Here is a 60,948-nt window from a genome sequence, read left to right as displayed (position 1 = left end):
TCTGCCTCCTGTAAAAATGCTGACGTTTCATCATTGTCTCCTTTAAATGTAGCGACATTTCATTATTGCCTCCTTTGAGTGTAGCGACGTTTCATAATTACCTCCTATTAGTGTAGCGACGTTTCATCATTGCCTACTTTAACTGTAGCGACGTTTCTTCGTTGCCTACTATACGAAAAGCGACGCTTCATCCTTTTCTCCTATAAGAATAGCGACGTTTCATCCATACTGCCTTTAAATGTAGGGACGTTTCATCATTGCCTCCTCTACTCCTCTATGTTTAGCGACGTACCAACACTGCCACCTCTAAGTGTAGAGAGGTTTCATCCTTGTCTTCTAAAAGTGTAACGACGTTTCATCCTTGTCTCCTATAAGTGAAGCGACATTTTATCCTTGCCCCCTTTGAGTGTAGAGACGTTTCATTCCTGGCACCGTTAAGAATAGCGACGTTTCATCATTGCCTCCTTTGAGTGTAGCGACGTTTCATTATTGCCTCCTTTAAATGTAGCGACGTTTCATCATTGCCTCCTTTGAGTGTAGCGACGTTTCATCATTGTCTCCTTTAAGTGTATCGACGTTTCATCATTGTCTCCTCTAAATGTATCGACGTGTCATCCTAGCCCTCTTTGAGTGTAGAGACGTTTCATTCTTGCCACCTTTAAAAAAGCGCGTTTCATCATTGCCTCCTTTAAGTGTAGCGACGATTTATCATTTTTCCCTTTAAGTTTAGCGACGTTTCATTATTGCCTCCGCTTAGTGTAGTGACGTTTCATCCTTGTCTCCTCTAAGTGCAACGACGTAACATCCGTGTCTCCTCTGAATGTAGCGACGTTTCATCCTTGCATCCCATCCTCTGAGTGTAGAGACGTTTCATCCTTGCATCTTTTAAAAATAGCGACGTTTCATCATTGTCTCCTTTAAATGTAGCGACGTTTCAAGATTGCATCCGTTAAATGTAGCGACGTTTCATCATTGCCTCCTTTGAGAGTAGCGACGTTTCATCATTGCCACATTTTAGTGTAGCGACGTTTCATCATTGCCTACTTTAAGTGTAGCGACGTTTCTTCGTTGCCTACTCTAAGAATAGCGACGTTTCATCATTGTCTTCTATAAGAATGGCGCGACGTTTCATCCTGTCCTCCTTTTAGAATAGCGACGTTTACTCCTCGCCTCCTTTTAATGTAGCGACGTTTCATCCTTGCCTCCTCTTATAATAGCGACGTTTCATCCTTGCGTCCTCTAAGTATAGAGACGTTTCATCCCTGCCTCCTCTTGCTGAAGCGACGTTTCATCCTTTTCTCCTCTAATCATTGTTTCACCCTTGCCTCCTCTAAGTGTAGAGATGTTTCATCCTTGCCTCCTTTAAATGAAGAGACGTTCCATCCTTGCCTCCTTTCAGAATAGCGACGTTTCATCCTTGCCTCCACTAAGTGTAGAGATGTTTCATCTTTGCCTCCTCTAATAATAGGGACGTTTCATACTTGCCTGCTTTAAATGTAGCGAAGTTTCATCCTAGCCTCTTCTAAGAATAGCGAATTTTCATCCTTGCCTCCTCTAAGTATAGCGACGTTTCATCCTTGTTTCCTTTGGTTGTAGAGACGTTTCATTCTTGTGTTCTCTAAGTGAAGCGACGTTTCATTCTTGCGTTCTTTAAATGTAGCAACGTTTCATCCTTGCCTCCTCTAAGAATAGCGACGCTTCATCCTTGCCTTCTTTAAATGTAGCGACGTTTAATCCTTGCCTCCTCTAAGAATACCGACGTTTCATCCTTGCCCCTTTAAGAATAGCGACGTTTCATCCTTGCCCCCTCTAAGAATACCGACGTTTTATCATTGCCCCTCTAAAAATAGCGACGTTTAATCCTTGCCTCCTATGAGTGAAGCTGCGTTTAATCCTTGTCTCCTCTAATTTTCATTTTTGCCTCCTCTAAGAAAAGCGACGTTTCAACCTTGCCTCTCCTAAGATTAGCGACGTTTTATCCTTGCCTCCTTTAAACGTATCGACGTTTCATCATTGCCTTCACTTAGTATAGCGATGTTTGCTTTCATCATTGCCTCCTCTTAGTGTAGAGACGTTTCATCCTTGTCTCCTCTAAGTGTAAAGGCGTTTCATTTTGGTCTCATCTAAGTGTAGCGATGTTTCATCCTTGCTTTCTTTGAGTGTAGAGACGTTTCACCATTGCCTCCTCTAAATGTAGCGACGTTTCATAATTGCACCCTTTAAGTGTGGCGACGTTCATCCATGCCTCCTCTAAGAATAGCGGCGTTTCACCCTTTCCTCTTTTGAGTGTAGAGACGTTTCATCATGGCCTCCTTTAAGAATAGCGACGTTTCATACTTGCCTCTTTTAAATAAAGTGACGTTTCATCCTTGCGTCCTCTAAGTGAAGAGACGTTTCATCCCTGCCTCCTATAAGTGAAGCGACGTTTCATCCTTTCCTCCTCTAAGAATTGTTTCACCCTTGCCTCCTCTAAGTGTAGAGATGTTTCATCCTTGCCTCCTTTAAATGAAGAGACGTTTCATCCTTGCCTCCTTTCAGAATAGCGACGTTTCATCCTTGCCTCTTCTATGTGTAGAGATGTTTCATCTTTGCCTCCTCTAATAATAGGGACGTTTCATACTTGCCTGCTTTAAATGTAGCGAAGTTTCATCCTAGCCTCTTCTAAGAATAGCGAAGTTTCACCCTTGCCTCATCTAAGTATAGCGACGTTTCATCCTTGTTTCCTTTAAACGTATCGACGTTTTATCCTTGCCTTCTCTTAGTATAGCGATGTTTCATCCTTGCCTCCTCTAATTGTAGAGACGTTTTATCCTTGTCTCCTGTAAGTGTAAAGGCGTTTCATTTTTGTCTCATCTAAGTGTAGCGACGTTTCATCCTTGCCTCCTTTGAGTGTAGAGACGTTTCACAATTGCCTCCTTTAAATGTAGCGACGTTTCATAATTGCATCCTTTGAGTGTGGCGACGTTCATCCATGCCTCCTATAAGAAAAGCGACGTTTCACCCTTTCCTCCTTTGAGTGTAGAGACGTTTCATCATGGCCTCCTCTAAGAATACAGACGTTTCATACTTGCCTCCTTTAAATAAAGCGACGTTTCATCCTTGCCTCCTTTAAGTGTAGCGACGTTTCATCCTTGCCACCTCTAAGAATAGAGACTTTTCATCATTGCCTCCTTTAAATGTAGCTACGTTTCGTCCTTGCCTCCTCTAAGAATGGTGACGTTTCATCCTCGACTCCTTTAAATGTATCGACGTTTCATCATTGCCTCCTGTAAGAATAAAGACGTTTCATCCGTGTCTCCTATAAGATAAGCGACATTTCATCCTTTCCTCCGTTAAGAATAGCGACGTTTATCCATGCCTCATTTAAATATAGCGACGTTTCATCACTGCCTCCCCTAAGAATAGCGAAGTTTCATCCTTGCCTCCTCTAAGTGAAGCGACGTTTCACTCTTGCCTCCTCTAAAACTAGCGACGTTTCATCCTTGCCTCCTCTAAGTGTAGAGATGTTTCAACCTTGCCTCCTTTAAATGTAGCGACGTTTCAAAATTGCCTCAAATGAGTGTAGCGACGTACCAAAATTGCCTTCTCTAAGTGTAGAGACGTTTTATCCTTGACTTCTCTAAGTGTAGAGACGTTTTATCCTTGCCTCCTCTAAGTTAAGAGACGTTTTACCCTTGTCTTCTCTGAGTGTATAGACGTTTTATCCTTGTCTTCTCTAAGTGTAGAGACGTTTTATCATTGTCTTCTTTAAGTGTAGAGACGTTTTATCCTTGTCTTTTCTCAGTGTACAGTCGTTTTATCCTTGTCTTCTATAAGTGTAGAGACGTTTTATCCTTGTCTTCTCTAAGTGTAGATACGTTTTATCCTTGTCTTCTCTAAGTGTAGAGACGTTTTATCCTTGTCTTCACTAACTGTAGAGACGTTTTATCCTTGTCTTCTCTAAGTGTAGAGACGTTTCATCCTTGTCTCCTCTAAGTGAAGCGACATTTCATCCTTGCCAACTTTGACTGAAACGATGCACGATAGAAGACAATATCTGTTCAGTAGCATTACTTTCCATAATTCTGCACAACGCCACTACTAACACACGTTTATAGTACTGTTACTCATAGTTAATAATCCGGGCTAAGCTTAGACGTTTCAATGAATACCTTTCAGGCATCCAGTGCGGTTGCCAAGGCTACAGCTACACAGGCGAGAGGAGCATCCGCAGCTCCGTGATTAACTCATTCGCTTACGATAGGATGGCCCGCCCCAACACCTCCACCACGGCCAGCGTGGGATATAACATCATGTTCATCAATGACGTCGTAAGACAAAACCGTGCCTTTTCTTACACTTATTCAAGTATACGGTTAGGTTTAACTGGTTTATATTAGGTCGGCTCATTGACATTAAAATCCCGAGACGTAACGAGACCATTTCGGGTGTGTTGGGTAAAACAAGTGCTTGCCGTCTTCTGTAGAACGCTCGTTCAACGAGCTCGAAACTCCTTCGATGATCTTTAAGAACTCCAACCTTCATGTTTATGTAGTACTAATGAATCAAACAATTGTGTTAAGTTTCGTTGGATAATGGTATTATTATATATATGTTCACTGAAAGATGTCGTGTTTTGTTGATATGATCTACAAAAAGGTAGATATGCCTTCAACATACACGAACTCCTCAATCAATTTCTTTGATTTGCCGTTGCTCATGTTTACTCCTTCACTTAATACACACACTTTACTCATAGGCATGAGTTAATTTATAATTCTCTATTCTCTAGCCTCAAAATACGATACAATCTCCATCAACATTTTTTGCAACATGAACATCATCTTCATCAACACCATCGTCATCATTTAATTCTTTCCTTAAAATAAGAACACAAAGACTAGCAAGGAGTTTGTGTTTGCATTTGACACGACTTTCTACACATACCAGTGGCGCAGCCAGACTCAAATTTTAGCCGAGGCAGTATATTAGGTCATTCTAGGGGTCCGGGCATTTCCCATCCCCCCCCCCGGATTTTTTTTTAACCTAGAACGTCTCTAGTGCCTTTTAAAGGCCATTTAAACCACATTTTTTACATAATGTATCGGAATCGTGAACGCTACATACTTCATTAAATAAAAAGCGTTTTCAATCATAAGCACATATAAAAAGGGTCATTGATGGAAGTTATTTGGAAAAAAAACAGGACCTAATTGGTATCGAACCAACGCAGTAACAATATAATCGTGGTTAATGGATCCAGGGTCGGACGCGTTACCGATTGCGTCACAAGGACATATTTATTATCATGAGTAGTACAAATATTTAACTTAAATCAGTCAAGTTTCTGGCCATTTTTTTTCTCAATTTTCTTGTGTAAAATTGTGTTTGAGCACTGCGTCATCATTTTCTGTCAGTTATATCATCAACTAGATTGTTTATTAAAAAGAAAAGACTTGAACTTCTTTATATCAAAAAAGTTTAATACGCGGGATATCATAATTTGAAAATTCTAATGTAAACAAAGATTCTTACAACCTGAAACGGTCCCGGATTTAAATCGACGCCGGCCATAAAGAGGAGAATACCAATAAAGCCGAAAACGCCAACCACCCGAAGTGTGTCTAGGTCCAAAATAGACCCAGACCTTGCCGGAAATCACCCGATTCTAGCTCGGTACGTTCCGATGTCCACCATGATTATAGCATCGAAAGGGGCAATTGCACTTTACCGGTACGTTAAAAAAAACGGAAAGCGTACCCTAACCCGCAACACCTAACACATAACACCAAACGCAACACCTAATAATCCGTTTTATCCTATATATTTCCTAAGTATCGGGGGCTAAGGCCTCCAAACCCCCGCTTTGTCGATAGTGGTAAACAACTGCGTACCGGTAAAATGCAATCTAGCCCATCGAAGTGTACAGTGCGACGCTTTGTTTAATATACGGATTTTCCAAATCATTTTGCTGAGCCATTTTGGAATCAATTGAAGTTATTAAATTGAAATAATTATCTGTCTCAACATGCATCAATTGTTCTTAATGAATTAATATTTGTTTGTGAATTTCATAGTGTCTAAATCATCTAATTGCCTCACTTTCTTATATAGATAATATTCTTTGACATAAATTTTCCTTTTTCCTTGTAATCTCAACATTGCTCTGCAAATTTTAGCCGAGGCAACTGCCTCGGTGTGCCTCAGCATGGCTACGACGCTGCATACATGCAAATAATAATGCCTCTGATGACCGTATATCTGCAATTGTGTAACCGGAATCGACCTCAATGGCACCGCTAAATTGAAGAGTCTCGTAACGTCAGTAAAGTTTGCGACATCCATCCCAAATATCTAAGAACTGAAACGATACATAATCAATTCTGTAGGACGCGTCTATCTATGTATAATAAAACATGCACATGTGTGGCATGCGAATAGTGCTGAATTTTTAATACACATCAGACGGTAAGCCTAAACGCCACACCACACAGGTGCAGAATTTAACCCATTTATGCCTAGCGTCTAAAAAAGGCCTTGGCAAACAGCGTAGACCCAGATGAGACGCCGCATGATGCGGCGTCTCATCAAGGCTGTGCTGTTTGCTTAAAGGAATTTCTGTAAGAAATATTCTAAAAGTAGAAATAAATATACCAGACATCCATAAATTTGGAAATAAATTGATCCAATTTAGAAGGATGGGAGAGTCCACTAGGCATAAATGTGTTAACTACATCATTCAAAAGCACAAGCCTATGAACGCCACGTCCCGAACAACCCGCCCACCCACGCCGATGCCCAAAGCGCACACAGGACGTCCACAATGCCCATCCACCATGCCAATTTGCGAAATGTGCACACATTGAAGAATTCGTTTTGTTAAAAGTAGCTGCGATATTTGTAAGATTTATCCACCACCACCAATCAAGTGAAGTGCACATGACTTCGCGTACACGCCAAACAATAATCGGTAGTAATGATGGATTAAGGTTTAACCCCGAGCAGTATACGGAACCCTACTGCCATTTTTCTTTGTCTTTCTTTTTTTTTCTTTTAATAGCAGGGGGATGTATGAGGATCTGTGGCTCACGGTGCGTTGAAGGTGTCTAGGGGACTTCATCACCTCCTGAAACCTCTAATTTAAAAGAAATCAACAAAAATTCAGCTATTACTGTATAGTAAACATTAAAGTATTCTTTTAGACAATCATTTACTTAACACGTGTGAGAAATCTACAAATATTCAGCTATAACTGTATAGTAAACATTAAAGTTATCTTTTAGACAACCATGTTTTTAACACATGGTCACATGTATTTCACAAATTAACACAATAAACAAACACCAACAGCACCCCGCACGCACCCCGGACACCAACAGAGAACAAACAAACCACCCAAACCACAACATTCACAAACACATACCCCCAAATAGTGTAGTTAAATCAGACGTATTTGAATACTTTGCATTTGCATCAGGCGAACAATTTTGCGTAACTGCATTAAACCGATGTAAACATTTATTGAGTCACACCAACACCAAAAATATGAGAATATCCGTCTGTAAATAAAGACAATAAGAATAACCTGTCATCTAAATCTTTCAGTACGTAACAAAACTAAAATGTTAACTCTTTGAACAATATTAATGTGGCGGACATTTAGACATCCTGAAATTTCAATAAAAAATACACGAAGAAATATCTCCGTGACGCGAAAGTCTGAGGAATGATACACATAACCCAGAATTAGAATAAAATCGCGTTAAAGCACAAATTTAAGTAAAGAATAAAACAAAATAATAAATAACACGTCTACGGAATACCATTAGGGCCATCGTGGTTTCAAATTAAAATCCAGAGGGCGAAAATGCGATAGTGCGATAGTACGATGGCGACAATGCGATAGTACGATGGCAAAATTGCGATAGTGCAATGGCGACAATGCGACAACGCGATAGTACGATGGCGACAATGCGATAGTACGATAGCGACAAAGCGACAACGCGATAGTACGATGGCGACAATGCGATAGTCATATCGTACTGTCGCCATCGTATCATCGCATTGTCGCCATCTTACTATCGCATTGTCGCCATCGAACTGTCGCGTTGTCGTACTGTCGTCATCGTATTATCGTATTGTCGCCATCGTTCTGTCACAATGTCGCCATCGTATTGTCGCACTGTCGTCATCGTATTATCGCACAATCGCATTTTCGAATTGTTGCCATCGTACTATCGCACTGTCGCCATCGTATTGTCGCACTGTCGTCATCGTATTATCGCTTTATCGCATTGTCGCATTGCCGCCATCGTACTATCGCACTGTCGCCATCGTATTGTCGCACTGTAACCATCGTACTATCGCATTGTCGCCATCGAACTTTCGCGTGGTCGAACTGTCGCCATCGTACTATCGCATTGTCGCCATCGTACTATCGCGTTGTCGCCATCGTACTATCGCATTGTCGCCATCGTACTATCGCATTGTCGGCATATGGATTTAATGTGTAACCACGATGGCACTAACGGTTTTCCGTACTTGGCTGCTTCTGACTTAAGTAAAAATTCATCCGTTGACTTCCACAGTAAAAGACTCGGTTCGTGTAAGGATCCCATCTCACATGAACTAAAAACTGGACTTAAAATAAACTAATTTTCGACTTGATTTGTATCATTGCAATATTGTAAGTAAAAGTAATGTAACCGATTATCAAACGGGGAAGAATTTCATTTTTGTTTATGGACTTAACACATGTAATAAATAACGCGTTCTTTATGTTTAAGGATAGTGAACATCAAGTGTTCGAGTGCACCGGGTGGTTTACCGTCGTGAGTACGCTCCGTTAATTAAACCATGACACTTCGTGTTTGGCTGTTAATAATTATACTATCATGAACTTCCAATTAAAATAGTATACATATCGATCATTTCGCCTTTATATATTAATTTGATACTTACATCACTGTAAACTTAAGTACTTCACAAGCGCGTATTCTGTGTAAGTCATATCTTTAATATCAAACCTAAAATTTAGTTAATCGAAGTGTTGTCCGTGAATAAAACCCTTTACTGAAGCTTACTATGGCATTGAAGTCATAATATTTAAAAAAAAAGTTGGGGGCTAGTCTAAATAAATATTATAGAATAATGAAAGCTGATATTAAATTCAAAATACATAAATTATTTTACTATATTCTACCGGCTGTGAATTTGTTTACCGATGGAAACTCGAAAGTTATTCATACACTTAACTATGAAGTTAAGACCGTGTCTGACTGCAGATCTGGTATGACGGTCGGCTCCAGTGGAAGCCCTCGGTGTACGACGATACCAACTTTGTACACGCCCTCGAGACTGAGATCTGGAAACCGGAACTCATAGTCACCAACGCGTGCGTACCGGCGGTGGTTCAATTATTTACTTATTTGAATACGTTGTTATTAATAATGGTGTGATAAAACACCTCTTTTTATGACATTAAATGATGTACCGCTCGATGTGGGCGATTGTTCAAGCAAGAGGATATTAGTCAATGTTTTTTTTGTGTAATAAATTGTCTTTTTTTAGCTTTTTGTTTGTGTTAACGTATACGTAAAAAAACGTGTATATATATATATATATATATATATATATATATATATATATATATATATATATATATATATATATATATATATATATATATACCCAATAAAACACGGTCAACTTAACATTAGCAATTATTAATGATTTGATATCGTGCATACTAATGGAATATATTGTTCGGTTACGTGTTCAGTTACGTGTTAAACTTTGATTAAAGGCAAAATAACATGGGTTTAATAAGCGACAACCACCTGATATACAGGATTAACAGCACGGGAACTGTAAGCTGGGAACCACTTCTCTCCACAGCGGTATGTGCCATCCACTGACTATGTTACGTTTTCTATATACACGGTTAATATGTTAATGTATAAACCAAAATTAAAGATAAGATGAAATTAAAATTCAGTTAAATATGGGTTTGTGTGTGCGTGTAGGTGTCAACGTGATCTCTCACAATATTCTGTGTCGAGAGCAAGAAAACACCGTTATGTGGCTATCTGAAAACTGTTATACAATCAATAATATCACCAACAGGTGTATACACCGAAAAATCAAGTGATTAGTCCCCATTTTGGTAGCGTTAACAGGCTGTTTTTTTCCCCAATATACCAAGTTGTATCAAATGAAACGAGCTTTATTCATTAAGCACCGAACCTTCAATGTCATAGATACATCATGTTCTGTGTAAGTAAATGTGCATAGTTTCCCACCAACAGACTGATTGCTCAATAGACGTCACGTACTTCCCGTTTGACAACCAAACATGCATCATTGAGCTCACGAGCTGGTCTTTGCCATGGACCGAACTGAAGCTAGAGCCTCTCTGGAACAGTGTGCATGTCCAGGCGTTACGGTCAGTTAATATAGTTTTCAATCGCGAAACTAGTTGATATTAGAAATAAACCGGAAGTATGTAATGATTCGTGGGTGTTGACTGAACAAGAATGGATTTTGAGAATCTCGTAAATTACCCAACACGTTATTCTATTTATTTGCAAATGAGTTTGTTCAGGGAATCCAATATCCATTTCTGTTATCATCTGAATAACTTGTAACAATGGTAAATATTCGTATATATCAAATTTCAGCGCCAGTGCATCATGGGAACTTATCGAAACATACGTTGAAAAGTCGTCTGTGGCCGAAGACAGCCCAGACAATGTGACGGAATATTTCTCGAAACTGAACTTTGTGATCAGACTTCGTCGCAAGCCTGGCAATTACATGATCAACACGATTACCCCAATGATCGTGTCCTCCTTTCTAATGACTTTTACTCACGTTATTCCTACACAGGTAGGTGATCAGTTTCTAAAAATCATCTCGTGATAGGAAAACCGGGATGAATGCATGCAAGGAAAATGTCGTCTCAGCAGTTCTCACATGCTTATCAGGGCCGATTCATTCCTTTTTTATCCCCTACCGGTGAAACCGGAGGGGACTTATGATTTGCGCTGTATGTCAGTGAGTCTGTGAGTCTGTCACACTTCTCTGGATCCTGCGATAACTTTAAAAGTTCTTCATAACGTTTCATGAAACTTGAAACATGAACAGATGGCAATATGGAGATTACGTCAAGAATTCTGGTTGCTATAGCAACAAATAAACTAGAAATATTGCTAAAAATGGTGGATCCTGCGATAACTGTAAACGTTCTTCATATTTTTTCATAATATATTTCATGAAACTTGAATATGGTGGAGTTTCACCGGAAGGGGACCATATTGATTGACTTGTTTATCTATATGTTTTTTTTTAAAGATATTCGATTTTAAACGAAATTCCTGTCGATGCAGAAAGTGTCGGACTGCACAGTATTGTGTGTGGCGACACTTCACGCGCAAGTGTAAATTATCTGTCACAAATCACCTTAGTATTTTCCGATTCTTGTCGCGTATGCTATGTCTTTTGATCGGCACGTTTTTGACGTGTTCTAAAATAGCAAGAGACTTACCGGCTTTATCCCGTTTAAACTGGGTTCCCACCGCCGATCAGATCAACTCGATCAAGCCCGACCAAGCGGTCGAATAATGGTCTGGTTCGGTCGGCATGAGTGATCGGGGGCAGTCGAGTAGGTCGGCATTGGTCGGGTTTCCTACCTGCTATTTTTTGACAAAAAATATCGAGTAGCGGTCGAGTAGGAAATGGATCGAGAAGCGCTGGCATGTGGTCGTGTATTAGTCGAGTAGAAGATCGAGTTGATCGCGAAGCAATCGTGTGGCGATCGGATTGACATCTTTTACACGATCTCTACCCTATCCGCTCGACCTCTCCCCGAGTTATTTTAGATCGAAACACGATCCACTCGACCTCTTTTCGATTTGATGGACAGATTTACTAGACTGTTACCCGACGTCTATTCGACCGTACACGATCACTTCCCGATTGTTATTCGACCATACACGAGTTCATGTCACTAAAACAAAACTCACGTGCAAAACGTCGTGCTTGTCTCTCATAACCTTCTTAGAATCGGACGAGTAAACATCCAAAGATGCCAAGAAATGGCAATTAGGCGACTGATACTGCTAAAACTAATAACAAAAATCCATGATGATTTAAGTGATTAGTGAACAACAATGTTTGAAGTTTTTATTATCAAAGTTTTAATACACGACCGTTCGCGTCTTTGTACGACTGTTGTTCGACCATCACGATCTGGTTGTGTGAAGATCTGTTGACGATCGAGCTGAGGTCCACTTGGGCGAGCTGAGATCGTATAGGGCTCGCGTATAGGTCGAGATGATCGAGCGGAAATCGGAAAGATGGTTGAGCGGACGTCGTGAATGAGTCGTGTGGACGTCGTGTGTTATCGACAAGAGGTCGAGAAGAAGTCGTGTATACCCTATTTAGTCGAGCTTGGTCGGGTTTGGTCGGGAAATTTTGGTGATCGAGATGATCGAGTTGATCGGATCGGCAGTGGGAACCCACCTTTACATTTAGAAATATTTAAAATGTAATCGGTTAGTTTACTGTTTTACTTGTGTTCTAGAGTGGCGAAAGATTGATTACCGGCTTCATTGCCCTAGCGATTAACACTTTACTGTGGACCATCTTCACTGACCAGATACCAAACATCGCGACAACCACTTCCACCTTAGGTTTTTATCATCTTTACATATTTGTGTTTACTATGGAAAGCCAAAGGGGACCCCCGCTAAAATACATATACTTATATAGTAAATATCGGGATTTTCATTTTTCGCGGAACTTTCACTTTCCGCGAAAAACCAAGCATAGCCATAAAATACTACATACAAATCGAAATCTAAAAAGCGCGGAACTTTCATATATTTTCCGTCGGAACAATTATCTTTCAACCCCGTAGAGAAAGCGGGCTCAAATAATCGCGCGGAACCTTATTATTATCTACTCTGTACAAATAGTAGAGCTAGTGTATAAAATCGCGCGGACCTAATCCACAAAGCGCGGAACACAAATATCTTCCGCGAAAATTAAGCGTTGAATTACTGTACAAATCTCGGGTTGCTATGTAAATTGCGGGTTGCTAATGAAAAATCGTCACGTTGTTCACGTTTCCCATTTAAATGGGATGTATTTGCTAACACCCTAGAGTTATTTTTACGCAATCACTCCTTTTGTCATAACAATTAAATTTTGTAGCGTCTACTTTAATTTATGTCAGTATGTCACTGGCTTTATGGCCAGCTCACTGGTAAACACTTCGCACTCTAGCAAATAATTATAATCCAAAACGGGAGACAACCACAGCCGAATCTAGAATGATTTAAAATTAAACTCATGGATTAACCTTCCCTGGTGTGATATCCAAATGTGTCCAAATTGCTTTCGTCCAAATGACTTAGTAATTATGGAACCAATTTAAATTTTAAACGAAAATACCGCGTTCTGAAAGGTCATTTATTTGCACTTTTCTTTTGCTGATGTAATTCTAATCGAACTATTTATCTTGCAGCTAGTCGACTTGTCAAATTCATGACTCGTTGTGACTTACCTTGTTATGAAACTCTTCAGCTTAAAAGCACCATATTATTACTAAATGTCCAATGTATTGAACATACATATTGAGCACTACTATGCTGCAACCATCCGCTTTTTAATTTATCTCGTATGATGTTGTGTTGTTTATCAAAGCTCATTTTATTTTTCAACATCTCATTTTGCTTTCCAATTACCATTTTTCTAGTTTGTTATGCTTTTTTCTCAGTCCTGTCCAATTCATTTATTAAGGCTATGTCGCTGCCAACTTATCTTGTTCTACAGCCTGGTTGGTTTAAACCCCCTGTATTGTTAACATTACTACCCAATGGGTAATGACGTTACTCAATACAGAATGGCTGTTGGAATTTTTAATTCAAGTGTAAGGACTTGTCGTCATAAGTATACTATCAATTATGATTTTAATTATGTATTGATTACATTTTTGTTGAGTCTTCAAAGATTATCGCAGTTAACAACGTACAAATACCTAAATTCGTTGTTAGCATGTGCGATTATTGTTGTATGCGCTGATATTATTTGTTTTATTTTACTTCTGTCCGGTGATGTCGAACCTAATCCAGGCCCTTATAACGGTACCTTGGATCTACTTCACCTTAACATAAGATCGTTGCGCAACAAACTTGAATTTATCAAAGATAATTTACTTAATTTTGACATAATGTGTTTTACGGAAACCCATTTAACCGAGGTTATCACCGACGAGCAGATCTTAATTGATGATTTTTATCACGAATTATTTCGAAAGGATTTCACGAGTCATTCAAGCGGACTAATTGTTTATGTAAAACAATCATTATTATCGAGGCGTATTCTCGACCTCGAAAATCCCCGTTTACACACAGTTTGGCTAGAAGTTAAATTACATAATTTCAATACTCTGATTTGTTGCTTTTACCGGCCGCCTAATTCTGATGTTACTTTTTGGAATGATTTTGAAATCATGATTGATAAAGCGCTTGATTTAAACAAGAACGTCATCATGCTTGGGGACATAAACGAAGACCAATTTAAACCCAATGCTCGCCTCTCTCAATCAGTTTCCCTGTATAATATGCACAACGTTATCGCTCAAGCGACAAGGGTCACCGCAAATACTGCTACACTAATTGATCCGATATTGATCTCGGATACCGTTTCATGCTTGAACAGTGAAGTAATAGTTATCCCTCAAACTGTTAGTGACCATCATGCTACTGCCATTCATGTTTCAATTCCTTTAATAAACAGCAAACCGATTCAACGAAACATTTGGTTGTATAAATATGCCGATTTCGATCGACTAAACAATCTTATTACAGGTACAAACTGGGAATTTATCCATGATTCTAATGTTAATGAAGCAACTGTTATGTTTACGAACAAACTTATCGAACTGATGAAACTTTGCATTCCAAACAAACTTGTCACAGTGCGCCCTAATGACAAACCATGGTATGATTCTTCTATTAGAACAATGGCTCGTAAACGAGATAGACAAAAACACATATCCATAGACAATCCTACTTCTGCTAATTGGAACAAATATAAACAATTTCGAAATAAGGTTAATAACATGATAAAACATGCGAAAGAACAGTTTTATTCGAACCTAGAAACATCTCTTGATGAACTAAATACTTCAAATCCAAAAAAATATTGGAAAACACTAAAGCAACTAATAAAAACAAATTCTCATCCGAATTCGATACCACCTTTACAGTCAACGGACTCTGACGGCAATCTTATTGTACATTTGTCAGATACCGACAAGTCAAACTGTTTAAACAGATACTTTGCCTCTATTGCGTCGTTGAATGACTCAACCGGTGTTCTTCCACAATTCTCAGATATCTCTAACGCAAAATTATATAACCTGTCCATATCAGAATCGGAAATTATAGATGTTATTAAATGCTTAATGACCAATAAAGCCGTCGGTGGTGACCTTATAAGTCACATTGTCCTTAAAAAAACGTGCAATTCTATTGCTAAGCCTTTGTGTATCCTCTTTAACAAATCACTTTACGAAAGTACATATCCTGCCCAATGGAAAGAAGCGATTGTAATGCCTCTATTTAAAAAGGGAGAACCGAATAATCCTTCCAACTACCGTCCTATCTCATTGTTAAGTTGCGTAGGCAAGCTGATGGAGAGGATAGTTTATAAACATTTATACAACCACCTTCTTGCTAACAAACTTATATACTCCAACCAGTCGGGCTTCTTAAAAGGTCACTCCACAGTCGCTCAATTAATCGACATTTTTGATCAAATAACGAAAGGTATTGATGAAAAGAAACTCACATGCATGGTTTTCTGTGATATTTCTAAAGCGTTCGACCGCGTCTGGCACACAGGACTACTCTTCAAACTTAAACAAAATGGATTTGATGGTAATTTACTTAATTGGATAAAAAGTTATCTAGGGAGTCGCACTCAAAAAGTCGTGGTTGGAGCATCAATATCTCAAACGTTAGAGCTTAATGCCGGTGTTCCACAGGGATCTGTTCTAGGCCCATTATTTTTTCTTGTTTATGTAAACGACATAGTCAAGCACCTTCAATGTACTGCCCGCCTTTTTGCCGATGACACTTCCCTCTCATGTACTACCTCAAATATATATAACATTGAAATTGTTCTGAACCGTGACCTACAAGTTATAAGTAACTGGGCAAAACAATGGCTTGTAGATTTTAATCCACATAAAACCGTGGCTATGTTGTTTTCATCACACCATGCTGTTCCCCAACCACATGTTTTATTTAATAATGTACCGGTCAATTTTGTAGAAAACCACAAACACCTCGGTCTTACACTCAGTTCAAACGGCAAATGGCACGAGCATATCACTAATATAGTAAAATCGTCATCGAAAATACTTGGAATTATGCGAAAAATTAAATACACGGTCTCAAGAAAAACATTAAATCAAATTTATATTTCCCACCTACGACCACTACTTGAGTATGCATGTGTCGTTTGGGACGGGTGTGCTCTTTACGAAAAAGAAATGTTAAATAAAATACAAAATGAAGCGGCAAGAATAGTCACAGGTCTCACAAAATCTGTTTCTTTGTCTAACTTGTATTCAGAAATCAACTGGCATAGTTTAGCCGAGCGTAGGAAGTATCTAAAACTTATACATATGTACAAAATTCACAATGGTTTATGTCCAGACTACTTACAAAATTTACTACCAGCAACTGTCTATCAACAATCTGCTAGGAACCTGAGGAACGCAAATGATTATGTAATCGTTACTAGAAGGACGGAACTTTACTCACGCTCATTTATCCCGTCGGCTATCGATCTATGGAACAACTTACCTCGCGACATAAGACTGTTAGATTCTCTATCAAGATTCAAAATTAAATTGAAACAATTATTTCTCCCAAATGTCGAAACTCCTTTATATTTTCATACTGGTGATAGAAAATCGTCCATTTTACATGCTCGACTAAGGAATAACTGTAGCGATTTGAAATTGCACTTGTTCATCAATCACTTAGAACCTTCACCTTTATGCGTATGTGGAGAAGTTGAATCAGTGTATCATTTCTTTTTTATTTGTCCACGCTTTTCTGAACAACGTACTACTCTTTTTGAAACCCTACACGCAATTGAACAAATAAATTGCAATACAATGCTTTTTGGTAATGACATGTTAGATAATGACACCAACTGCTTCATATTTAAAAATGTTCAGATATTTATTAAGACGACAAAGCGTTTTTCATAATGTTGTTGTAGCGCATAGTTATGTTTATTCTTCTGGACAGGACTTCACAATCTCAAGGTTGTACTGTATGTTTTATTTCCAATGCTTTACAAACCATGATTTTCTTTTGTATTTTACTTGCGCACTTGTATTTTGCTCTCTTAATACAAATGTAATCTTGACCATGTAACTTACAGCTTTACAAAATCACGCTATCGTTACGAATATATGCAATGTAAATAACACAACAGGGAAAGACCACCAATAATGTTGTTAGAACTTTAGGTCCTACCCTTTTTTCAAAACAGTTGTATTTCTATATATGTTCTGTAGTTGTGTAACTATTTTGGAAATAAAATATGTTTACAGTTAATGAAAAATCGCGCGGAAGATTCATTACTCCGCGCGATTTTCAATAGCATTGAATTACTGCACGAAATTCGGGTTGCTATGTGGTTACGCGATAAAATTTGATTGGTTCCGACACCTAGAAAGAACCAATCAAAACTCGCGTCTTATCCAGCATTCATGCAGTCATCATGATGACGGTTGTTTCACATTAACACAAAACCTTTTAAGGGCGAAAGAGTGATCAATTTTGATGACATTAGCAATGAGGTTAGTATTTAACATACATGTATTATGAATTTTAATGCAAAAACAGCCCAAGAGTATCGAGTGTTGTTTTCACGGTTTGTCTATATGCAAACGTCTCTGATAAAACATAAACACCCGCATAAACACGTCATAATCATATGTCGTCAAATAATGAAATATAGTGTTTGTGTGTAAGAAACATCTTCCCTTAAGCTCGGTTAGTAGAGAGCCAAGTTATTGTTATGGTAGTCGTATGCTCTAGTCCAGCACCGTATACATCTTCAATTATAAAGAAAAAGAACAAGGCTTTACAGGCAATTCATCCCAAAGGCAACTCGTACCTTGGTCAACTCGTACCCATTTTTAGCTCGGCGTTTTCGGAGAAAACCCGAGGTATTGTCATAGCCAGCTCGTCGTCCGCCGTAGGCGTCGTGCTAAAACCTTAGCATTGGCTCTAAAATCAAAGTGCTCCACCTACAACTTTGAAATTTCATATGAAGATGCACCTTGATGAGTTCTACACGCCACACCCATTTTTGGGTCACTAGGTCAAAGTCACTGTGACCTCTAATATAAAACTTTAACATAGGCTCTAAAATCAAAGTGCTTCCACCTACAACTTTGAAACATCATATGTAGATGCACCTTGATGAGTTCTACACGCCACACCCATTTTTGGGTCACTAGGTCAAAGGTCAAGGTCACTGTGACCTCTACTATACAACTTTAACATTGGCTCTAAAATCAAAGTGCTTCCACCTACAACTTTGAAACTTCATATGTAGATGCATGTTGATTTGTTCTACACTCCACAACCATTTTGGGGTCATTAGGTCAAGGTCATTGTGACCTCTAAAAAAAAAAATCTGACAAGGCTTGAAGCACCTGTAGCCGAGCATGGCAGCCGTTATGCGGTGCTCTTGTTGTCAACTCGTACCTCATTCAAACTATTCAACTTGTTTCATTTGTCTTATTTTGTCACAATTGTCAAATTCTTGAAAGACATCAACCACAAGTGTCAATTTTCATCAACACTTTCGCTGCTTATAAATATCTGCAGCAGACAACTTGCGTGAGCAATGCTTAGATAATTTAAGTGGAAACATCAAGAGGAAAATAAAAATTGTCTCTATGAGTTTGACTTATAAGCTTACCATCCTACACCTATTTCTGTATATCGGGTACGGGTTTAGTTCGGGTAGGTACAAGTTGACTAAAAAACAGGTACGAGTTGACCACAATGGGTAGGTGTTTACCACGGAACAATTTGACCGGCATGCAGAACAAGATTATTGATTATTATATTTAACTGTCACACAAATCTGAAAGATAACACAATGTATTACAAACACAATGACTGTCAAGACATTCTAAACTCTTACAGTTAACATATAACAGGTGTACACATCTGATATACTGACCAAATTAAATAACTCAAGATTCACACCAGATACGACACAGTTTCAAAACTCAACATTTTGTCTGCATGGCACGCCAATTTAGTCCAAAAAATTTGATTTAACCAGTGAATTCTGAGCTATATTTCTTAAAGCAGAATGCACATTATGTCTAAAAAGTGTTTTTCGGCTAATTTCTGTTATGAACTATCTTCACACAAAGCATCTGGTAAACTTTAAGATATCAATAGCAGAATGCAAATAATGAGTATAATGTTCTGTATTGTAGAAGAAATACATGTAGTAAAATAATATGATAGTATGAAACATGGTGTTTGTATTTTATAGCTGTAGCACTGTTCCCAACTTGAACATCATCTTCTGTGTACATACCTGAGGCAGAGCCAGCTTGCCCATCTGACATCTGCTGTTGACAACCGAGTCAGAGCCAGCTTGCACGTCATCTTTTGTGGACATCGGTGTTAGATCCAGCTTGCACGTCCTCTATTGTGGACATCGGTGTAAGTGCTAGCTTGCACGTCATCTGTTGTGAACATCCGTGTAAGAGCCAGCTTGCACGTCATCTCTTTTTGACATCAGTATTAGAGCTAGCTTGTACATCCTCTGTTGTGGACATCCGTGTAAGTGCTAGCTTGCACGTAATCTGTTGTGGACATCTGTGTTAGAGCCAGCTTGCACGTCATATGTTTAGGACATCAGTCAGAGATAGCTTGCATGTTATTTACTTGTGGACATTAGTCAGAGCCAGCAAGGACATTCTCTGTTGTGGATATCTGTCTTAGAGCTTGCACGTCATCGGTTGTTCACATCCTTTTAATAACCAGCTTGCACATCAACTGATGTGGAAATCTGAGTAAGAGCCAGCTTGCACATCATCCGTTGTGGACATCTCTTTATGATTCTACTCTTTGCTTAGATTGACACTGTGACTTTAGTGTAATACGTTACAACCTTAAGCTATTCCTATTGTTGAATAAAAATATTGTGTCATTAAAATATATTTTGTTGGATAATTTGTATGTTGAGTTGTATTGTTTGGTCATTGCAAAGTATCAAGTTATTTTAAGACAAGAAAAAGCTCATCTTTCATCATGTATTTATATTAAAATTCTTGAATGTTAGTGAAGGTACAGTTCATATAATTAAAAGCAATTGTAATATGATTGCTTGTGTTTTATTGCACAGTGAATACCATCTTGTCTTTATGCTGACATATAGAACGGAGAAATAGTAAACTGTCGTTTTTATATGCAATGGGAGTGTATATCAAGACTTGTGTGTTCAGATGAAAAAATTGCCATAATTTTTCTCTTTATATTTTATTCCTGCTAAATGGTTGATGCAATAAAGTTAAGTCTTTAATGACTTGTGTTTCTTGTAATATTATTTGTAAGCAAATTTGGCTGTAGTATTAGATGCATGCTGTACAAGATACTGTAAATCAACATTATATTGTTTGAGTATGAATAGATAATTCAAGTTGCACAGCCATTAATTTTGCCCTCCACCATCTCCGACTTTGGTTAGACAGTTGCAAGTTACTTGCATTAGTATGAAGTCTTAAAAATTAGTATAATTGCTGTTGTGTTATTATTAACCTTTTCCTGCTTTGAGGAAATTTTAAAATTTCTACATGCAAACATCATAAAACCAGAACAGCCTGCAAGTAACTCACAATCTGTTCAGGTCTTATGCTGTTTGCTGCTCATTAGTATCCATGGGTTGGAAACAAAGCCTTTAAAACTTTAATATAGTAAGAAAGGTGTTAAATTAAATTTATTTTCTAATGTGTCTTAGTGCGTTTTTGAGTGGTACAGGGTTAAATGTCTCATTTTGTTTTTGATTATCTTTGGTTTATTGAACATATATGAGCCTTGCTCTGTGAAAAAGGGGTTTAATGCATGTGCGTTAAGTATCGTCCCTGATTAGCCTGTGCTGTCTGCCCAGGCTAATCTGGAGTGCTCATGCATTAAACCACTTTTTCACAGAGCGAGGCTCATATGTATTAGACAGCGCATTAAAATAATACCATTTAAATCTGAATCTTTTATTTAGTTGCAATACCTTAAAGCTTACTATGTTTGAAGTTTTAGTGAAAACACAAACTTTTAATCAAAGAAGCATATAATGTGTATTACTCATTAAATCAACTTCCACTTTATTCCATACACGTGTTCAACTCTGTGATATTATGTTCTGTAAAAGCTTTTTATTGCAAATTCATTAAACATAAATTGGTAACCTTGGGTATCCAAAAGGAATCCAAATTTTACTAGCCATAGACTTTCCAAAATGCAATTGTTTCTGAGAAGTATTTTTCTCTAGAAGGTGGCAAAACTCCTAAGCAATTCCTTTTTGGGCTAATGGTAGGGCTAATGCGTGTTACACCCATTGACAAATTATTAAATATACATTGAAAGGTCATTGTTCACAAAACGGATCATGATATTACATGATGCAGCATTTTGTATTATATCAAATTAAATGTTGCTGAAAACAGTAGAATATTCAAATTATGGACATTTTATTCTGTTTATAATGCTATCTTTCTAACATTACAAATCAATAAAGCATGCTTAACAATAGCAGAACTCTTTTGACTTTTAATTATCTTTTCATGTCTTTAAATCTTTACAAAATTCATTGTCCCACTAACACCATCCTATAAAACAGGTTATGGCTTCCAATTGTTCATCAACTATAAAGCATGAACAAAGGCACAAATATCGCAGTATCTTTTGCAAATGATACAAATGTCCATGGCCTCGATACGGAACAAAAAGCAAGATTTCTTGTCAGGCGGTAAGCTGAATCCACGAGAACATTCAAAAAATTGTCCATTTAATGCGCCACCGGGCCGTTCCTATTTAAATGGGCATCATGCATAGAACTTGGCCATCCAGGGCATATGTCCAAACATTTCAAGTTACTGTCACAGACTGCTTGAAGAACTAAACTGCTGATAAACAAGGACCTATGCTCAGATGTTGAAGCAGGACATGCACTGTGGGTTCCATCAACAGTCAAATCATTTTACTTCATTCATGAAATCCATAGGCAATGATCTTCAGCTCATGACGAGATTCTGGAAATCTGATGTACTGCTCCATCTTTGCTGAAAAGACTCTACATGTTGAAATGACTGTGTAATGTTGAGTCCCTGAAATACAAAAGTAAAATTCATGCTAGAGTTTAGCCATATTAATTATGCTTGATTGCATTGAAAGCTTTAGGCTTATTAAGACATTCTAGAGTCCGTTTTCTGGGAATAATCAGTACTTTGTATATATGAAGATAAAGAGACCGCTAATAAACAGGGTTGAACCCAAAATGTTCCCATCACTAGGTGAACACCATATCCACTACGCCAGCCTGACAAAGTAAATGAAGTGAAGCTTCTAAGTTACGTCTCATTTGATTGTTAACAAGAGCACCGCCCTGCGGGTTCAGACCTCTCATCTATTTTTTTTAAAGTTGAAGGGACCTATCTCAATACTTCAATCACAAAGGAGGGAGAGGTGGGGTGGAGAAGGGTGTATAGTGTGGTGGTGTTGTCATTTATTACACTATCTTCAAAAATGAAAAAATGATAAAAATAAATATTTGTGTTTTTTAGCCATGTTTAAAAAAAATGGGCTGGGGGTATAGTGTGAGGGTGTGGTCATTTATTAGATGCTTGCCAGGTACAGTAACTTATGATAGCATGACAGTATTTGAAGTTTGAAAGCAATAGCCTTGGTACTTGAGAAGTAAAGTAGATCAAAACACAAAATTTAACCATATATTCAAAGTTACTAAGTAAGAAAAGGACCATAATTCCGTCAAAATGACAACCAGAGTTATATAACTTGTCCTGTTCTGTCCTCTTATGGTAATTTGCGAGTGTTCCAAGTATGAAAGCAATATCTATGATACTTTAGGAGTAAAGTGGACCAAAACACAAAACATAACCAAATTTTCAATTTTCTAAGAATAAAAAGGGCACATAATACTTTTAAAATGCCAGTCAGAGTTACATAACTTTGTCTGCACAGTCCCTTTATGATAGTAAGTGTTGCAAGTATGAAGCAATAGCTTTGATACTTAACGATTAAAATGGACCTTAACACAAAACTTAACCAAATTTTCAATTTTCTAAGTAAAAAAAGGGCACATAATTCTGTTAAAATGCACGCCAGAGTAATCTAACTTTGCCTGCCCAGTCCCCTCATGGTATTAAGTAAATGTACTAAGTTTTATACTTGATACTTTATGAGAAAAGTGGACCTAAACACAAAACTTAACCGGACACCGACGCCAAGGTGATGACAATAGCTCATAATTTTTTTTCAAAAAAAATAGATGAGCTAATAAATAAAATGTAACAGATTGCACACTTGATTACACGATTTTTCATAAATACTCCTTCAGCTTTTTGTTTACATATGAAGGCTAGGGCCACTTTCTGCGAGCCTTACAAAAAAACTAACCATATTTGCAATTGTCAAGCCTCCTTCACATAAAATTTACCTTTGCTTATTCCAATATCCTTTTTCCAACAGACATTGTGCGCTCACGTACCATACATGGTGCCACAGTTTCACAGAATTCCTACAAAACAAGGGCTGTTTGTAAAACATGCATGCCCCCCATATGGGCTCTCCGTTGTAGTGACAGCCATTGTGTGAATATGTTTTTTGTCACTGTAACCTTGACCTTTGACCTAGTGACCTGAAAATATATAGGGGTCATCTGCCAGTCATGATCAATGTACCTATGAAGTTTCATGATCCTAGCCATAAGCGTTCTTGAGTTATCATCTGAAAACCATTTTCCTATTTCGGGTCACTGTGACCTTTGACCTAGTGACCTGAAAATCGATAGGGGCATCTGCGAGTCATGATCAATCTACCTATCAAGTTTCATGATCATAGGAATAAGCGTTCTTGAGTTATCATCCGGAAACCATTTTACTATTTCGGGTCACCTTGACCTTGACCTTTGACCTAGTGACCTGAAAATCGATAGGGGTCATCTGCGAGTAATTATCAATGTACATATGAAGTTTCATGATCCTAGGCATAAGCGTTCTTGAGTTATCATCCGGAAACCATTTTACTATTTCGGGTCACCGTGACCTTGACCTTTGACCTAGTGACCTGAAAATCAATAGGGGTCATCTGCCAGCCCTTATCAATCTACCTACAAAGTTTCATGATCCTAGGCCTAAGCGTTCTTGAGTAATCATCCGGAAACAATTTTACTATTTCGGGTCACCTTGACCTTTATCCTAGTGACCTCAAAATCTATAGGGGTCATCTGCGAGTCATGATCAATGTACCTATGAAGTTTCATGATCCTAGCCCCAAGCGTTCTTGAGTTATCATCCGGAAACCACCTGGTGGACGGACCGACCGACAGACAGACCGACATGTGCAAAGCAATTTACCCCCTCTTCTTCGAAGGGGGGCATAATAAATGAAGTATACATTTACAATTCAAATTTCTTTTAAAAGAATGTGTAGGTAACTCAATTCCCTATATATTACTTTATTGTTATAAAATAAATTTCTTACTATTTAAACAGACATTTAACAAAAATTAACTTGATTCATCAAATTAATCATAATAGAATAATAGACCAGTTTCACAATATGAACACCGATTATATAGGCGATACTATTTTAAGATATCAATCATATCACCTGACGCGTCGAATTGCAGAACAAGGCTGAACGTGTTACTGCATTTTCTTTTGCTATGCAAATTGCGTTGAATATCAAGATTTTAATGCGAACTGACACTGGTTACAATTAAGTCAAACATATGCATACAGACAACCATCACATGTCATGCTGTGTTAAGTCAATAAATTAATAAGTAATTCTTATATAAAAATTATAATACCTAAATAATAATTCAAGGACATAATAGTTAATACTATTAGTGTATATTAATAAATTATATTTAATCTTTATAAATAACAAGAGATGTGTTCGTCAGAAACACAAAGCCCCCTACCGCGCTGCTTAAAAAAAAAATTAATATTATTTTTGACCTTTGACCTTGAAGGATGACCTTGACCTTGAACTTCCACCACTCAAAATGTGCAGCTTCATGAGATACACATGCATGCCAAATATCAAGTTGCTATCTTCAATATTGCAAAAGTAATGGTCAACGTTAAAGTTTTTTTTCGGTCGGACAGACTGACATACTGACTGACAGTTCAACCGCTATATGCCACCCTACCGGGGGCATAAAAATACGAGTTACCCATAAGCATCAGAGTAAATGTGGTCTGAAGACTAAACATCGATTATTGCACAAATCGAAGTCATAAATTAGCAGTATACAATACAAAGTATTACAAGACTACAATTCTCAAAGGTATGGATGTATTAGTGTGTGAACTATTTCATGAATCATTGAACATGTAAGAGTTGAATCAAGCATAAGACAAAGTCCTATAAAATAGAAGAAAATGACACTAATGTTTAGCATTAAATTTTTGAAATATTTAAAATATATAGGTATAAAGCACTTTATAATTATGATAAAACTGGCTTATATCTATACAGTATTTAGTTTCTCACAATCTGTTTGGACAGATGACTTTCAATGTTGACAATATCTTTTATGTTCAATAAAAGCAACAATTGAGAGTTTGGCGTTAAATTATTCCAAGAAACAGCTACGCAATGCTACAACCACGAGAAGGCATGGTCACATGGAGGTGTCATTAATTGTGTCAAATGACCAGATATCTGCAACCTATGGTTTATGACATCACGTTGTTATTTAGTAATTGTCTGCACAGTATCTGATCATAACGAGGTTATGGGTTTGTGCTGAATACAGGGGTATTTAAACGCAAGATCTATCAATAAACAAAATAATTGATCGATCGCCCAAATAATGCGCAAACAAAGAGTGTCAGATAATCCAATAAGTTTTAGACTGTCAATGTACACACACTAAGAATTGAAAGCCATACTTGGAGTGTCAGAATTTGTGCAAAAAAATGAATACAAACAAGTACTTTAATCAAGAAAATGTATTTCATATATTGGCACTTAAAATGGAAAGTATATATTAAGTAATTAACGGCTGATTCTGACAAAGTCAACTTGTGTTGGCAATATCATTAAATCGCTAAATGATCAAAAGCAGAGCAATATTGTGACGCACTATTAGAAATCTCTACACATTAAGCCTCATTCTCGAATTCTGCAAATCATTTGACTACACGCTATTGGCTTATTGTGAAAAGGGTCTATTCACTTATAAATATTTTAAAGAAGTAGATTTTCCATCACTACAGCGGCTGCATCATCTTAAAGGAAGTTTGGGAGTAAAATAGATCTACTCCAAGATTTTGTCACAAAAAACTTCAAACATACAACACTTTCAAGTGGAGAATTAGCCGCATTTAGTGGATGATTTAGAAACATGATTAATTTAAATTACATGTAATAGCTATTGAAAAGTTAAGTTATCCAGTTGTTCTTGCTGCAATGTGGATAAGAATAATGCAAACCAATAGCTGACAAACCTGATATCAGTGATATGTTGACCTTTGAAGTTGAAATTGAGACCTGAAATCTGTCTGTATAGAGAGGCACAATTTGTTTGGCATATCTTCAACCATTACTGGCAACACACACCTACAAAATTTATATATAAATTATATAAAAACATAAATTTATTAATAATTTTATTCATTTATTTATGACGAAATGTTTTAATCTAGGTCAGCTATAACGAAACTAAAAACGGATTAAAAACAATACCTTATTTTAATTAATAGGTTGAAAACAAAAATAAATTTATTAATATATTGACGTTCAACTGAACGAATACAAGACACAAGTACATTACATTACAATAAGTTATTATTTCAGTCGCGTTCTGAGAAAACTGGGCTTAGTGCATGTGCGTAAAGTGTCATCCCAGATTAGCCTGTGCAGTCCGCACAGGCTAATCAGGGACGACACTTTCCGCATAAACTTGATTTTCGGTAAGGAGGGACTTCCTTGAAATTAAAAGTACCATAAAAGCGGAAAGTGTAATCCCTGATTAGCATGTGCGGACTGCACAGGCTAATCTGGGATGACACTTTACGCACATGCATTTAGCCCAGTTTTCTCAGAGCGCGGCTCATTTAATTAACGATTGTCAACATTATGCAAATTATCCGATAGTTTTACACAATATTAAAAAGTACAAATACAAACCAGGTAATACATGTAAATGATCGTATGCAATAAAGTTATTGATCCCAATCTGATCTATTTCCGAAGTATCTGCGAATCCATCGAGTAGAAACAATAACCATGCAATTCGCTCCGCCATCTTGAAACGTTATACTTACTGAACGCACTGATTGTGTTGCATTTGTTACAAAGTATCTGATTGGTTATTTCTAAGTATCGGATCCAATCAAATTTTTCGGGTAACTAGGGATTCTAACACCTAACAACCCGAGATTTGTACAGTAATTCAATGCTTAATTTTCGCGGACGATATTTGTGTTCCGCGCTTTTTGGATCTGGTATTTACTGGATTTTCTCTCTTTAATAGACTTCTTAAAATAGCATTCTACAATCTCCGCGCGATTTTAAACACTACTATTTGTACAGAGTAGATAAATAAGGTTCCGCGCGATTAATTGAGCCCGCTTTTTCTACAGGGTTGAAAAATAATTGCTCCGACGGAAAATATATGGAAGTTCCGCGCTTTTTAGATTTCGATTTGTATGTAGTGTTTTATGGCCATGCTGGCATTGGTTTTTCGCGGAAAGTGAAAGTTCCGCGAAAAATGACAATCCCGATATTTACTATATAAGTATATGTATTTTAGCGGGGGTCCCCTTTGGCTTTCCATAGTTTACCATTGTTTTAGAAAGCAAAACTGTAACAATTATAATCTGAAACGATATTGTAAGTTCGTAAGCGTGCAATTATATGAGGATTACTTGTTCAAGAGATGTCATAAATAAACTACTTGACAATTTTGCATCGATCAAAACCACACTATTCGGTAACGCTATTTTAATGGCTTTATAATGCAGATCTAATAGTATTTCATTATCACCAAAAATTATTATATAACCTGGGTAATATAAATGTTGTTTTTTTCTCAGGCATATACCTTATGGCATCATTTTGCATCGACTGCGCGCACATGCTCGCAGGAATTTTAGTTGTGAGGCTGTACTACCGACCAACGCATATACCGATCAATTTACTGTGGCGTTCAGTCGCCTATTTTCTGGGGTGTCTGCTTCGGGTGACGAAACCGCCGAAAGCAAAAGAAGAGCTAGACGATAGTATTTCAATTATAAGTATTCCCACCGATGACCTGAAAAAGATCGAGAAGTCAATGCGAAGAAATGTCGTTTATCCGGAAAATTGCCCAGACGGGTTTACGGAAAGAATCATAATTCGCGAAGATGCTTTGCCGCAAATGGATGTAAAATTTGGCATCGACTTACCAAAGGTCAAACGTAGGAAAATGAAGGCGAGCGACACTGGCTATGCGCTATATAACGATGTAAATAACGAGACCAAAACAGAGAAACTATCGAGAATCACCTGGCGTTACGTTTCTCTAGTTCTCGACAGACTGGTTTTCCTGGTATTTCTTGGAGTTAAAATTGGCTTCAATGTAATTTTAATTGGGCGGCTTTTTCAAAACCATGAATGACATCAAATAGGCAGCTGTAAGAAAGACGTATGTCCTGTTATGTTTTTTTTTCACTATTGATGTTCCAATTAATGACATGCAAACCTAATTGAGTGTTGCATGTAGATGTCCATTTATCATATGAGGTTTTAAATGATTTTTACAGATTATCGGAGCATTTTTTAAGTATGTCTTTAAATACCTTTTCTTGTTATATACCCGGATTTGTGTAAAGATTGTCGCATTTACAATTTTTCACATTTTGTCATACATTGTTAATAGAACACTGTACAGAATGGCGTAAAATTATACTAATTATATAATAATAAAAATACATGTACATGTTTGAGAACGAGTTTTTATGCCCCCGGATCGAAAGATCGGGGGTATATTGTTTTTGGCCTGTCTGTCTGTCTGTCATTCATGCATTCATTCATTCATTCATTCATTCATTCATTCATTCATTGTGTGCGTCCCAAAACTTTAACCTTGGTTAAAGTTTGATAACTTTTGCAATATTGAAGATAGCAACGGAGCTGCATATTTTGAGTGGTGAAGATTCAAGGTCAAGGTCATCCTTCAAGTCAAAGGTCATATATCATTGTATTTTTCTTTCCTAAAACTTTAATCTTCATTAAAGTTTGTTCATAACTTTTTAAATATTGAAGATAACAATTTTCTGACAAACACATCTCTTGTTATCATTAGAATTTGATACAATAAAAAGCGTTACACATGCAAATTCTGTTATATACGTAATAGTTTGTGTGAATACAAGGAATTCTTCATAATTATCAGCATGTGATGTGACTCGTTATTTATTGCAAGTTGACATAACCTTTAATCCTAGGAAAGAGCTGTTTGTCATTTGGAATTGTCCAAAAATGTGCTTTTAAGGAGGTGAGATACAAAAAGGGTATAAAACCATTTTTAGCAATAAATTAGTTATCAGAAAATGAAGTAATCATGATTTTAATTATATTCTACTAAAAACGGGCGTCAATAATGTGTATTACATGAGAAAATGATATATGTACATCTAATTTCTCGAACGACACGAAATTAGTTAAAATATTTGTGAATGTTTTTCATTAAATGACTTTTGATTCTGACGACTACGACCTTGAACGTCTACGCTCCCATTTTTAAACTTCATTCTCTATATATTACGGTCGGAATCGCCGACGGAGCAAACGTCCATAATTGCTACGTGCGTGTAATTTAGTTATATTGTTGTAATAAAGATTTCAAGAAGTGTCGGCTTAAAACTGCATTTGGGAAACGTCGATCTCATGTCAAGGTGGAAGTTCAAGATAGGCAATCAAGCCAACAGGTGGTTTCTGATAAATACATAATTTGCATCGATCAATCAAATCATCAAAATTTGACGATAACGAGTTGCATGGATATCTCTCTTAGGATTGTATTCGGAACATGTCGGATCAATATCAAGATTACTCTTTGCTTAACCCATTTATGCATAGTGGACTCTCCCATCCTTCTAAATTGGATGAATTTATTTCCAAAATTAGGGATGTCTAGTATACTTATATCTATATTTAGAATATTTCTTACAGAAATTCCTATAAGCAAACAGCGTAGACCCGGATGAGACGCCGCATCATGCGGCGTCTCATCTGGGCCTTCACTGTTTGCAAAGTCCTTTTTTCAGGACGCAATGCATAAATGGTTTAATAAGAACAAATCAATTGTATAATAACTTTAATTCTGACGCGCAAACTGCACTGAAATTGATAGTATGTATTTTACCTGACGATTTTGATGTTATTGGGACAATATCACCGTTACTAAAAAATAAAAGCAGGTTTTATAGGTTAACAACTTTAGTTTGCATTTAAATATTGACAAAACATAGGATATATCAAGCCTTAGGATCATGTAACTCTGCATTGATACTTAGCTTATAATTCTATTTCGGGTCGCGCATCGGATGGAGGTCGATGAAAATGTTATTGACAAATGGAATGTTGTGTTACTATCAACAGCCAGAGGATTGATTACATATTGCACTAAATCTAATATGTAAGTATCATACATGCAGATGTAGCTTTTGCTTGAAGTTTGGATAAATCAAGTTTATGTCAATGTCATTGTTACTAATAACAGAACACTGTTTTGCGGTAAATCACTTTAGTTTTTACTGTGGTATTTCACTGACATTTTGTGAGCATACTGTTCATGTGCAGACCGATTCAGACCAGACCGAATAAGGTCAAAATCGTTGTAACATAAAACGGGATGAAAGGGTTTCTGCTAAATAACTTGAGTTTGCGTGGAAATAATGTGCTGAAATGAAAAGTTTAGGTTTCTTGTAGTGTATTTATAGCGAAGGATGCAATTTGTGAATAATTTGATCAATATCTAGGTTACTTTATACTGACAGTATTGGTGTGACGATGCTTTTGAAGAGGGTGGATATAAAAGCATCAATTTAAGTTTATCTACATCACCACAATTGTGAATGTTGGTACGAACAAAAAATTGGGTACACACATTATGGGTACGAAATAATAATGCGAAAAAAAAATTGGGTACGAAAAAAAATTTGGGTACCCAAAAATTGGGTACGAAAAAAAAATGACTACGACAAAAATTTGGGTACGAAAAAAAATTTGGGAATGAACAAAAATTTGGGTAAGAAAAAAAATTGGGTACGAAACAAAATTGGGTACGAACAATTTTAGGTACGGAAAGTTTTTTGGGGGGTACGGGAAAGTAGTACCTGTGTTGAACTTGACCCACAATCGCACATTTTCAGCCCTTTCTGTCAAACATCGGATTAGTACCTCGAAGGCAATAGTCTGAATACACATTTCGGAAGCGGTAATGCGGTCCTACCTACGCGCGTCAAAATGTAAGCGAAATATGTAAACAAAACGATAGCCTGTCAGGAATGTTTGAACAGCGAAGAAAACGTGTATTGGTGTAAGTTTTTTTAAGAAATGTGCAGAAAATATATTAAATAAGCAATAGCGATATTTTTCTCAGCCACATAATTGTTTATAGTTTGATATCACAAAATGAAAGTGAAAGTAGAAATGCAAAAATGACAACCTGTCAACGTGTTGTTTTTGCTGGCACGAGAGGGCGATTTCACATTTTTACCATAGGCTTTGTCAATGACCTTTATAGTATGGGTGGCTTTGTTATTATTTATTGCTATCACGTAACTGCATGATTGTGTATATGGTTACAATACACAAAGCATATAATATATACCGATTGAGCTTATAATAATCTGATAACTATAGCCAGGTCAATTAAGGAGTTAAAATACATTTTTTGTCCTAATTTCATGAAGAATTGACCATGCATGTCATAGATTCTTAAATCAAGGTCCTTGTCTGACACATTTGTAACATTAACGTTAAACTGTTACCAGGCTTCTGAAATTATTTTTTATTGAACTATGTAAGGAAATCTAAATCATGCACTGATTTTCCTTGTTTTAAAACAGTCATAGATCAGTTGTGGCCCCTCGGTAATGACCATTTTGCTTACTTGTCACACCCTTAAAACTTACCACACTTCTATAATAGCAAATCTGGATTTAGGTGATCTTCAATGATACATTTAAACTTTAGCTCTGTTACAAGACTGCTGGTTAAGTCAAGTCACATATTTAAATCTAGGCCATGTCAAATTCTTACAAATTCCAAATTATAATATTATTCGCCGCGACAGAAACATTCGAAAGGGTGGTGGCATATTAATTTATATTAAAGATAACATACCTTTCCAACATAGATTGGACTTGAACGTAAATTCTTTAGAATCAGTTTGGATTGAAATAATGTTTCCTCAAACAAAATCATTCTTAATAAACTTTGTATACAGACCACCGGATTCTACAATTGAATGGATATCGACATATGAATCTAATTTTAAAAATGCTAATAACTTAATGAATAAAGAATTTTATATATTAGGAGATTTTAACATAAATTTTCTTTCTGACAAAGATGTGTTCAGTAATAATAAATGGTCTTCTTTTGTAATAGCAAATGGACTCCAACAAATGGTCAGGCAACCAACACGAATAACAAACACATCAAACACTATAATTGATCATATGTATACTAATCGTCCGGATCGAATCATGGAAATGTTTGTATCGTCCTATAGTATAAGTGACCACTTTCCAGTGTGTTTCACCCGAAAGACACGTTATAAACTATCTAAAAACACGCATTTAACAAAGGAATATAGGCAATTCAAAAATTTCAATAAATCAAACTTTCAAAATTATTTATTAATGTCAAATGTAGAACATGTTGAAACAATAGCAGATCCAAATACTTCACTTAGTTGTTTACTAAATAAAACTAATGAAGCGCTAAACGTTACCGCACCATTAAAAACAAAAACGATAAAATCTGATCGTCTGCCCAGTTGGTTTAGAGCGGAAATTAGACAAGAAATCAAAGTTCGCGATTGGTTAAAAAAGCATCATAAAAAAGATGAATACAAGAAACAGCGAAATCGTGTAACATTCTTAATAAGAAAAAATAAGAAGCAGTTTTATAACCAATCGGTGAAGGAAAATGCATCAGTTCAGCATCTATGGAATACTCTTAATGCTTTAACAAAACCACAAACTTCACTAACTCTTCCAACAAAAATAAGGATAAATAATAAAGATATTGAAAATGTTGATGATATCTTAGAAGAATTTAACAATCATTTCATCAACATTTCCCATATAGTTTCGAAAAGAAAATATGACCCACACATTTATCAAACTTTTAAAACATTTTTAAACAAAAAATAGGAATGAATGTATTTGACATTCCTCAAATTACGATATTTGACGTTCGGAAAATAATAGACTCTCTCAAAATATCCAAAGCTGCCGGAATAGACAATATTGTCGCTAAAATTCTCAAATATTGTGGGGATACCATTGTATGTCCGATTACTTCTATTATTACTAATTGTATAAATGCTGGAATTTTTCCTGACCAGCTTAAAGATGCATATGTTTTGCCAAAACATAAAGGTGCAGATAAAAGTGATCTTAACAATTATAGACCGATTTCAATTCTCCCAACAATTTCGAAGATATTTGAGAGACACATTACAAATCAACTTAAATCATATCTTGACAAGCATGAACTACTCAACAGTTACCAATCTGGTTTCCGCCAAAATCATTCCTGTCAAACATCCTTGATTCGCCTTGTAGATTCTTGGTTACAGTATATTGATTCTGGTCTCATCGTTGGGTCAATTTTCCTGGATCTCCGGAAAGCTTTCGATTTAGTAGATCATGACATTTTACTTGAAAAACTCAGCATGTACCATTTTTCTGACAATGCTCTTGCTTTAATGAAATCTTATCTTTCTAATAGAAGACAGTGTATTAAAATAGGTTCCAGACAATCGTCGTTTCAATATATCAAAACCGGTGTACCACAAGGCTCTATACTTGGGCCAATTTTATTTCTTATTTACATTCATGACATTCCATCCTTCGTTAAAAATTCAACAATTGATCTTTACGCAGACGATTCAACATTACACGTATCGGATTATAACACTCATAATATACAATTAAATTTGCAAAACGATTTTGACAGAATAGCAACATGTTGTTCCTTTAATAATATGTCAATTCATCCAAACAAAACTAAATGCATGCTTTTATCAAAAGCTCGTTGTTCTTCTGACAAGCTTAGACTTAATATTTATGGCATTCTCCTTGAACAAACCAAAGAATTTAATTTACTAGGAGTTACGATTGATGAGCATCTTACATGGCAATCTCACATAAACAGTGTATGTCGTAAACTTAACTTTAAACTGGCCTTATTAAAACGAATTAGCTATTTTATTAACTATGAAACAAAAAAACTATTTTACAACTCATATATATTAACGACTATGGATTATTGTTGCGCATTATGGTGTTCAGCAACACAGTCACACTTACGTAAAATACATTCGATACAAAAACGAGCTGCTAAAATAATACTGAATAAACCATATTCAACTCCTTCAGCTCCCTTATTCAAAGAACTTGGTTGGTTGACATTCAAAAACAGATGTACTTTCCTAACTGGATCTATTGTTCATAAGTTTGTAATAGGCGCAATGCCCTCTTATTTCAATAATGTTATACATATCTCAAATAACAATGTGTACTCTCTTAGATCCATCACACACACTGATATATCATCTATTCCGTTTAAAACAAATTATGGAAAACGAGCGTTTTCCTTTCGGTCACGAACCATATGGAATTCAATTCCAATAAGCATCCGACAAGTGTCTTCGAATACTACATTCAAAATAAAATTTAAAGAATACCTACAAACAAATCATTGATATATATGTATGCTCATTTGTTAATTTTTCTATGTTAATACTTTGTTGTGATGTGTCTGATGTGATTTATTTGAAAGATTAATTTTTGAAAGATTGATTTTTGTATCATATTTTGCATATTTTGTATTATCATAATCATCATCGTCATCATTATCATCGTCGTCGTTGTCTTCTTCGTCGTCGACGTCGTCGGAATTGATAAGGAAGTTATTATAACATTTAACTGTATAGTTCATTTTCTTTTTTCCCTTGTATGTTCGTATGCATGTTTCAAAATATATACTTGTGTTTTGTTACTGAAGACCACATTGTAAAAAAGAAATTATTTCTTAATGTGAATTCTTCATGAAATAAAGTTATTATTATTATTATTATTATTATTAAAATCAAAGTGTCAAAGACAAATGAAAGATGCGTTCATTAATTATTGTCCAATTGTTTACTACTGCTGTGAGTTTTTATGTTCCCCACCACTATAGTGGGGGACAAATTTTTGCCCTGTCTGTTGGTTGGTTTGTTGGTTGGTTTGTGTGTTTGTTAACTTTTGCAATACTGAAGATAGCAACTTCATATTTGACATGCATGTGTATCTCATAGAGCTGCACATTTTGAGTGGTGAAAGGTCAAGGTCATCCTTCAAGGTCAAAGGTCAAATATTTGGGTCAAAATCGCTAATTTAATGTACACTTTTGCAATATTGAAGATAGAAACTTGATATTTGGTATGCATAAGTATCTCATGGAGCTGCACATTGTGAGTGGTGAAAGGTCAAAGTCATCCTTCAAGGTCAAAGGTCAAATATATGGGGACATAGTGTTTCACAAACACCTCGCTTGTTATATAATATAACTGATGACCATCATGTAGGAGAACATTCACTTTATCTTAGTATATCAGGTTTAGCAGCCTTTTAGATAACAAAGTTGGCTAGTGATCAATGTCGCTTCCGGGGTTCAAACCCGCAGTGCAACCTCCTGCAATCAAAGTCGACACTCTACCACTAGGCTTTTGGGAAGATTCTGAAATTGTTCGATCCCTCGAGAGCAACTAAACCAAAAATTAAGTCAAATATTGCCGACTCGGTTTTATTGAGTCGGTTCATGAAAGATAATGGAGCTCAATTGGTTATTGTCGGCTCGGGTACTACTTACATGTACCCCAGGTACTCTTAAGTATACTTACATGTATCCCGGGTACGGTAAATATATGTAATCGAGTTGTATTCCCGCCCAAAATCCGATGTCGTAAAACGCGCAACCGATTATCTTTAACAAACTTCTCTTTAAAAAAAAACTGCATCAATTTGCTTTTTGAGTATGTGTTCTAATAATATGGAGGCCATTTTACAGAAAATTGACATAAATGTGAATATATAATTAATAAAAAAGTAAATAACCGACAACGACCGATTTAGCGTTAAATTTCCTGGATACGTTTTAGTTAATTTACCGTACCCGGGGTACATGTAAGTATACTTAAGAGTACCCGATGTACATGTAAGTAGCACCCGAGCCGTCAATGATCAATCAAGCGATACTGGAAGGTGCAACATCTCTCACGCCCCAAGCAATGTCTTAAGCAGTATTCAATTCTCATCCGGAAAGTGCTATAGCCATTGATGCCGATGGACCAGAAAAAAAACACTTGATTAATGTTTGAAATAAATCATTTGATTAATGACAATTTTATTATTTGAGCCAGGTCACAGGAAAAGCGCAGCCCAATCAGTATCCAATTAAACTATTTGCTATTGTCAGAAAACCGTTAAGCAAATAGCTTTTAAGCGACCGCAGGCTGATCTGGATCCAAACTGGCCACAAACGCCTTAATGTCTCTATTACTGTAACACAGTTCAAACTTCATTTAACTTTAAAATGATATAAAGTACTAAAATAGAAAGAAGAAAGAGTACAAACCAGTTAAGAGTTTGTAATCAATGTTGAATTTCAGGACAGCTTGGTGATCTGCAAATCCCATATGGTATGTTGCTATCGGGTATCATAGTCATTCAATAAGTCGCAAAATGCTCGAATATAATTTATAAAGCAAAATGTGACTTAAGTTAATAACTAAAAATACCAGTATGCCAGTTTTGCCGTGTCAAGCTGTCAAGATCTATAAAGTTCTTCATTCACATCGAATATATCCTTCGAATTCCACCCATTGTTGTCATAAGCGGAGATTTAGTGAATAAATGACTCAAATATCCTAAATGACAGTTTCTAAATAGCCAAACATGCCGATTATTGCTGTAAGAAAGTTTTGACACGAGTGTCAATATTCTCTCATGGGCGCGGCTATTGTTTTATGATGAGGCACGAACGACAACTCTGCTAGGAGAATGTTATCAAGGTTACAATACACTAAATGTTCGCTTCATGTAGGGCTGTACTCTCTAAAAAAATATCATAGTTGACAGGAAGGCATGTTTTACACTTTTTACCATTATTCGGGTGTTATCTTGCGGTGATAATGGTAGGGCATGAATAGGTGTTCACTACTGAATCCCTGAAATATGATACACGTGAAGACTGTAGTAAACCATTGCACTAGAAAAGGTTACATTCCACTAAGAAACGGCCGAAAAAAAAAAGTTGCAAAAACAGTCGATTTTGATTTGTGTCAAGTTCTTTCTTGCATTGTACATGACATATCTTTTTTATTGCATAAATCGATTCCGCTTAGAATGGCCTTTAAGAAAAGGTATGGTTATGGGGGTCTCTATGTGCAAAATGTTGCATTTATTTTCGCTCAAAGTTGTCGCATTTACATTGAATTATATAGGGAAATTATTTAGTGTATTATGACCTCAATGATAATCAGCGAGGTATGCCGATGAGAAAAATCGAGCTATCTCAATCGGACTGGCTCGGTATTTTACATAGGTCGCCATTGTGAAGAATATTTTTCATGGTATGATAACTTAGACGAGCTGCTTCGCTGAAGCAGCACCGTCAAAAATGTTCTCCTTAAACGCTTCCTTTTTAAGGTGTGTAATATTCTTAAATTGTGTATACGACGGGTAGTGTGCGTGGAGACCCAGCTTAAAATTGCATGTGAAGGTAAAGGCCAATGTTACTGTTAAAACAACGTGTGAAACACGTTTGTCGTTATATTGAGTAAGAGATATTGCTCTGGTAGTTTGTGTTAAGGTAGCTTACATGTAATCATTAAAACAGCATAAAAGCTGAGAAACAACGAATAATTCGCAACATATTTCGTTAACCCATTTGCGCATAGCGTCTAGAGAAAAGGCCTTGGCAAACAGCGTAAACCCAGATGAGACGCCGCATCATGCGGCGTCTCATCAGGGTCTGCGCTGTTTGCTTAAAGGAATTTCTGGAAGAAATATTCTAAATATAGAAATAAATATACAAAACATCCCTAATTTGGAAATAAATTGACCCAAATTAGAAGGATGGGAGAGTCCACTAGGCATAAATGGGTTAATAAAGTTAACACAGAAAGCGAGAGGCAGCGTTGGAAGAACGACGCATTCACGAGAAGTACGTCGTGCTTCCGAATCTTACAGAAGCCAATCTCTCGTGCGCTCATGAATGTTCAGATATCCTAGCCGAAATTCACATGGAATATATTGAGACACGACGAATATAAACCAGCATTTTGTTTAGTGTTAAATCACTATTACCAGACCACATCTAACGTTTAGAATTTGGCTATTACTTTAAAGAATATTGATTGTTTATGTGTTAACTTCATTTTTCGAAATATTGTGCGGAACAATCTTTTATGTTAAAGTGTTTATAGGATTTTAATTATATTCATCGTTGAGAAACACCTGCAACACCAGGTTTAAAAACTGATAGTAGTAACTAGCATTTTGACTACATATGCATTAGCGCCACTTCTTGTGTGAGAGTGAACTTACATTAGTTTTAACTTTTTCCCATCAATAAAGGACTACGAGTTGCGCTATATTGTATGCTGATGCAGCTATAATTTCATTCTGATTATGGTTGGTATTGTGTATGCGAATGTATAAAATATTATTGAATGTACATGTATGTGTTGAATAAGTCAATGTATAATTGCAGTACTTTTATCTAGAGTATTCTTGTGTGTGTTTTCTGGTCTAAAGATTTCTAACTTATTTAATAAAATCAGGCAATTTATAGAAATACAATGACACTTCTACGTTTCTGAGCCAAAGACTAAGACAATATCATAGTTATAGTAAAACACTTACATAAATCATTTCTTAGTTAAAATTGTCAAAGAAAATTTCAAACTACCGCCCAAGGTTGTCAATAGATGCTATGCTTCATTTCTGCTTAAAGGCTCTATAAAGGTGACGATCCGTAATTATTTACCGATTTTTAATATATTTTTTCATATTTTATTTATAAAAGTTATCAAAATACAATATATAAATGCTATTGGACATTACCATAAAATAATGAGCAATACAACTTGGTTTGAGCTCAAAATACAGTGTCCTCCAAGTCAATTGTATTTACAAACAATCAAGTTATTTATATCGCTGTTTACTCGGGAAAGTAAAAGTAAAAGTGACTCAGGTCACCAAAAATATATCGTTGATTTTCAACGTTTTCCGTTGTCACTCACAAAGTAGTTCTCTTTTAAATGGTTTAAACGTTTGTAGTGATCGAATTAATTACTTTCTGCTGATAAAAAGTTGTTCAAAATAGAATTAAAATTGAATTCTATTTCGGCTATTTTTAGAATACGTCAGCGCTCTGAGGACACATCACGTTGGTTGCAAAGTTGTAAACATTTCTTCTAATTATGAAACGGGTATATCTTCCATAATTCTTGACAACATTGCACCTAGGCTGTGTAATAAGCATTCTTTATGCAAGAGCAACTGAGATCCGGTAAAAATTAGACCAGTTTATATGCATAATAATTGGATTTGTCACCTTTATAGTGCCTTTAAATGAAATGAAGCAATCGTAACACAATGAAAAGTAAAAATCAAAATAAGCAAACCAAAGATATTACTTTGACCTTAGCTTGCGAATGAAAATCTAGTTAAGACTCGTAAATAATAATGATGTCATGATAACGTAAATAATCACCTAGAACAAACATCTCAAATGAGCCTGTAATGTTTGTGAGATATATTTACTTCGTCCTTTCAATAAACAGACAACGGAGAGATCTGAATGTAACTATTCGTCTCTAAATTAAAACATGAGCATAAACAAACATCCAACCAATCAAAAATACCATTCAAATCAATGCTTTATTTGCTCGGCAAATACTAAGCTCCCTTTATTGATATGTATTTCTTGTTACATTTATTTGTATTTATTCTTTAAAAAAGCCGTTTCTTTTTGGTCACCTCTTTCATTCATTCAGTCAACTGTTAAATTGTTTCTTGCCAATAGACCTTCAACTATCGGCTGTTTTTTTCATAAACAGGAAAGGTGGTCTTTAGATTGCGTATTATTTTATGGCAAAGCCTTGATAAAACATTGGCCCCATGCATATTTGTTGAATTGTGTCATCGAGGATAAATTTCAGGTAACGATGGTGCTTGTTATGTCAATACTTTGGTGATGGTATTAGTGGTAGAAGGAGGATCGCTTTCTCTGATATCGGTTGTGATTGTTGAAGTGTTTTACAGTTGATGATTGCAATGACGATAATGCAGATTCTCCTGCTTATACAAATTAAAATTTGGAGTTAACGATGCCGTAAATTACTTTCGTCGAACGATCCCCCTTTTCGCTTCACAGTCACACTGTATGTTTCATGCCTGCTTACAATTTTGCTTGTTTATTTAATCTCGAACTAAACGTTATTTATCATTTACAAAAGTGTTTAATTTGTATAAAATTATCTTGTGAAATTTCGTATTCTAAATAGTCTACATCGTATGTGTGTGATGAGGTTATAATGACTGCTTAAAGGGTCCATTTTGATTAACTGACTTACAAATCAAGTATTTATATTGTGCGTTTTTTTCGTATGTTTTACAATCAGAATTGTTCGCGTCGGGTTTATCACGTCTCGCTTAAATCGGTTTTGCTACAAGGTTTGCATTTGCCAAACCGCACATTTTTGCATAATAATAATACTAATAATTCATAAATGTTTTTGTTTAAATCCCCTCAATATGTATGATACGGGTATAGGTATGGGCATCCCGTGCTTACCTTTCCAAGTTTGTGTAAGTAGCATACTTTGACATCGTTAATAAAAAAGAAAGAACAATTTAATACAAGAAAATAATCCGATTCCATTGTTCTTTTTACTAATACGAAATAACACAGATATCCAGGATATAAATATGTGCAGAAAATTGTACTTTCAATAATAGCGTTTATGACTATTATCGACATTAAAATGGTCGGCAAAACGTGATTTTTAATATGATGAGAGTGTTGAATCTTGGAACAAATATTGTGTTGTATCTTTTTTTCAACGTATTTGACACAATTATATTAAGTAAGTGTTATACAAAAGTGAATATATATGCTAACGCAATTATACTGTAATTGGTATGCGTTTATTGCAGTTCATAAACATTATAAAAAGTTTGGCGTAGGAAACACTTTTATTTAACCGAAAATGTTGATTACTTCGCATGCATTGATGTAATAGTGTACTAACATTTATAATTCAACTATGAATATCTTTCTGGTGCTGGTATAGATGCAAAGGACTATTATGGGTACAGTGAGAATGATGGAACTAAATATTGACGCAATATAACGCAAAAGTGGTGCAATCTTTCGCAATATGGACGCTGGTACCGCAATAGTTATGCAATTTATTGCAATAGTGACAACATGGATCGTAACAATGAAGAAACGTATCGCAATATAATTAACGAAAATTATTTTCAGTTTTACCCAACATCTATACGAGCGTCTAATCCAGGTACCTCGTCAACACATGCCAGGACTGGTGCTGTGAATACTCCACTTCAATGATTTAAGGGGTCGTCCATTAGATTTTGGCATGTATTGAAGCTTGTCATTAATTGATTTATATTGATAAATTTAAACATTTGAACTAAAAATCTCCAGTAAAAAACACACACAAGAATACCATTTAAAAAAAGGAAAAAAGTAACCCTCAACAGGGCTCGAACCACTGATCCCTGGAGTCCTGGAGTAAAAAGTCTCCCACCTAGACCACTCGACCATACATGCAAATGCGAAGAGCGTATGTATTTTTTACCTATATGAGCAATCCTCGTAGTATCCCAAAATAAAACGACAACAACAAAACTTTCCAAATTATCTAATCGTTTCGCGTCGCACGACGCTTTAAAATTTTCAGGTTTTCAAATCATCAAAAGATGCATATAATAGATATTTAAGAGCATAGTAAATGGTCAGTATTACTATTACCTCAAAAATATAACTAAAACGAAAATTTGCGAATCTGAAACAACTTTTTTTAATTTTGTCAATTTACCAACACGTGAAATCTGTTGGACGGCCCCTTTAAGAATGTTATCTTGTTAACGTGATATTTCGTAAAACATTTGAACTATTCTTCTCGTCCAGATGTAAAATTTCAAACTTTGCTTTATTTAAAAAAAGGCAAAGTAAAACAATCTGGTTGACAATGTGATATTCATTTTAGAATAAAACGTTATACAAAATACATGTTGAAATAATTGTCTTTACGGGTCTGCATCCTTTTAGCTTGTCGTTCTATGTAAACACGAATCCTGTAACAATCAGTGTCCTACCCGGTATATAAGTGTAAGCCATATAAGGTACTCCTATACGCCTCGCGGAAGGTGGCGATGTGGGTGTATGCTTCCATATGTTTTGTGTGATGTGATGGCCACCTTGTTGCCCATAGAAACCAAGGTAATGGCCTTGTCGGTAGGCAAACACAATATCGTTTATACAAAACTTTATTGTATGTAAAGCGTAGTGTATTTTAAATTGATAGTTAGGTGTGCGATAAATATCTTTACGATTTATTATAATGATGATTCGATACACTATTAAGACAAACAAAAAATATATATAGTTTGAAATCATTGAGATTGTCCCCTTGTAGATAACAGTAACATGAGAAAGTTTCAATTACACAGACTGACGTCACCAGCCAATAACCCTGTCACTGAACAGAAAAACAAGACCATATCACATTGTGCTTACAGTTAGTGTTATGTTTCAGGACGGGCATCTTTTAATATTTTTTGCAGTCGTGTACACATTTATTTAATGTCTTGCATAGTTATAACGGTTGCATGTGAAACTTTCTACACTCCGTCACAATCGCCGCTTGCAACCATGACGTCATCAATAGCAACGCTTGATCCGATCTCGTTTCCAAGGAAGGCTTCAAAAATCACCTGCAATAAACATGATATTTAAAAAGTACGCGCTGTGTGTATTTTTTGTTAGAATTATACGATTGCATCATAAATAAATCATAACAAGTACGTAATTTCTAAAGCTAAGACATGTGTGACTCTACTAAAGAGGCATAATTGTTACGTATATATTCCACTAAAACCATTGTCAAAAATGTATATTCATTTATCACATGAAAATTATATGTTAATTCATGTGTTTACTAAAGATACGTTCAATTTATTTTAATTCAGCCTGAATCTTCTAATCTGAACGTCCGTCCGTTCGTAGCCTGTTCGTCCAACCGCTCGTCCAACAGTACGATATTTTCAAAATTGACACGTTTTGTATAACATTGAATGTTTGAACATTTTCAACACGCTCACATCGCCCGGCCTCATGTTGATTTTGACCTACTTAAAGACTAAAGACTATGACGTATTCTCATGCGATAACTAGTCGATACTGATAAGCCCTTCACCCGATTTGTTGGGTCATCTGTGTATATTGAATGCTGTATCGAATTGTTTATTGTTATTTTTTAAATATATGTATTTTTGTAAATAAACAGAAGCTTGTCAAATGGTGATTAATTATAACTAGCTCAACATGCATGCATAACATTAATAAAAGACGATACTTTCTAGATGCTCGATTAGCGAAATGTTTTTGAAGAAAAATACCAATATAAGGGTTATTGTCGTCCTTTATATGTAAGTTAGGACTGCACAGGATAATCTTGGAAGAAACATTACGCATATGAATTTAGTAATTCGTCAAAAGAAGAACAACTTTTTTGGCTCGTAGTCAACACCAATACTTACAATTCCATATAAGTTTTTCTTACTTTTCCACATTGTGAATTAAAAAAATTTCTTAAATTACAACGTGATATAAAATAAAAACATAAAAATGCATTGTAAATTATCGTACCTGAAAATCGTGATTTGCGTCAACAGAAAGGTGAGTCATCTTCCAGGCGTTTTCGTTGGTCCCTTTCACTGACGTCAGCAGAACCAACCCATTAACATCTGCGTGCTGTACGTCTAATTTCGAGAGCTCCGTAATTTGTCGTTGATAGACGTTAAATTCGATGAAGTCTCCGCCGTCGAGCTTGTAATCGAAAGTCAGGCAGTTTGTGGCGTTACCGTTACCGGCATAAACAGGTGACGTGATTCGACCGACGTCACCCGCAGCCTGTAGACGGGATGATTCGGCTTGCAGAAAATTACCTACATCAGAGTAGTACAAACGTATACGATTGGAATTTTATTATTGGGATGAACGTTGCCTTTAAGCATTACTATCATTATTGAAAATGAAAGTTACTTAAACAAGGAGACGTTTAAAGGATTACACAATCACTCCGGCGTCTTATCTGTCAACTTGGTTTACGGTTCTCAACTGCAAACTTTTAACAACGATGGTTCAAGGTGGAATATCCGGTATGCGTACCTTTGTGGTCGTACGGAGAGGTGACGTTGCCGGTGAAGAGAGGTCGTTTGACTTTCCAGTCAAGGTTATTGTCCTTTTCGTTCTGGAAACCGCATAATGAGTCTTCAAACATGCATGCCGTGCCAATCAACGCGCTGCCTGTCGTAAACAATGCGATATCTTAACAAAGCACGGTGGAATAAATGCACAAGATTACGTTTGTGTGGAGACAATAACTTGATATTATGTTCAATGTTCGCAAATAAGTAAAGTATCTTAACAAATTAGTAATATTACATTTGGCTCTGAGATACGCATGAACAATATCAAAAACTCTATAATATATACCACCCTCTCACACATGTTTAATAAAATATAATTTTACATAAATACATGCCAATTGAGATCGTACAGACTTACTGCGTTTCATACGGTTTACGCAGATGGGGAAGGCGTTGTCCCAAAGCGCGAATCCCGGCTGGTCGACGCACAGGATAGGCGAATGCCCCACGAGCCAATACCCCGGCTCACAATTGTACCACACGCGGTCGCCCACCATGTTGCCCTCCATGGTAACCGTCACGTGGGCGGCAGGCGGAGGCCTCGTGCAAGATTTTCCTGTTACAGACGTTGCAGATATTTTGAGTACTGCAGACAAATAGCGTTCACATTAACCGTGGCACACAACAGTTAAACCCGATAATTGGTGTAAATTATGGTAACTGTATGCAATCTTTCTATAAAAAAATATGATGTGTTTTTTTAAATGAGAAAGTTAACATTCTTATGTTATATGAGCATATATTTTGTTTACTGTTGCAATCAATATTTCAAACATTTTTTCATTTGTTAATTACTCTTCAAACTATGAAACTAGTTATGTAAGTTTACAGACTATCTCAAGACAAATAGACGTAACAAATAAATTTAGCACTGAACGCTGCGTTCTGCCTCATTCACTATATGCGAAATAAATCGTTGTTTAAACCATTTTTAAAACTTCTCAATCAACAATTCAAAAATGAAGTCCTTACCAGAGAAAAGTTGTTTAGCAACAACGTTTTTGTCAGATACCCTTATTTTATTCATTTTCATTATCCACCTGGAGCTATAAAAAGCTTTTGGCGTAAAACTGTGTGGCTTAGAGTTTGTTAAACACTCAGGTTGATTTATTTGTGTTAAAAATAATTCCTATGCATTATAACTCTCAATCAGTGTTACACAATGAAAAATCAAAATACATTTCTAAATTTACATTTTATTATTTGCATAATCCACCTAGTAAAATATTATATTTATACTTTTCAAGATTCGAACAACATCTTGCATTAAATTAGTACTAATAACACATGTACGTAAATATAAAACGTACTTACGTGACCGACTATTGATGTTGTAAAAGACAGTGAAGCCACCGGCGGTTTTTGTCTCGTCGGAGACGAACTTCATGTACACGCGGTTACCGGAAGACTCAAACGTGCCGGGAGACTGGTTTCCGCATAATGACGTCACCAGAGGCGACAGCGTGTCGTGGCCGTCAAATAGCTGAAACATGGGATCCGTTGTATGTGTTAAGAAATGTTGATCAAGAAACCTTTATATTTCAGTAAAGAATGATGTTGTCATTGAACAAGGTGGGCGATTTTTTGCGTGAGTTTGCTACCCTCTTATTGGTTGGTAGATGAGCTTTACGGAAATGAATATACGCATAGTCAATGAACAGTGAACGACGTTTTTTGTGCGAGGAGAAATACACGACATATTGAATTGAAAAAAAGGCTGGTGGCGCTGGAGAAGCGAAACAACATCTGTTTGCCCTTCGAAAGTAGACGCCTTGTTTTATTTGGATATGATATAGATAATGATCCTCTCTTTTCGATTAAGGGTCAGCTGCGGTGATTTATGAGACTCCCAAACTAATAAACATGTTAACCTCAATTTGTAATTCTATATTCGCACATTTGATAATTTTCGATTTAAATCAGTGCTTGGTTGGCAACCGTCCATATCATAATACGCCTCATTAACGGCACCTTCCTTCAACCCAAAGCTCCTTCGGACAAGCACAACACAAGACCATGGAGACTTTGCGAAGGAAAACGTAACCTTGAGCTCACTTACCATGAGAGCGTCATATAGGCACCCCTTGCTGTACTCGATATCGACGCTGAAGAAGAACAGTGAGATTGAGGCCTGTGGGTCGCCGGTAGCAACCTCGTACTCGCACTCCATGAAGTTCCGGTAGTCCTTAATCCAGATGATGCCGCTTGAGCCCGGTCCGCCCGCATGGAACCTGGAACCGCAGCTGATGGGCGCTAAGTGAAAATATTTGAAATTTATGACGGGGGATTATTTATTTTCGTTGTGATAATAGCATCGTGTTCTGTGCAAATCTACCGTGTGTATTGTTCTTCTATGCACAGGCACTCGGCATTAGCTACTACCCCTCCCCCCTCCCCAAGCTGCTACCCCCCTCCTAAACTCTCAAAAGTGTCCATAAGTAATATTTAAAAAAAAGCATGACAAAAAAGTTCGTCGATTTTTTCTTTTACTTATAAAGTTATATATATAACTAAAAAAAGATTTTTTTCGACGAACGTTTTTTGTCTTGTTATTTTTTCATTACTAATGGACAATTTTGAGAGTTTGGGAGGGGGGGGGGGTAGCAGCTGAGGGAGGGGGGAGGGTAGTAGCTAATGCCGAGTGCCTGTGCTATTATGTTGGTAATGTGAATGTGTTGTGAGTCATTTTCATTTGGATATAACAATACGTATCGGGCAAAAATGAGCAACGTGCTTTGTCATATCTGCTAGAAAGGTATAATTATCTGTGCACTATTCTCGTGTGCATAATTTAATGTATTGCTAAGTCGTATGAATCCCCGGGAAATATTTCATAATGTCTGCAAATGCAGCATATTCGGTTTGACGACTTTTTTACGTAATGAAATTTCACACAATTTAAATTAAACAATTATATTAACTATTCCGTTCTTCGGTCGTGTCATATCGAACAATTTATATTTCAAGTATGCACTTAAATGTAAACACACATTTTAGGGACTGCTTTTCATAAAAAAAAATACCAAAATATTAATGAGCTTAATGTACTTATCAGTTCAGAATCTTATATTTTACACTAAACACCTCATTTAGCTTAGCAATCGGTCTCTTACTTATACACGTGCCCAGATTGCACACAACGACGTCCTGGTTGCTGCCCTCACACGGGGCCCCTTTGCCGACAGGGGCGGGGTTGTTACAACGGCGGTAGCGGTACTGGCGGCCCATACCACAGGAGCGGGTACACCTGCCCCAGTCGGACCATAGGGACCAGCCGCCGTTAATGTCTGCAAACATGAAAGTTATATTAACGTTTAAATTTGAAGCGATAGTTTTAAGTGATGTTGGAAATAACCATGAACATCGCACATATGCACTTTTGAATGATTCACAACATCATTTTCAACACGTATATTGCTAAATACCTATGTTCTAATAGCTAGCAGCAATCGCTGGAAACATTTTCACTGGAGTTAGTTTAGCTATGACTAACTGGCATAGTTTGGAAAATCAAAAGTACGGTAACGATAGTAATGCTGATATGTCTTCAAAAACGATGCGAGAAAATGTATGGTGTTCCTACCAGTCTCAAATGTGTACACACTGACGGACCCCGGACCGCCGGTGCCGCTATAGTCACACCGGCTGGAGACCCCCAGCAGCCCGGGCAGCCCGTGCATCGCTCCGGGGATGTATGGTCCGCTAAGACACATGCCGCCGTCATAAACACCGAACACCCGATACCTTTGGACTGCTGCATACTCGCTGCATTTCCGGACAGCCTCCAGGCGAGCTGATATTTGACAATTATTAAATTGATAATGTCATGCGGTACTTCGACACACGGTTTGATAAAAAATCAATGAACACGTGTACATGTAAATAAACTATTATCAACTAGCACTTAAATCGTTTAAAATACAATTTATTTACATCCATTATATATCAGATTAAAATTAGTAACATATGTGAAAACGAACTGACAAAGAACGAATGAAATACACGCATGTAATTTTTAAATTCGACGCTTTGACTTACTAAGGATCGTTTGCGATTTGAGCCCAATCTACGTATGTGATGGTAAGAGCCCAAAAGGTTTAACTTTAAATTACATCACACTTCTTATAGTTTCATGGGGTTTCAGTTTGAAAAAAACAGCAGACATATTTAAAGTTTTAAATACATTTGTACATTTTTTTGTAATCGCCGATTTTGCAGCCTAAGATTCGTTAACATTTTGAGTACAACGTTGTTCTATAAAGGTCCATGAGGATTAAAATAAAAGTATCACGTACGTTTGTACGGATCCATGAGATCCGGTGACCGGCCCTCAACAGACAGCTGGGTAATGTTGCCAGCGCTGATGATATAGCAACCAATGTGCTCAGACGCTGTGGAAAACAAAACACCTTTACAACACGCAAACTATACAATGCCAACAATTAAAAATTTAGGTACAAACATCGGATGATAATCATATGTTCAATTATTCCGTTCGTCTACTTACGCTGACATGGACTGGGACATTCAACAACTTGTGTGTTCTCTCCGGGGCAGAACGACGCATCATAGTTCAAACAGACCCTGTACCGCGAACGCTTGCATTTCAGATCACACAGCGACCACTGTGACCAGTGCGTCCATCCCAACTGGTAGACCGGTGCAGGCGGGTCTGTTTGTAGCACTGGTTGGTTTGTTTGTTGAACAGGTGGGTTGGTATGTTGAACAGATGTGTTTGTGTGCTGTACATATGGATTTGTTTGTTGAAAAGTCGTTTGCGTGTTGTGTGTGGTAGTGATAACTGGTTTTTGAGTGACACGTGTTGCAGGAGGATGTGTAATTAGTGGGTTTGTCGCAGGTGGGTTTGTTGCAGGTGGGTATGTTGCAGGTGGGTTTGTCGCAGGTGGGTTTGTTGCAGGTGGGTTTGTTGCAGATGGGTTTGTCGCATGTGGGTTTGTCGCAGGTGGGTTTGTCGCAGGTGGGTTTGTAGCAGGTGGGTTTGTCGCAGGTGGATTGGTTGCCGTTGGTTGTGTAAGAGGTGGATTGGTTAGCGCAGAAACGTCTAAAATAAATGTGTGTATAATTTATTCGAACAATTAAAAGTTCCAAGCTCTTCAGCTGTATGGTTCTTAAAACTGGAATAGATATACAAGTACAAGGCTTGATAAAGTGTGGAAGTCCTTGAACCTTTACAGTTTGTATAGACATGCATAATATGTATTTGGCTTTACATCAGACATCTTACGAATAGTAATAAGCCTTACCACATCCATACAACTTCCTGATGCGCAGTGCGTCTGTGTCGCTGAGTCCATCCCGCTGCCCGATGTCTGCCGACGGCGGGTGCGTCGGCATGACGGTTGGGTTTCCGTTTTTGCTGAACGAATACTTGGAGTAGTGCATCACGCTGTCGTAGTCGTAACTAACCCCCAGGGTGTCCGCCTGGGACGTCGTCAGTTTCTCGAAGTTATACTCCTTGCCTGCACAGAAGTTTTAACATCAATATCTTGTCATATAAAATACTAGTATTATGTCTCCGTTTATTTTCGTTTTATCTATAGGCTAAGTTTTCGAAGTGCATCGTGGAATTGTCTCTTACATCATTTTATTTGAAATTCATTATACTCTGTTATTAACAGTATGGTATCTTGCAAGATATTCCTCTAACATGTTCCCTTTCGAGTTTATGTCCGGTATAAACGTTGAAAACAAATGTTCTCTGTAAAACACAGACAGATAAAACATCAAACTCATTATGCACCACATTTTTTCCGTTTGGAATTATTATTTCGTATTAATTCTGCATGAACAAAACTAACTTATTACACATGTTTTATACTATGCATCACAATTTAAACGCAGGCGGGATTATTAAATTACATGAACCATAACAACCCCGCACATATATTTGACTGTTCCGAGAATAGCTCGTTGCCGCTAGGGAAATATCAATAAGCAATTTGAAACCATTACAGCAAATCGTATTAATGACTAATGCACATCGCAACAAGATACCGTCTTCTACGTTGCTGAGAATCACGTGCACCCAATTGTCGCGGTCAGGGCGGCTCTGCTCGTGCCAGAACCCGAGCGCGTGCATCATCTCGTGCACCGCGGTGCCCTTCTTGAGGCAGTATCCTGTCAGAGAGATCTCCTGCTCTCCGCCTATGCGGCCGATACTCGAGTAACACCTGGCAATATGTGTAATCAGGATATATTTACAAATTCGGAAAACATAGTTAATCTTAATCGCACAATTAAAGCTGAACACATTGTTATTCCAATCTTTGTTTCATTCAGATATTTAAGTAACATAAACTCTATACACATCACTAAATCAAACATAAAACACACACATACCTAAACTGAATAAAACACAAACTTAACCTTAGCATAGTCATTGCAACCATTTTGGTGGTTAAACCTGTTTTATTGAGTTCAAACCTCGTCCTTTGACTATTGCTATTCAGCGTAACATTCACACATGGCAAGGCACTGCGTGTCTGCCTGCATGAACAAAATGACAATCAAATCTGAAGCCTGCGTTTGTATTTACAACCAATGCCATATTAATCTGTTCACGAAACCCATACCCGCTGATCTGTTTGAAGTGCACAAAGTCCTTTTCCGCATTCCTGGGCACCCAACGGATGCATGTCTTCTGGTGGTACTCGTCCATGGCCGCCTGTAGCTCCTTCCGGGAGGCGGAATCTGCAGCGGTACAAGATACCAGAGACCGTGCCTTGTTGTTTGTGTCAATCTACATCGCTAATGAGACCGTGCCTTGTTGTTTGTGTCAATCTACATCGCTAATGAGACCGTGCCTTGTTGTTTGTGTCAATCTGCATCGCTAATGAGACCGTGCCTTGTTGTTTGTGTCAATCTACATCGCTAATGAGACCGTGTCCTGTTGTTTGTGTCAATCTACATCGCTTATGAGACCGTGCCTTGTTGTTTGTGTCAATCTACATCGCTAATGAGACCGTGCCTTGTTGTTTGTGTCAATCTACATCGCTAATGAGACCATGCCTTGTTTTTTGTGTCAATCAACATCGCATTAAAGGCTGTGCCTCTCGTGAATTAAACTGGACTCAGACCACCAAATTAGCATAATAGTATGCTTATATCGGACGACGGCTGGGGAGACAACTCTTGCACTTTCTTGCTTAGCATTTCTTTATCAGATACGTATATGCTTACATACACAAACGTTGTGGTGTTTGCGTATGAATAGTACAAAAGAAAAAGTAAAATGACTAATGATAGAAGAATATTCATTAGCAAAACATCGTACATGTATTTGGATGCTTGAGACAACTGCATGTACTAGATTTAGGCGATGGTTATTCCATTTTTCTTTTACCTAATACATATAATTGAATAAGATCAACGGATGCAATGCAGTTACAAACCACGAGTATTTCTAGCCTACCACAACCTACCGAACACCGTGTCGATGACATACGGGACAACCCTCGTATTCCACAGCTGATCGTGATTAGTGATGGCGTTGCGGGTCTGGTGCTGCAACCAAAGTGAAATATAAACTTGAGATTTGATTACAATTACATCGGATTCACATCAGCGAAAATCTTAAAACCTTAATGGTGTATAAATTGTGCAACAACCGAGGTATTTTAATTCAATTATTTATTAAACTGAATTTAAAGCAGATTTTAAAAGTATCATTTGTTTGTAAGACGTATCCATGGGTTACGCCAATCGTACTAACTCTTGGGTTATGCCCCTTGATGTCTCCCTCAAATAGGTTGAGCCCAGCTCCTGACCAAAGAAAAAAAAACACACAAAAAAGTCGCATCTTTTTCAAAGTCGCGATAATCGGTATATAATTACAACGACTGGCTGAACGAAATACGTTTATTAACATAACATGATTATTCGTAAACACAAATAGTTTCTTTGTTTATATTTTTTCTAGAAATAATTGTGGAAAGAAGTAGGAGTTAAACATTTTAACATTTCAACTCAGCCCAAAACGTGTATAAATAATGATAGAATGTACCTTTGTTCACTCTGAAAATGTAGTCGAATACTGACGCGTCAGCGAGCGAGTCCAGCCACTGTGTTATGGACTGGAGTTTGTCTTGCAAATAATCCACTGAAATACAAGTGTACCAATTTTGCATTTGCTGACAATATCATATATGATTCAAAAAGAATTCCAGCTTAACATATATACGGTTTGTTGTAAACACAACTCAAGCTTATAAAATAGTATGCTTAGTGAGTAATTAAAGAAATACTTAGAAGCATCACGATCTCCATGTATGTTACTTTTCCACGACGTTATGTAGGAACCGGTTGATGAAACCATCATTTTCTGTTAATGTTGTAATCATATGTCAATGTGGGTCAGATCATGGTGCTGATGCTATATGCTAAGATAAAGTGTATTTCTTAGTATTTACTATTTATGTCGTGGTAATTACAATAATAATTATAAAAGCTATTAATCAAGAAGTGAGGTCCATGTTTAATGCACACCGCAAAACGTTCATGGAAACACTGCGCATGAACTATGCGCTCTTCAACACGCGTCCCTAAAACACGGTATAGCGTATACATTTGAACAGCGATATTGGAAAACCGGGCTTAATACATGTGCGTTGAGAAACGCCCAATATCAACCTGTGCGGTCCTCACAAATGTAATCAGGGACAACACTTTACGCCTAAACTGGATTTTCGATCAGAAGATTATTCTTTTAAACGAAACATTCCATAAACGCTTAAAGTGACTGTACGGACAAATGCAAATATGGGACGAAACTTCACCCACATTAATAACGCCCTGTTTTCCTATAGCGTGACTCATTTGTTTAAAAAAAACATTTCAAAATTTGAGGTATCGTGGAACCCTATAATAAAACCAAATGATCTTCCTGTGTAAATAGACACGAAAGTGTGCACAAGTACACTTTTCATTTGACGCTGAATGCGGCCGTGGTATAACATGCAACAAATTAATGTGTTGAAATTTGAATAAAATGACAAAGTCTTGGGTTCGAACCAGTTCCTAGTACAAAGCCTAAAACCTTGGCATAGATCTAGTGTTGATCTATAGTTCGAAACAGACGAATACGAAATCAAAGGACGCTCTTATCGGCATTCCAGATGGTTGCTATTCAAACGAACTTTCCACGCCAGTCGTAAATCGATGGTCATTCAGCTTATCGTTAAAACAAGTATTCGTGGTATTTGAAATGAATAGAGGCGTTTTATCAGGCGAAATAACACACTGACCACGAACTTTTGAATTGCACTTAATACCTTTAACCATGAAGGCGAATCAGTACCAGTAGAGCACAGTTTAAATCAACATACATTCAAAAACACTAAGATAGAGCACATAACTTCTATGAACAATAAAGAAATGCTTTTACTACATCGATATTGAATACTATTACCATTTTTGCCTATTGGTATTGTTCATTGATAGACGAGTAACAGGTTCAGACCAGTATATGGTAACGAGGCGTTACAGACGGTTTAACCCATTTATGCCTAGTGGACTCTCCCATCCTAAATTGGATCAATTTATTTCCAAAATTAGTGATGTCTAGTATACATGTACTTATTTCTATATTAAGAATATTTCTTCCATGCGGCGTCTCATCTGGGTCTACGCTGTTTGCCAAGGCCTTTTTGTCTGGACGCTAGGCATAAATGGGTTAAGTAAATCTCTAATAATTTACAAGTAAATCTATTGCAAAAGTTATAATACACACAAAACGCGTCGTGCAAAAATACACAACATATCCGCAGTTTGGCTCCAGACATGCCTCTGCATCCATACACACTGATAAGGAGACATAATGATAACTAAAGAGACCACGAAACTTTGCGTGAATTTATTGCAGAAAGGGTTGATGCTGATCATCTTGCAAAACTATTCAATAATACCCATTTTCTCATAAAGAACAAGTCGCTTCTCGTAAATAACAAGTTTCTCTCACATATGAAAACCAATTCAGAACAACAATGCATATTTGGCGAAATATAGAAAGTTATATGTTTTTTCGGGACTACAGGTCGAGTTTCCGGAAACTTTTGCTTCATTCGATCGAAACAATTTTAACACTTTGCAGTTATAGAAATATTTAAAGATCCTTATACATCCTTTATTAAAGCGGACTGCAATTTGTATATTGTAAAAATGTTACCGAGAAAACGTTTGGCCTACATTCTCATTTATTTTTTTTGCAATGGTTGTTTTCAAAACAAACTATTTTTTGGCAGTACCTTCACATGGCATATTATTTTATAAGTTTACAATGTTTCCTATTTACTACGAATAGCTGAGGGAGAAGTTAACATATATATGTTAAAAGTCACCTATAAGTTTGGTCTATGTTGAAAATGCGTTCAAATATGACCTCAAATTATCTTCATGTGTTTATCAAGGTTTTTGGATCAACTTCAAATATAGAATAATTGCTTAGTATACTGTGAATCTATTTTCCCGTGACCATATCGTATGTTCTTTTCAAGTTATTTTTTAACCAACGGATGCACATAGTAAGGGTTTGAAAAAAAACTAATGTCATATATGTAAACTTAATTTTCATGGTAATTGACAGAAAGACAATTTAGAACTGATAGCCCAGTGCGTAAACCATTTGTAGTATCATATTACCAGAATATTTAGAGTTATAATAGTATTTGTTTAAATTTAAGAAACAGTGACATGACCGTTTGCCTCTTATGCAAAACCATTTTTCTTGTACCAGTAGAACCATTTTTATACAATTGTCACTGAAGCGCTTATTCACGATCGCAATAGTAAATGTTACAGACATACATGAGCATATTAGTCGCGTTCTGAGAAAACTGGGCTAAATGCATGTGCGTACAGTGTCGTCCCAGATTATGCTGTGCAGTCCGCACAGGCTTATCAGGGACGACACTTTCCGCCTAAACTGGATTTTTGCTAAGAAGATACTTCATTTAAACGAAACATGTCATATAAGCGGAAAGTGTCGTCCCTGATTAGCCTGTGCGGACTGCACAGGCTAATCTGGGACGACACTTTACACACATGCATTATGCCCAGTTTTCTCAGAACGCGACACATATAACTGACCTACAGTCCATTTAGAAAAAAAATAAGTTTCAGTTTATGATCAAGTGTTTTGAGTCCTGTCCTTAGAAAGATTTCTCAGGATGGTGTATTAACGTTCATGTTATACCCAATTTATTTAAGTTTAATGATGTTATGTACTCATCCATTTCATGATAATTTTTTACAAACAATTCCTGATTGATAATTTAAATACGATTATTTGTATGAAGGCTGTCGTCGATCAAGTACGTACATGGCGCTGTATTTGCCGTCGGAAACAGCTGAAAATGAAACAGGAAATTGTTGCAACACTTTACAGCAAATAATCTTTGAAAAGATTTCATAACACAAATAGCTTTTAAATTACAGTGTAAACATAGATTTACACTGCCTATAAATGCATATAAAAATAGATCTACGTGTACATTTTATGCAGGTATAGGTCTTTATTGTTAACACCGTTTTATGTGTTATATGGTAAACATGAATTTACTAAACATATATTTATTAACCGTTCATGTATTCGGAAAATCTATCAGATAAATTAACTTAATTAGCGATTTACTTAGGCATTTATAAGTATAATACTTATAAATTGAATTGCAAATGCAATTGGTTTATACAATATCCATTCTGGCTTAAATGGAAATGCTTAAATATTTTAAATAATTGTAATGTCGATTGAAGAATGATAAAACCATAGACAAACATAGCAATAGCAAATTATAACCTCAGACTCGCATTGAATGATGCAATATTGTATATAAATATTCGAGGGGACGTTTGGGGATTATTTTTCCACTAAAAGAACAAAATATTAACATATCCGAGGTTCTTGATTTTACAAGAAAGGCTTACCTGTGATATTGTAAACATACATAGTACTAAATAAACTGTATTCCCAGTCATGTTTGTATAAAACGGTTCAAAATTTAAAAGGCTCGTATGTCAGTTTCACGTCCATTTATACCCTGGCGTCTTTCCGCATTCCTTTGCGAATTACGAAAATGGATACGTCATTGAACAAGATTGTGACTGAATACAATCGCCCATGCTTCATTCACAAACACACCTTTCACATCTTATGTTTGTATCCGTAGACCGAACCCACAATCCTAACTGACGTATTTACAAACATCCAGTCGTGATATAAATAGCGAAATTATCTTAAATAAACAGTTTTCACTTCTAATTGTCAATTAACTCTAATACCCTAGTCATTCAGTAACAAACCTTAAGATAAGTGTGTGTTCAGTCAAGACATGCTTGTTGTAGTGGTCCACATTCTTGATAGGCAAAGACACCGTAGTGGCACCAACCGGCGAATAGAGCGGCGGCAACGATATTGTTGCTTTTAATAAATAAAAAAATGACAATACTTAGCTAAAATAACGAATTGAAGTTTATTTTTACTTAATGGCCCAATTCCACTACGAAAACAATCTTACGATTCGCTACGAATTATCACATTTATTGATTCGGGAAGACTCGTGACGGTCTACGATTCATTTACGACACTGGTACGATTGAGTTACGACGAATCGTGGGGTTCGGTTGAAGTCTGCAAATAGGGTCGCGACTTCACTGCGATGTGTAAGAATCTACTGCGACTGTACTACGAACAATGCAGATCGGTAACGACTAAGCAAGGACCTCACCAAACGCACCCATGAATTCGGCGCCAATATCTATTGATATTAATCATTCTTTACAATGTGACCTACATTCTTCTGTGTACATGTACACGTGTAAGAAGGCCCCCGTTACTTCATTGGTGCCAAATCAAAAATGAAAGTTTGACGAAGAACAGGTCTCTGAATCTGCAACATCGAGTTCCACATATTGATCTTCAAAATCCATAGGAGGCGGAGTTTCTCATTTCGGAGGACTTGTTGTGCTTTCTTTCTTTTCTTGTCATTTTTGATTATAAACAAATTACCTGTTTTTTACACAAAGCCATAACAACTGAATGACTGAAAAAAACGAGAAGATCTGTTTATATACCACACCCATTCTCCGAAAATCGTAACTGTTTCGTAACTTAATCGCGAGAATCTTAGCGGGCTCGCAACTCACTCGGGGTGAACTCGTGAGAGTCTTTATAAAGTCGTAGCTGATTCGTAGACAGATCACGTGATCACCGATTTCCCGATTGAGTAACGAATTACCTACGATTCCATCACGACGCCCAAGAACGCACTACGACGCTGTTACTAGTCAACTGCGATTAAATTCAGTTTTGGAGGTCCTGGCAAAATTTTTAACACATTTAAAATCTAGCCACGATTTTTCGGGAGCTCAAGAGTTGCAGGAATCACTTACGACCGGCCCATGACTAGCTTCGAATGAGTTAGGACCTTCGCCGATTGAGCTACGCCTGTCCCCGACCTACAAATATTGGAAATCGTGACAAATCGTGGGGAATCGGGTCGTAATGGAATACCTCCCTTAACTCGCAAACTCTAATTTAAATAATAAAAATCGAAACATTGCTGGGCGGTTGGGAGAAATATAGTGTTTAAATGAAATTTTATATAATTTCACGAATGTGTTGACAATATGCGTGTTTTTTTCTGATCGAGCAGCACCATGCAACATCTGTTTAGCCTTTGTGTAAATGCGTTTCTGGTCTGTAAAACAATGCTACATTACCAGGCACATGAATAAATTATATAAAGCAACTTTATTAATAATACTTAAGAACCTAATTCTAAATTTAGCCTCACATTAGTATTTTATTGTGACTAAATATTTAAAATACATTAATTTGAACGGGCTTCTTTTAAGTTATACTTACATTTATTATCTATATATACCGGAATTTTTCATTAGAGTGTTTACCTGATTCAATGATGTGACATGTTCATGTAGTTAAATAAGGAAGTTTCTTTTGCCGAATTTTACTAAGCTTGAAAACTAACAAGGGCGTTGACATGAAACATATTTTCCTTGTTATGTTCCTTAATATCAAACACAAATGCAATAGCGCGTTTAACTCATGTGTATCAACACAATTAATATGTTCACATTTCAGATTAAAATTTCTACAAGAAACTTTAAATGCAGTCAAATGTGTAATATATAGTAATTAAAACATATATAAAGCAAAACATTGTACATAAGTTTTTTATTATGTTTGTATAAAGTTTAAGACTTGCTTATACACCTGTAGTAAAGCTAAAAACATATTCTGCGTTACTATGCTCAGTGCTGCGTATGCAATTTTCTTTTATAATACAGAGATAATTTTATAAGTTCTTCCTATACGCTAGGAAAATAATTGAAAACATATTTTTCTTCTCTGATTGCATAACACTATTGTGTTAATTTCATTTTGCATATGTATTTGTTTAAAGTCTTGAAATAAACAGCGTTGGGTACTTATTTTCATATAACTCTGGAAGGATGTGTGTATTTTATTATGACATAATATATGCATTCCTTAGCACTGAGTTGTTCATTATTCGTCAAGTTCCACAACTTATCCAGTATAGATTAAATACTAAAACAATAAAACACGGCTGTTGGTGCCCTGTGCCAACATAATGGAAACTTCGCAACCAATAAACTTAAATGCTCCGAAAGGTCATTCTATCGTGTAAATCGTGGGTTGATCACATTGGTAAGGATTTATTTCAAACGTTTCCGAATTTAAGTGTCGTGTAAAATAAATTAAGAGTTATTGGAGGACACACATGGAAGTGCATATCGTCGTTATTTTATTGTAAACATATCTAGATTTATAAATTTGTAATGAATGTAAGCGCGTTTTTTTACTAAACTTGGTTTTAATAAATTGTGTTGAATTTCAAATAGTGTAACCATTAAATTCTACAGTACAATGTCAGCTTCAATCAATAGTTCAATTAATCTATTTGTTTGCTATGTTTAATTATCAATAGTTGTATACTTTCATTTGTGGCTTAATTGTATTTATCACCGTTGTCTAAGGCTGAATGTAGATGACATTTGTTCAGTTCAAGCCGCGCGATCCGACTCCTTTAAGATATAAAAAAAATCGGCGTATGAGCAGATATGATCATAGCCGCCTGCCAGATACGAAGAACTGCCCGTATGTGATGCCAATGTGTTACTATTTATAGTAACAATGTATGGGTACGTCACAACCAACAAGCCGGAAATATAGTCCGACAAGAAAACACGAGTCATTAAAAGTTAGCAACTGGAATATAACATTTTTATTTTCGATTATACATAGAATTAACCTCTCTTAACAATCACAAACAGCAATTCTACAGTTAAGTATCATTCGGATGTCATAGTTACAAAGAATGCAAAAATGACGAAAAGTAACGTGCGCACAAATAAAAATCATTTAATGAATGTCAGTTTTCAAAAAATGTTCATTTATTGGCATAAATTTCTGAGTTAGAATTTTTCTAATTAGAAAGTCCATCCCTAAGTTTTGCATGACTTATTGATGGCATTTTTTTCATTTTCTTTGGCAGGTGACGGTGCAATCAAAATAAAACATTTTCTTTAACCCAATTATGCCTAGCGTCTAGAGAAAAGGCCTTGGCAAACAGCGCAGACCCAGATGAGACGCCGCATGATGCGGCGTCTCATCTGGGTCTGCGCTGTTTGCTTAAAGGAATTTCTACAAGAAATATTCAAAATTATATAGAAATAAATATACTAGACATCCCTAATTTTGGAAATAAATTGATCCAATTTAGAAGGATGGGAGAGTCCACTAGGCATAAATGTGTTAAACGATCTAACTAGCCATTTTAAGGCTACGTACACAACTTCGCATA

At 36.6% G+C, this 60,948-nt stretch overlaps 3 protein-coding genes and 2 long non-coding RNA genes across 7 annotated transcripts in view; 2 read left to right on the top strand and 3 right to left on the bottom strand.

Annotated features, from left to right (window-relative positions):
* Positions 1-4,169: 4,169 nt before the first annotated feature.
* Positions 4,170-29,274, top strand: LOC127832434 (acetylcholine receptor subunit beta-type unc-29-like). Of its 2 annotated transcripts, XM_052357901.1 has the most exons (8): positions 4,174-4,310; positions 8,766-8,810; positions 9,264-9,373; positions 9,785-9,878; positions 10,287-10,423; positions 10,659-10,866; positions 12,563-12,671; positions 28,391-29,274. In XM_052357901.1, exons 1-8 carry the CDS (start codon positions 4,245-4,247, stop codon positions 28,951-28,953), a joined length of 1,332 nt encoding a protein of 443 aa, XP_052213861.1. In that variant the 5' UTR covers positions 4,174-4,244; the 3' UTR covers positions 28,954-29,274. The 2 variants fall into 2 exon arrangements, with proteins under 2 accessions (XP_052213870.1, XP_052213861.1); XM_052357910.1 differs by lacking the exon at positions 8,766-8,810 and having other exon boundaries at positions 4,170-4,310.
* LOC127832454 (uncharacterized) lies at positions 17,649-20,628 on the top strand. The gene is made up of 2 exons (XR_008026907.1): positions 17,649-17,869; positions 19,594-20,628. It is a non-coding gene; the product is annotated as an uncharacterized LOC127832454 (long non-coding RNA).
* LOC127832446 (uncharacterized) lies at positions 21,774-28,131 on the bottom strand. 2 transcript variants are annotated; one of them, XR_008026904.1, is made up of 4 exons: positions 27,493-28,131; positions 26,801-26,912; positions 23,776-23,856; positions 21,774-22,426 (listed from the first exon to the last, which is right to left on the bottom strand). It is a non-coding gene; the product is annotated as an uncharacterized LOC127832446 (long non-coding RNA). The 2 variants fall into 2 exon arrangements; XR_008026903.1 differs by having other exon boundaries at positions 27,483-28,127.
* A 13,854-nt stretch (positions 29,275-43,128) lies between the features above and the next one.
* On the bottom strand, positions 43,129-57,243 carry LOC127832426 (uncharacterized). Its single transcript, XM_052357890.1, has 18 exons — positions 57,029-57,243; positions 56,424-56,451; positions 53,112-53,207; positions 52,821-52,870; positions 52,531-52,612; positions 51,682-51,799; positions 51,104-51,279; positions 50,353-50,568; positions 49,596-50,150; positions 49,384-49,479; positions 48,672-48,881; positions 48,202-48,375; positions 47,148-47,341; positions 46,403-46,571; positions 45,447-45,644; positions 45,048-45,185; positions 44,526-44,824; positions 43,129-43,591 (listed from the first exon to the last, which is right to left on the bottom strand). The coding sequence occupies exons 1-18, from the start codon at positions 57,077-57,079 to the stop codon at positions 43,499-43,501; spliced, it is 2,943 nt and encodes a 980-aa protein (XP_052213850.1). The 5' UTR covers positions 57,080-57,243; the 3' UTR covers positions 43,129-43,498.
* Positions 57,244-60,797: 3,554 nt separating this feature from the next.
* Positions 60,798-60,948, bottom strand: part of LOC127864462 (uncharacterized) — a 1,830-nt gene continuing 1,679 nt past the window's right edge. Inside the window, exon 2 of the mRNA XM_052404086.1 lies at positions 60,798-60,948. This exon is cut by the window's right edge and continues 1,179 nt beyond it. Within this exon, the coding sequence (XP_052260046.1) occupies positions 60,928-60,948 (21 nt within the window). The 3' untranslated portion in view covers positions 60,798-60,927.

Source organism: Dreissena polymorpha, chromosome 1, assembly GCF_020536995.1.
Source record: "Dreissena polymorpha isolate Duluth1 chromosome 1, UMN_Dpol_1.0, whole genome shotgun sequence".
NCBI classification, from domain to species: domain Eukaryota; kingdom Metazoa; phylum Mollusca; class Bivalvia; order Myida; family Dreissenidae; genus Dreissena; species Dreissena polymorpha.
This window is presented reverse-complemented; position numbering and strand designations above follow the sequence as displayed.

Coding starts and splice junctions, on each gene's coding strand:
- LOC127832434 (XM_052357901.1), top strand. CDS start 4,245: ATGGCCCGCCCCAACACCTCCACCACGGCCAGCGTGGGATATAACATC. Junction 4,311..8,765: donor TCATGTTCATCAATGACGTC/GTAAGACAAAAC, acceptor TTTATGTTTAAG/GATAGTGAACATCAAGTGTT. Junction 12,672..28,390: donor GACAACCACTTCCACCTTAG/GTTTTTATCATC, acceptor TTTTTTTCTCAG/GCATATACCTTATGGCATCA.
- LOC127832426 (XM_052357890.1), bottom strand. CDS start 57,079: ATGACTGGGAATACAGTTTATTTAGTACTATGTATGTTTACAATATCA. Junction 46,572..47,147: donor GCCTATATGACGCTCTCATG/GTAAGTGAGCTC, acceptor CCCATGTTTCAG/CTATTTGACGGCCACGACAC. Junction 43,592..44,525: donor ACGCAAATCACGATTTTCAG/GTACGATAATTT, acceptor TGTTTATTGCAG/GTGATTTTTGAAGCCTTCCT.